The 70,337-nt window shown below is 47.9% G+C and overlaps 2 protein-coding genes and 1 non-coding gene across 3 annotated transcripts; all 3 read left to right on the plus strand.

The window, feature by feature from the left end:
* The first annotated feature begins 5,250 nt into the window (after window positions 1-5,250).
* Slc30a5 (solute carrier family 30 member 5) lies at window positions 5,251-39,165 on the plus strand. Its single transcript, XM_045138952.1, has 16 exons — window positions 5,251-5,362; window positions 11,330-11,452; window positions 12,225-12,291; window positions 14,112-14,197; window positions 16,000-16,087; window positions 17,913-18,000; window positions 22,167-22,243; window positions 22,733-22,903; window positions 23,549-23,837; window positions 23,994-24,202; window positions 25,767-25,924; window positions 26,628-26,757; window positions 29,248-29,449; window positions 31,837-32,063; window positions 35,319-35,447; window positions 38,358-39,165. Exons 1-16 carry the CDS (start codon window positions 5,277-5,279, stop codon window positions 38,526-38,528), a joined length of 2,301 nt encoding a protein of 766 aa, XP_044994887.1. The 5' UTR covers window positions 5,251-5,276; the 3' UTR covers window positions 38,529-39,165.
* Window positions 38,141-38,277, plus strand: LOC123456306. Its single transcript, XR_006634445.1, has one exon. It is a non-coding gene; the product is annotated as a small nucleolar RNA SNORA2/SNORA34 family (small nucleolar RNA).
* An 11,601-nt stretch (window positions 39,166-50,766) lies between the features above and the next one.
* On the plus strand, window positions 50,767-63,850 carry Ccnb1 (cyclin B1). Its single transcript, XM_045139040.1, has 9 exons — window positions 50,767-50,929; window positions 51,470-51,634; window positions 51,749-51,901; window positions 55,100-55,282; window positions 58,798-58,956; window positions 59,160-59,396; window positions 59,982-60,122; window positions 61,424-61,534; window positions 62,611-63,850. The coding sequence occupies exons 1-9, from the start codon at window positions 50,909-50,911 to the stop codon at window positions 62,716-62,718; spliced, it is 1,278 nt and encodes a 425-aa protein (XP_044994975.1). The 5' UTR covers window positions 50,767-50,908; the 3' UTR covers window positions 62,719-63,850.
* Window positions 63,851-70,337: the final 6,487 nt, after the last annotated feature.

Consider the following 70,337-nt stretch of genomic DNA (forward strand, 5'->3'; position numbering starts at 1 on the left):
CGGATCTCAATTCCTGTCTGCCTGGTGGAGAGGAAAACAAAGGACTCAGCCCGCATAGCCAAAGTTCCTGGGGTTCAAGCCCAGCCCCTGCAGGGTGCTGCACCCGGGTGTGCTGACTCCTCCAGATTTAGCCCGGGACCCAGGATAAAAAGCCTGGCTGCTGGGCTGGAGAGATGGCTTAGCGGTTAAGCGCTTGCCTGTGAAGCCTAAGGACCTCGGTTCGAGGCTCGGTTCCCCAGGTCCCACGTTAGCCAGATGCACAAGGGGGCGCACGCATCTGGAGTTCGTTTGCAGAGGCTGGAAGCCCTGGCGCGCCCATTCTCTCTCTCTCCCTCTCTCTGTCTTTCTCTCTGTGTCTATCGCTCTCAAATAAATAAATTAAAAAAAAAAATTTAAAAAAAAAAAAAAAGCCTGGCTGCTGACAAGACTTCTGGTGGACTTTGTCCTCTTTTCTGGCTCCTGGGCCATTCGCTGTACTTCCCACACCAGAAGCTTGCCTGCTGCCAGGGGTGAGAAGGGATGGTGTGTTTTTGCCTTATCTTTAAAGCCTCTCTATTTTGTGTATGTATGTTTGTTTGTATTTTTTTTTTATTTTTTTTTTTAATTTTTGGTTTTTCAAGGTAAAGTCTCACTCTAGCCCAGGCTGACCTGGAATTCACTATGGAGTCTCAGGGTGGCCTCGAACTCACGGTGATCCTCCTACCTCTACCTCCCGAGTGCTGGGATTAAAGGCGTGCACCACCATGCCCAGCTATTTATTTATTTATTTATTTTATTTATTTATTTTCCAGGTAGGGTCTCAGGCTGGCCTCGAACTCACGGCGCTCCTCCTATCTGTGCCTCCCAAGTGTTGAGATTAAAGGTGTGCGCCACCACGTCCGGCTCCCATGGACTTTTACATGGGCCCTTAAGCCATGTGGTGTACCCACTCTTCACCTTTTGGTTTCTGGATTTTAGGGAATAATATGTAATAATTCACAAAAGCAATCCTTCTCAGTTTTGTTTTATTTCAATTCTTTTTTTTTTTTTCTTTTTTCAGTTTTCTGAGGCAGGGTCTCACTCTAGCCCAGGCTGACCTGCAATTCACTATGTAGTCTCAGGCTGGCTTTGAACTCATGCTGATCCTCTGACCTTTATCTTCCAAGCACTGGGGTTAAAAATGTACACCACCATAACCAGCTTCTCAATTCTTTTTTTTTTTTTTTTTTAATCAGAGAGAGAGAACAGGCATGCCTGGGCCTCCAGCCACTGCAAACTCCAGACACATGCACCACCAGGTACATCTGGCTTACTTGGGTTCTGGGGAATCAAACCTGGGTCCTTAGGCTTCACAGGCAAGTGCCTTAACTGCTAAGCCATCCCTCCAGCCCTTACTTCAATTCTTTAAGTAAAGCAGACACAAGCTTAGGCTTGGGGTTTTGTTTGAACCACCAAAACGAAGTCCCATCTCTGTGTCTTCCCATGTTCTGTGACTTTCTCCAATATTTTTTCCATTCACATATAAAAGCTTACTGGGGCTTGAGAGATGGCTTAGCGGTCAAGGCACTTGCCTGCAAAGCCTAAGAACTCATATTCGAATCTCCATGTCCCATGCAAGCCAGGTGCACAGTGAGGCAAGCATGCAATGTCGCCCCTTGTGCACAAGGGGGCACACGTGTCTGGAGTTTGTTCACAGTGGCTGAAGGCCTTAGCGTGCCCATTCTCTCTCTCTCTCTTTGCCTCTTTCTCTCTCAAAAAAAAAGGAGGGAGGGATCCAGGCATGGTGGTGCACGCCTTTAATCCCAGCACTCGGGAGGCAGAAGTAGGAGGATCGCCGTGAGTTTGAGGCCACTCTGAGACTACATTGTGAATCCCAGGTCAGCCTGGGCTAGAGTGAGACCCCCTGGAGAAATGGCTTAGCTATTAAGGTGCTTGCCTGCAAAGCCTAAGGACTCAGGTTCAATTCTCCAGATCCCACATAAGCCAGAGGCACAGAGTAATGCAAGTGCCTGAAGTTTAAAAACAAGAGAAAAGAAAAGAAAAACCTTACTGAAGTCAGGTGGGGTTTTCTACCTGAATCTTGTTATCACACCCCACTTAGGAACTCTTAGCATTTTTGCTTTTCATGTGTAACTAATTGCAGTGGGGCCTTGCTATCTAGTTGCTAAATATTTTCCACAAGGTACAGGCAGTGAAAACTTACTCATTTTGCCAGGCGTGGTGGCGCACGCCTTTACTCCCAGCACTCGGGAGGCAGAGGTAGGAGGACTGCTGTGAGTTCGAGGCCAGCCTGAGACTACATAGTGAGTTCCAGGTCAGCCTGCGCTACAGTTAAGACCGTACCTTGACAAACCAAAAACCACAAAACAATTAAAAAGGGGGGGGGGGACTGGAGAGGTGGGTTAGCACTTAAGTCACTTGCCTATGAAGCCTAAGGATCCAGGTTCTATTCTCCAGTCCCATATAAGCCAAATGCACATGGTGGTGCATGCATCTGGCATTCATTTGCAGTGGCTAGAGGTCCTGGCATGTCCATTCTTCCCCCCCCCCCTCTCTAATAAATAAATAAAAATAAATCAGAAAAATAAATTTTAAAATTGGATGGAGGGGTAATCCAGTCAGGATGGCAGACACCTAACTATCCTAGAGCTGTGGGGGTGAAATCATAAAGCAGCGAGAACTGAGGACAGCCAAAATCAATCAATAAGTCAAGGACAGCTGAGTCCCTGACAGGAGACGAACCACCCCGCACCCATCAGCCAGGGCCCGGGTGAGACCACAGAGGACTTGGTGCGGCTTCCAAGACGAGCTGACAGCCCGCGCCGGGGTGATGGAGACAGGCGCTGAGGACACTCAGCACACAGCAAAGCAGAAATCCAGAAGCTTCTGAGAGCTCAGCACTGAAGTCGACTTAAAACTCACCCACCAAGGCGAAGGGAATTTTGTGGAAGGGGGGGCAGAAAGAATGTAAGAGCCATAGGACGGGAGGGAATATGCAAGAGACATTGTCCCCCCATGACTGACCGCTGCTTTCACAACTCATGACCCACAACTCCATGGGGAACCCCAGCAGCGTCTCTCAGGGGGGCCCTCAGTGGATTGGGGACAGGGAAAAGAGAAACGATGGTACCAACACATAATATGCCCATATAACGTTTCTACTTAATAATAATACACAAAAAATTAAAATATCTATAAGGGGCTAGGGAGATGACTCAAAAGGTGCTTGCTTGGGCTGGAGAGATGGATTAGCGGTTAAGCGCTTGCCTGTGAAGCCTAAGGACCCCGGTTCAAGTCTGGATTCCCCAGGACCCACGTTAACCAGATGCACAAGGGGGCGCACGCATCTGGAGTTCGTGTGCAGTAGCTGGAGGCCCTGACGCGCCCATTCTCTCTCTCTCTCTGCCTCTTTCTCTCTCTGTCTGTTGCTCTCAAATAAGTAAATAAAAATAAATTTAAAAAAATTTTAAGGTGCTTGCTTGCAGAGCCTGTCAGTCCAGATTTCCCCATTCCCCATTGACTTTTCTAGGTAGTTTTAAGACAGTATTTTTATTTATTTATTAACTAAAAAGAGAGAGCACGTATGGGTGTGCCGGGACCCCTTGCTGCTGCAAACTGCAGATACATAAGCCATCTGGCTTTACATGAGTGTTGAGGAATGAGACTGGACCAGCAGGCTTTGCAAGCAAGTGTCTTTAACTGCTGAGTCATCATCCCATCTCTGTATGATTCTCGCAAAATAACAGTCCTTATACAGATGTGCTTGGGTTAAGTAGCATAGTTTTCACAGAATTTGAAAGAAAAAAAAAAAATCACTGGATATGGTGGTGCATGCTTTTAATCCCAGCACTTGGGAGGCTGAGGTAAGAGGATCACTGTGAATTCCAGACTAGCCTGAGATTGCATAGTGAATTCCAGGTCAGCCTGGGCTACAGTGAGACCCCCATCTCAAAAAAAAACAACAACAACAAAAACAGGATTGAAAGAAATCCTGTATTTTGCAAACACAGATGGAACGGTTTAAAGCAGCATACCCAAGCCCGCTTCCTTCCTTTCATGACCTGTTCTCACACTGCCCGTCTCCAGCTACCTCTGCCCATATCCAAATAGCAAGACAAGACCACGCACCAGCCCCATTTCTTCTTAAGCTGTGTTGGCCTGGAGGCAGAGGTAGGAGGATCACTGAGAGTTCAAGGCCACCCTGAGACTACAGAGTGAATTTCAGGTGAGCCTGAGCTAGAGTGAGACCCAACCTCGAAAAAAAAAATTTTTTAAGTGGGCTGCAGAGACAGCTCAGTAAAGGCTCTTGCATGCAAAGCCTGCTGGCCTGGCCCTGGGTTCAATTCCCCAGAATCCCCATAAAAGCCAGGTACCCAAAGTTGCGCATGTGTCTAGAGTTCATTTGCAGTGGCCCTGAGGAGCGTATTGTCTCTCTCTCTCACTGAATTAACTAATTAATATTAATAATAAATATTTAGGGCTGGAGAGATGGCTTAGCGGTTAAGTGCTTGCCTGTGAAGCCTAAGGACCCCAGTTCGAGGCTCGGTTCCCCAGGTCCCACGTTAGCCAGATGCACAAGGGGGCGCACGCGTCTGGAGTTCGTTTGCAGAGGCTGGAAGCCCTGGCGCGCCCATTCTCTCTCTCTCCCTCTATCTGTCTTTCTCTCTCTGTCTGTCGCTCTCAAATAAAATAAAAAAAAATTATAAATATTTAAAAAGTAAAAATGTCCCCTAAGGCAAAGGAGTAAGAGGGGCGGTAAGTACCTGCTGTACCGGCGCTGGACGGCAGGTGGCACTGCGGAGACGGGCAAAGCGCATCAGCCTCAGCAGCAGGAACAAGCTGAGAGGAGCGTTGGTGATTGGCTCCTCGCCGCGGTGGGCGGAGCCTGAGAGCGAGCGCAAAGAAAGTCGGGCGCGCTTTCCTCCGCACGCATGCGCACGACAGACTACGCACGCCCCCCCCCCCACCCCCACCCCCCTACACCCTTCGTCTGGGCCGGATGACGTGTCCGGGGCGAACCACGTCCCTCCCGGCATGCCGCGCGCGGGCGCGCGCTGCCGGAAGTGCTCACGGCCTGGTCCCGACGCGCTGCGTGTGCTTGTGAACTGGGAGTCCGGGCGCGGCGGTGGCGGTGGCGGCGGCGGCGGCGGCAGCGGCGGTCCGGGGCCTACGGAGAAGCCACGGGGCGGCCGGCATGGATCCGTGACGCCGCGCCTGCGGGAAGCTCGCGGCAGCCGCGAGACATGAGGAGGAGGCCCCGCGGCGGCGGCGGCGGCGGCGGCTCGTGAGCCCCGGGCATGGGGGAGACGTTCGGCGGGGACGCGCTGGCCGGGCCCGGCGGCGTGGGCGGCGGCCTGGGGCCGGTGGACGTGCCCAGCGCTCGGTAAGGCTCGCCGTGCGCTCCGGAGCGCGCACACATGCGGGGCCCGGAGCTGCCCGGGTTCGGCCGTCACCGCGGAAACTGCGCTGTGCAAAGTCCCCCTGGGCTGTCTGTCTGTCCGTCCGTCCGTCCGCGTCGCTGTCACTTCCCTTCGCGGGGGGGGGGGGAGCCAGGCACCATGCCAGAGAGCTAGCGGATGGTCACCTGGCACAGCAGAAGGCCAGCCCCGGGTCGTCCAGATTCCTTTCTCTCATTTTTTTTTTTTAAATTGCTATTATGGGAGGGATGGCTCAGCGGTTAAGGCGCTTTCCTGCAAAGCGAAAGGACCCAGGTTCGATTCCCCGGGACCCACGTCAGCCAGATGCACAAGCGGGCGCACACAGCTGGAGATCGTTTGCAGTGGCTGGAGGCCACTCTCTTTCTCCCCCACTTTCTCTCTCTCTCTCTCTCTCTCTCTCTCTCTGTCTCGCAAATAAGTAAAACAATAAATATTTTTAAGGTCTGAAGACATGGCTTAGTGTTAAGGCACTTGCCTACACAGTCAAGGGACCCAGGTTCGGTTCCCCAGGACCCACGTTAGCCACATGCACAAGGGGGAGCAAGCGTCTGGAATTTGTCTGCAGTGGCTGGAGGCCCTGGCGCACTCATTCTCTCTGCTTTTCTGTCTCTCTCTCTCTCTCTCTCTCTCTCTCTCTCTCTCTCTCAAATGAAATTTAAAGAAACTTCTTAAAACTTTAAAAAATTTGCTATTAAATAAATGTGTGCTGGTCAAAAAGAAATATTGCATATCACACATGAAACCATAAAGCGAAAAGTTCCCTTGGTCCTTCTGCCCTCCAGTTGCCCCGCAAAAATTCCAAAAGGTTAGGAACTGAGTGTGACCGTGGCGCTGCCTCGTGTGTCCTTCCTGACCTGTCCGAAGTCCTGAGGTAACAGTGAAGGCGCATAAAACGGATAGGCAGTCTGGTCGGAACAGGGGCTCATTGTCTCTATTTTTTTGTTTTGGTTTTCAAGGTAAGGTCTCACCCTAGCCAGAGTGACGTGGAATTCACTATGTAGTCTCAGGGTGACCTCGAACTCACAGCGATCCTCCTACCTCCACCTCCCGAGTCCTGGGGTTGCCGCATTGCCTTTATTAGTAAGAGTGTTCTGCGGGGTCTCCCATACTTTTGAGATTTAATGACTGTTTTGATAAGTTTCTTAGAACTGTACCAATAGGCTTACCAAGTAACTTTTTTCAAACCTTTTTTTTTTTTAACTTGGATACTCTGGTCCTTATATTGCGACACAAACACTTTATTGAGTTACTTCTCCATCCCCACTCCCCAATTTCTTTTTAATTTATTTACTTACTTATTTTTTATGAGAGAAAGGTAGAGGCAGATGGAATGGGGCACCAGGGGCTCCAGCCACTGCCAACTAACTTTAGACACATGTGCCTCCTTGTACGTGTATCTGGCTTTACATGGGTCCTGGGGAATTGAACCCAGATCCTTAGTCTTGAAGGCAAGTGCTTTAACTGGTCTCTCCAGCCCCCAGCTAACTTTTTTTTTTTTTTCTGGAAAGAAAAACACACCACATCAGCTATTTTTGGTAGCATAAATTTAACCTTTTTTTTCGTTTTTTAACTTCTTTTATTGACAACTTCCATAATTAAAGATAATAAACCATGATAAATCCCTGCCCTCTTAAATTTAATTTTTAAAAATATTTTTTTTTATTTGAGAAAGAGGGAGAAAGCCGAGCATGGTGGCACACACCTTTAATCTGGGGGGAGAGAGAGAGAGAATGGGCATGCCAGGGCCTCTAGCCACTACAAATGAACTCCAGACACATGTGCCACCTTGTGCATCTGGCTTACATGGGTCCTGGGGCATCGAACCTGGGTCCTTTGGCTTTGCCGGCAAGTCCTTAACTGCTAAGCCGTCTCTCCAGCCGGCAACTCATTTTTTAAATTAAAAACGTGTTACGTGTTAATTACTGATCCATGACAACTAAATGTAATAGGGAGTTCTGGTCTGGATTGAAAGTAGAGTGGAGGATATACTGTAAAGGACATGACTAGGTCAGTTGACAGTGGACTATGGACAATAGATTATCATATGATTGTTTAATTTCCTGTTGATAATTTCCTGTTGATAACTCCTGGTCTTACAGCAGAATGTCATGTTCTCAGGGAAATACAGGTGTTCCTAATATGAGTAAAGGAATCTGGCACATTTCCCTTACTCTCAAATAGTCCAAGGGTTCTGTGCATGTGAGTTTAGAGAGGGTAATAAAGCAGATGAGAAAATCTGCTAACAGGTAAGTAGGGCATTTAAAGTACAGGCTAGGGCTCAAGGGATGGCTTAGCGGTTAAGGCATTTGCCTGCAAAGCCAAAGGACCCAGGTTCGACTCCCCAGGACCCACGATAGCCAGATGCACAAGGGGGCGCGTACATTTGTAATTCATTTGTAGTGGTTGGAGGCCCTGACGCACCCATTCTCTCCCCTCTTTCTCTGTCAAATAAAGAAAAATAAAGATATTAAAGTGCAGGATACACTGTTCTTGCAGCCTTTTGAAATTGTTTTACGCAAGTGCTCACTGTTGGGCAAGTATGATAGCAACCCGATTGTTGGCACCTTGCTGCTCTTCGGTTGCAGCTTGTTGCAAAATCCAAATTCCATTCTGGACTGGCTGAGTTTTAGTGGGCTTCAGGCTGCAAGCGTTTTTTTATGTAAGACTCCAGTACCAGTTATAATCTGCCATAGATGTTGGCAACTCCTTTCTTAGTGGATGTTTTAATACCCGAATTTGTGAGTGTGGATCATTTTTTAATATTTCAAGTTTGGCGTGGTGGTGCACGTCTTTAATCCCAGCACAAGGGAGGCAGAGGTAGGAGAAGCACTGTGATTTCGAGGCCAGCCTGAGACTGCATAGTGAATTCCAGGTCAGCCTGGGCCAGAGTGAGACCCTACCTTGAAAACCATATATATATGAGAGAAATAAATATATAATTTATTTATGAGAGAAAGAGAATGGGTGCACCAGGGCCACTGCAAACTCCAGACATGTGCCACCTTGTGCATCTTTTACATAGGTCTTGGAGAATTGAGCCAGGGTCATTAGGCTTTGCTGGCAAATGCCTTAACTGCTGAGCCATCTCTCCTGACCTGGATCGTTTCTTTAAATGGTTTTCATTGGAGTTTAATGAAGTCTTTAGGAGGTAAAGACAGCAAGCATTTGCTGAGCAGCACCCTGTGTCCCACGGTCTCATTTTGAGTGACTCCGTTAGTCACACATCAGTCGTTTGCACTAAGTAGGGGTGTCCTTGTGTGACAGGTCAGGAACACGAGCGTGTCTGAGACCTGGGAGCCTAAGCTGTTTCACACCCTGTTCCTTGTTTCTTCCGGCAGCCCTGTAGATGCTTGGGATGAACACACTGACATTTTTGAGACAAGATCTTGCTATGTTGCCCAGAACTGGCTCTAACTTGCCCTCTTCCTGTGTCACCCTTCCCAGTGGGCTTGTAGGAGTACACTAGCCTGCCTGGTCAACACACTCGTTTCTATTTTTCTGCTAATCTGAGAACTGCGAGCTGCTGAAACGGCTCAGTGGCGTAAGGCTGCTGTTCTGTGCGCCGCTCCTCCCAGTCACGCTGAACGAGAGCTACTGTGCACGCGCATGTGCTTGCTGAGCTTTCAGTCCTCAGTCCAACAGGAAAACTTCATGAGTTGGAACTTTAAAAGTCAAAGGATCCAACACATTGTCTATATTTATGAAGTTATTAAGTTTTTTTTTTTAATTTCTTGATTTTATTTGCAGGCAATGGGGGGTGGGGGGCACACTAGGGCTTCCAGCCATTACAGAGGAACTTCACCTGCGTGCACCGCCTCTGCCTCTGTCTTAGGTGGTTACTAGGGAATCAAACCGTAGCTGTCAGTCTGCAGGCAAGCGACCTGACCACTAAGCCATCTCTCCAGTCCACAAATTCAGTCTTGTGACATCCTTGGTGAGGCAGTTTAGGGTGTCTGGACACCAAAAACAAAAAAGCAAGAATGCCCTTGGACTTGCCCTTGCAGTCAAAAGGTTTTTAAAAGTACTTAAAAAAAAAAAAAAAAAAAGATTTGCCAGGCAGACGTGGTCACACACGCCTTTAATCCCAGCACTCGGGAGGCAGAAGTAGGAGGATCGCCATGAGTTCGAGGCCACCCTGAGACTACATAAAGGATTTGAGTGCTGGAGAGATGACTTAATGGTTAAGGCACTTGCCTGCAAAGCCTAAGGACTCCTGTTCGACTGTCCAGGTCCCAAGTAAGCCAGACACACAGTGACACAAGCGCGCCATGTCGCACATGCACACGGCTGCATGGGTCTGCAGTTCTGCTGCAGTGGCTGGAGGCCCTGATGTGCCAGTCCCCTCTCTCTTGTTCTCTCTTCCTCTCTCACATAAAGGAAAAAAAAAGGCCAGTCTATTGGGCTTGCCTCAAATGAATATATATATGGATCTGAGGAGGGTGTGGTGGCTCATACCTTTAATCAACCAGCACTCTCAGAAGGCACAGGTAGGAGAACAGCCTGCGCTAGAGAGACCCTGCCTCAGAAATAAATTGTGTGTGTGTGTGTAGTGTGTATATACATATATATTTATTTATATGTATGTGTGTGTGTAGTGTTTATATGTATATATGTATATACTTATGTGTGTGTGTGTGTGATCTCCAACTTTTAACCTAAATGTTGAAATAATTTTTCTGATTTGATAATGGTAGCAGAAGATCTGTAATGTATATTATGTGAAAAGTCACACTGCATTATTAGAATGTGTACAGCTGCAAAGGCAAGAGCTGAAAATTTGTGTCAAAGCTAGGTGTGCTGTTGCATGTCTGTAATGGTACCACTTTGAAGGTAAAGGCAAGAGGATCGGGAATTCAAGGTCATCTCTCAGACACATAGTGAGTTTAAGGCCAGCCTCTGCTAAGGTGACACGTGCATCTGGAGTTTGTTTACAGTGGTTGGAAGCCCTGGCGCGCCCATTCATTTAAAAAATTAATCAAACAGCCGGGGTGGTGGCCTGGAGCTACCAAGTTGAATTCTAGGTCACCCTGGGCTAGATTGAGACCCTGCCTGAGTGGGGAACAGAGAGACAAGCAAGGAGAGCGAGAGTGTGTTTGCGTGTGCACATGAACATGTGCATATGTAAGTGAACACAGAAATGCAAAGGAAAGGGGTCAGAAGGGTGTACCAAATTGGTTACCTAGTGTAGCGGTTTGAATCTGGTGTCCCCGTAAACTCACGTGCTCTGAATGCTAGGTCCCCAGCTGGTGGTAATTTGGGAATTGGAGCCTCCTGGAGGACGTGTGTTGTTGGGGGTGGGCTTATGGGTGTTATAACCAGCTTCCCACATTCTCTTGCTGCTGTTGACCACCTGATGCTGGCCAGGAGGTGATGTCCAGCCTCGGCTCGTGCCATTGTTTTCCCGTAAGCCAAAATAAACCCCTTTTCCCACAAGCTGATTTTGGTCAGGTCCTTTGTGTCAGCAAAGCAAAGCTGACTGCAACACCTCTGAAGAGGAAGCTTACAATAATCTTACTTGAAACCTGTGTAACAGTCGGCTATTTAGGAATTATGTTTGTTCCTTCAGTGAGGTAGAGAGTGTGTGTAGAGGCCAGCGTTGGATCTCACTAAGTTACTGGCCTTAAACCATTCCCTAAGCAGGGTTTGAACTTGAAATTGACTCACCTTAGTTTGCCAGGTAGGACTGCAGTTTGTACCACCAAACTGAGTACACACGTTACCTTTAATATGCCTTGAAGCAGGAGTGCACGTACCAGAGTTAACAGTACTTCGCAGTTGGGTAGTGGGTCCTTTGGGTTTTAAATTGTTTGACATGTGGTTTCTGAGACGACCTCTCTTGTACACTAAGAAGAAACAGACTACAGGCTTGTGGTGCCAATTATATTGAAATTTTTTCTGATTTTGTTTTTCAGATTAACGACATACATTGTGTTGCTGTGCTTCACTAAAGTTTTAAAGGCTGTAGGACTTTTTGAATCATATGACCTCCTAAAAGCTGTTCACCTTGTTCAGTTCATTTTTATATTAAAACTTGGGTGAGTATGGAGAAGGTTTTAGTGTCTTATTTCTATGGAGATCCTGTTTTAGCAGCATCTTTAAGAAACTTTACATAGGATAATTTATGCCGTTTATTCCTCCTGATAATTTGAGCTGCAGTGTGGCTCTTGTGTATACAGAGTTTTCTGCTCTAAGAGAAACATAGTGGTTTAGCTCCAGGAAACAAAGACTTAATTTTTTTCCTAAAGTCATGTGTCAGATCAGTGTATGTTTGGACTGGACTGTGTTACACAAATAAGCACATCCGTCTCTTGTTTTGACATACTTGAAATTGCATTTAAAAAAAAAGTCAAGGAGCTGGGCATGGTGGTACATGCCTTAAACCCAGCCCTCGGGAGCAGAAGGGGGAGGTCTCTGAGTCTGTGGTCACCCTGAGGTGAATACACAGTGAATTCCAGGTCAGCCTGGGCTAGAGTGAGAACCTGGCTCCAAAAAAAACTATTTAAAAAAAAAGGTCAAGGGAAAGGAGCCTGAGTGGAGAAACTTGAAGTGCTTCAGCTAGGCATGGTGATGCCTTCCTGTGTCCCTGCACTGGGAAAGTGGAGGCTGGAGAGTCTGGAGGGTCGCCGTCAGTTCCAGGCCTCCCTGACACTACATGGGGCAGGTCAGCCTGAGCTAGAGTGAGACCCTACCTCAAAAAAAAGTCTCTGGGTTACAACATGCCATATGTTTCAGATCTATTGTATTTGTTTGAGCATCTTCAACTACATTTTATATTGACTAATAATGCCACTGTTTCAATATTTACAGGACTGCATTTTTTATGGTTTTGTTTCAAAAACCATTTTCTTCTGGGAAAACTATTACAAAACACCAGGTGAGGCCTCTACTCAGTCCTATTCCTAGCAGCTTCCCATTCAGTAAGCCAGAATACAGAGCCCACTGTTTGGATCCAGAACTTAACGAAAAGTATGTATGTAACAGCTGCCTTTGATGCAGCCTCCTGACTCAGAAAGACCCACAAACCAGACATGGAGCCCTGCCCAGGACCCTAGGTTGAGAGTAAGGCCCTGGGAGCGGGGGACGGGACGGCTCAATAGTTAAAGCACTTGCTTGCAAAGCCAGCCAGCCTGACTCAGTTCCCAGCACCCACGCGCGCTGCAAAGCAGAGCGGCGCATGCGCGTGCGTCTGGGATCCCAGCGGCGGCGGGGCACTGCAGCCGCGCGGCTCCGCTCGCCTGTAGAAGGAAGGGAACACCTCTGTAAGCAGAGCCCCGATGACAAACGGGGCTGTGCACATAGCACGTTCTGAATGGATCCGGCCCTGGCCTGTGAGCGTCTGTCCCGTGTGTAGAGCCCAGTGCGTCGCTATGCCCGCTAGGCGGCTTACAGAGTGGGGCCGGGAGAGGGCGCGGGGCGTGAGAGTTAATCACTCGCTGACACCCACAGCCGGGCGTGCCGGCACACGCTGCCACCCCAGCGCTCAGGAGGCACAGGCAGGAGGATCGCGGCGAGTTTGAGGCCACCCCGGGACTACAGTGTGAGCTCCAGGTCAGCCTGGGCCGGAGTGACGCCTGGCTGATGCAGCAGCAACGGAAGAGACCAGGACAAGCGCGCGCTCTCCCTCCGTCGCTGGGCTTGGGGAGCAGCGCAGCCCCTGGGTCTTGATGGCAGCCGCTCTAGCCAACACGTGGTTATGGGCTCCGGGTGCGGAGAGGCCCTGAGTAAGGAGAGAAGGCCGAAGGACAGGGAGCGCCCAGCGTGTGTGCGCAGAGGCCACGTGGCGGGCGTGCACAGATACATGCGTGTGCACAGAGGCCGCGTGGCGGGCGTGCACAGATGCATGCGTGTGTGCACCGTGGTAGTGTTCTTCATTTTGCTTTATGCCACATATTAATCAAGCGCCATATTTCACATGACAGTTTTAAGTACTTTTGTTTAAAAGAGACCAAGAATATTTCTTAAAATATAGTTAATATTTTCAGCCCAACCATAAGTTTCTTTGTCTATTTTGACGTTTTTAGCCCAGAAGATTCCTACTGGAAAACTGGTGCCTGTAATCCCAAACTCACAAAATTGAGGCAGGAGAATGAGAAGTCCCAGGTCATCATTCCCTGCTAAAAGTTTGAAGCAAGCCTGGAGTACATGAGATCCTGTCTCAAAATTTAAAAAGATAACATAAAGCAAACCACATACTTGTACCCCAGCACTCAGCGGTCAGACAGGATGATTGCTTGAAGCCTGGGCAACATAGGAGAACCTATCTCAAAAAAAAAAAAAACTATGAAAAAGGTTTTAAACTAAAAAAATAATTTGGGGGCTGGAGGGATGGCTTAGTGGTTGAGGCATTTGCCTGCAAAGCCAAAGGACCCAGGTTCAATTCACCAAGACCCACGTTAGCAAGATGTACAAGGGGACACACATGTCTGGAGTGTGTTTGCAATGGCTGGAGGGCCAGCCCATTCTCTCTCTCTCTCTTTCTTTGTCAAATAAGTAAGTAAAATATTTTTAAAAAATAATTTTGTCTTCCAAATCTAGTTTTAGTTGAGGGGTCTAATTTTAATACCTATTAATGCAGCCTTTAAAGTAATTGCATCATCATTATTTTTCCCTATAGGTTTTATTAAAGATTGAGATACTTAGCAAAACATAGATGGCTAAAGTTTTGTTTGTTTGTTTGTTTGTTTTTACTTATAGTGGATCAAAATATTTAAACATGCAGTTGCTGGCTGTATCATTTCCCTCTTGTGGTTCTTTGGCCTTACTCTTTGTGGACCACTAAGGTAAGTAAAAATGCATGCTTTGATATTCATATTTCATTTGAATGTTCATTTCTATATTTTATGTTCAATATGTATTCTGTCACATCAGTAGCTTGCATATAGTTTATAATTTGATAGCATTTTTGTGGAATTTTTTTTTTCGAGGTAGGGTCTCACTCTAGCCCAGGCTGTCCTGGAATTCACTGTGGAGTCTCAGGGTGGCCTCGAACTCACGGCGATCCTCCTACCTCTGCCTCCCGAGTGCTGGGATTAAAGGTGTGCGCCACCACACCCGGCTTTTTGTGAAATTCTTAAATATGTATCTATTTATTTATTTGGAAAGAGGCAGAGACAGAGAGCAAGTGAGCGTGGGAGCACCAAGGCCTCCGGCCACTGCAAGTGACCACCAGACACGTGCTCCACTTTATGCATCTGGCTCTGTGTGAGTCCTGGGGAATCAACTGGGCCATCAGAGTTTGCACGCAAGTGCTCTTAACCACTGAGCCATCTCTCAGGCCCTAGGATTTTTTATTTAGTTATTTTCTCGAGGTAGAATTTTACTTTGTAGCTCCCACAGGCCTGGAACACTGTTCTCCTGCCTCAGCTTCTGGAATGCTGGAATTACAACTGTCTATCACCTGTTCCAGCTTACTCAGTTTCCTTGCAGTATTTATAAAATATAATTAGTTCTCTTACCTTGACAGGTGTAGTGGTGCACACCTTTAATCCTAGCATTCGGGAGGCAGGGTTAGGAGGATCTCCATGAGCTCACAGCTACCCTGAGACTACATAGTGAATTTCAGGTCAGCATGGGCTAAAGTGAGACCCTATCTCGGGGGGGGGGGGGAATAAATTCCCTTTTCCCTTTGTAAAGGATCTACTTCAGAACTGGTCACGGTGATGAGCACCATCAGTGCCACTAAGCTGGGAGGCTCTCAGCTAATTAGGAGTTGGAGTTGGAGAACCACTGGAGCTAAGAATTTGATGCTAATCTTGGCATCAGATCAAGACACCCCACGTCTCTCATGCATCTGGAGTTTGCAATAGCAAGAGGCACTCATGTACCCATATATTCCCACACTTCCTCACAACTAAAAGGAGTTTTTAAATTTTTACTCATTTGAGAGAGAGAGAAATAGTTGAAGATAAAGAGAATGGGCACTCCAGGGCCTCCAGCCACTGCAGACAAACTCCAGATGCATACACCCCCTGTGCATCTGGTTTACGTGGGTCCTGGGGAACCAAACCAGGGTCCTTTGGCTTTACAGGCAAGCACCTAAATTGCTAAGCCACCTCTCCAGTCCTAAAAATACTTTTTTTACAAAGTCTCTGCCAGGCTGGAGGGATGGGTCAGTGGTTAAGGCACTTGCCTTGTAGAGCCTGGCAACCTGGGTTCGATTCCCCAGGACCCACATAAAGCCAGATGAACAAAGTGGCACATGCATCTGGAGTTTGTGTGCAACAGCTGGAGGTCCTGGCATGCCCATTTTCTCTGTTTCTCTTCTATCTAAAGACCCCATGTCTCAAAAAAATTTTTGTAAGGTCTAGCATGATGGCATACACCTGCAGTCCCAGGTCTGAAAGGTGGAAGCCACCACGAGCTATGTGGCTGAGAGGCCGCCTTTCACGCGTGGCCAGTTTGCACTAGGAGAGCCGCGGAGCCCCGCAGTCGGTATCAGTAGCGTCAGCCTTCTAAGGAGCTAATCCGAACAGTTTCCACAGCAGTCGCTTTTCTCCGTATGTTGCACGAAGCCACAGGCCTCCTTGACTCTGAGCTCTTGCAGACAGAGGTGGCGCCAGCTCACGGGTGGTGTCTCTTGTAGGACTCTGCTGCTGTTTGAGCACAGCGACGTCGTCGTCCTCTCGCTGCTCAGCGTCCTGTTCACCGGTTCCGGAGGAGGACCAGCAAAGGTCAGTGTCCGCTTTCTGCCACCTGGAGCTCGAACATGCGCATCTTAAATGTTACTCAAGAGCCGGGTGTGGTAGCACACGCCTTTAATCCCAGCACTCGGGAGGCAGAGGTAGGAGGATTGCCATGAGTTCAAGGTCACCCTGAGATGACAGAGTTAATTCCAGGTCAGCCTGGACCAGAGTGAGACCCTACCTCGAAAAACAAACAAAAAAAAAAAATGTTACTCAAGGCAAAAATAAAAATCAGTCTTTGGCCAGGCGTGGTGGCGCACGCCTTTAATCCCAGCACTTGGAAGGCAGAGGTAGGAGGACCACAGTGAGTTTGAGGCCACCCTGAGAATACATAGTGAATTCCAGGCCAGCTTGGGCTAGTGCAAGACCCTACCTCGAAAAACCAAAAAAAGTATCAGCCGAGCATGGTGGCACATGCCTTGAATCCCAGCACCCCAGTGCTCTGTGAGGAGGAGCTCCATGAACTGGAGGCAACCCTGGGCTGTAGAGTAAGTTCCAGGTCAGTCTGAGCTAAAATGAGGTCCTGCCTCAAAAACACCCAGGGCTGAAGAGATGGCTTAACAATTAAGGCGCTTGCCTGTGAAGCCTAAGGACGCATGTTCGACTCTCCAGATTCCACGTAAGCCAGACACACAAAGATGAGGCAAGTGCAAGGTTACACACGCCCACTAGGTACCACAGGCATCCGGAGTTCAGTTGCAATGGCTGAAGCCCTGGTGTGCCAATTCTCTCTCTCATTCTCTGCCTCTTTCTCTTAAAAAATAAACAAAACAGGGCTGGAGAGATGGCTTAGCAGTTAAAGAGTTTACCTTTAAAACCAAAGGACCCAAGTTTGATTCCTCAGGACCCACATAAGCCAGATGGACAAGGTGGCACATGTATCTGGAGTTTGTGTACAGTAGCTGAAGGGCCTGGTATGACCATTATCTCTTTTTCTGCCTCTTTCTATCTCTCAAATAAACAAAACAAAGACTATTGTATCAAAACTTGGAGGTTGATATTAGAGAGAATCTATATCATCTATAGCTGAGTTTGCAAGTTTATATGTACCTGGGCGGGGGGGTTAGCCACTGCTCCCCCTAAGATACACCTTACCACATCTCTTCACATGGTATCCATACTGTCTCTCCCTCATTCTTTCTTGTATTTTCGAGGTAGGCTGACCTAGATTTCAGTCTGTAGTCTCAGGGTGGCCTTGAACTCACTGTGATCCTCCTACCTCTGCCTCCCAAGTGCTGGGGTTAAAGGTGTGCATCACCATGCCACGCCTTCTCCATCGTTCTTAAACCTGTAAGTGATTTTTGAAAAATACCTCTGAACTACTTCTATTTAGACTGATGAGCATGTGTCCAGTGTTTTGCCACGTAGGCATCCCTAGGCATCTTAAGTAATTAAAGTATGATTGTCTTCTGGAAAATAAGTTACCAGCCTACAGTTCTGACTGTTAGAGGTGCACTTTTGCTTTTGGCCACATTAAAATTCCCCCGTCCATGGTGTATTGGCCTAGACAGAGAAAGGAGGAAACGGTCCCTGTTCGGAGAGGGACCGCCCGCCCAGCGCAGTGGCTCATAGCTGAGACCCGGCAGTCCCGAGGCTGAGGTGGGAGGAGAGCGCTGAGCAGTGGCTCATAGCTGAGACCCGGCAGTCCGAGGCTGAGGTGGGAGGAGAGCGCTGAGCAGAGCTCCAGGTCCGCCTCAGCGAGGGGAAACCTCGCCGCAGCCGGGAGGTTGTCATAGCGTCTATAAGGTTAGGTGGTCGTGTTAAAGGTTAGCCTTTTACGAACTATCCTTTATTGTTTTTTGCCTCTTTTCAGACGCGGGGAGCTGCTTTTTTCATCATTGCTGTGATCTGTCTGTTGCTGTTCGACAACGATGACCTCATGGCGAAGATGGCGGAGCACCGTATCCTAGGGCGTGCGCTGGGACGGCAGGCGAGAGAGAGGCGGCGGGGTGGAGGTGGCCAGTCCTGAGGGACGCCCTCATAGAAGTGTGCAGGCGTCCTGATCACTGCTACGAGAGTGAATGGGTTCTCGTTTAATATTCTATAGCAGCTCAGTGTTTTGTATAGTATCCTAAATTTGCAGAGATTTGGGGTCATGGTAAGACAATTTTAGAACATCCTGATGCTTTAAAAAAGAAAAGACAAAGACATTAAGTTCATTCACCATGATTTTTTTCACTGTCTTGCTCTAAATTATTTCTGGCAGCACAGTGTCTTTCCAGTCAAATACATCTACTTGTAAACTAATAGTGATGTCTTTTGTTAGTCTGGGAGAGAAACAGGATTTGGAAAGATTGCTCCAGGTTGCTTTTAACTGTACCTGTGTTCCCACACACCTCTCTCACGACGGTACCTGTGTCCCACACACCTCTCTCACGACGGTACCTGTGTCCCACACACCTCTCACGACGGTACCTGTGTCCCACACACCTCTCACGACGGTACCTGTGTCCCACACACCTCTCTCACGATGGTACCTGTGTCCCCGCACACCTCTCTCACGACGGTACCTGTGTTCCCACACACCTCTCTCACGACGGTACCTGTGTCCCACACACCTCTCACGACGGTACCTGTGTCCCGCACACCTCTCACGACGGTGCCTGTGTCCCGCACACCTCTCAAAACGGTGCCTGTGTCCCACACACCTCTCACGACGGTACCTGTGTCCCACACACCTCTCACGACGGTACCTGTGTTCCCGCACACCTCTCTCACGACGGTACCTGTGTCCCGCACACCTCTCACGACGGTACCTGTGTCCCGCACACCTCTTTCACGACGGTACCTGTGTCCCGCACACCTCTCACGACGGTACCTGTGTCCCGCACACCTCTCACGACGGTACCTGTGTTCTCACACCTCTCACGACGGTACCTGTGTTCTCACACCTCTCTCACGACGGTACCTGTCCCGCACACCTCTCTCACGACGGTACCTGTGTCCCACACACCTCTCACAACGGTACCTGTGTTCTCACACCTCTCACGACGGTGCCTGTGTCCCGCACACCTCTCACGACAGTACCTGTGTCCCGCACACCTCTCACGACGGTACCTGTGTCCCGCACACCTCTCACGACGGTGCCTGTGTCCCGCACACCTCTCACGACAGTACCTGTGTCCCGCACACCTCTCACGACGGTACCTGTGTCCCGCACACCTCTCACGACGGTACCTGTGTCCCGCACACCTCTCACGACGGTGCCTGTGTCCCGCACACCTCTCAAAACGGTGCCTGTGTCCCACACACCTCTCACGACGGTACCTGTGTCCCACACACCTCTCACGACGGTACCTGTGTTCCCGCACACCTCTCTCACGACGGTGCCTGTGTCCCGCACACCTCTCACGACGGTACCTGTGTCCCGCACACCTCTCTCACGACGGTACCTGTGTCCCGCACACCTCTCACGACGGTACCTGTTTCCCGCACACCTCTCACGACGGTACCTGTGTTCTCACACCTCTCTCACGACGGTACCTGTGTTCTCACACCTCTCTCACGACGGTACCTGTGTCCCCGCACACCTCTCACGACGGTACCTGTGTTCCCACACACCTCTCTCACGACGGTACCTGTGTCCCACACACCTCTCACGACGGTACCTGTGTTCTCACACCTCTCTCACGACGGTACCTGTCCCGCACACCTCTCTCACGACGGTACCTGTGTCCCACACACCTCTCACGATGGTACCTGTGTCCCACACACCTCTCACAACGGTACCTGTGTTCTCACACCTCTCACGACGGTGCCTGTGTCCCGCACACCTCTCTCACGACGGTACCTGTGTCCCACACACCTCTCACGACGGTACCTGTGTCCCGCACACCTCTCACGACGGTACCTGTGTCCCGCACACCTCTCACGACGGTGCCTGTGTCCCGCACACCTCTCACGACGGTGCCTGTGTCCCGCACACCTCTCACGACGGTACCTGTGTCCCGCACACCTCTCACGACGGTGCCTGTGTCCCGCACACCTCTCAAAACGGTGCCTGTGTCCCACACACCTCTCACGACGGTACCTGTGTCCCACACACCTCTCACGACGGTGCCTGTGTCCCGCACACCTCTCACGACAGTACCTGTGTCCCGCACACCTCTCACGACGGTGCCTGTGTCCCGCACACCTCTCACGACGGTACCTGTGTCCCGCACACCTCTCACGACGGTGCCTGTGTCCCGCACACCTCTCAAAACGGTGCCTGTGTCCCACACACCTCTCACGACGGTACCTGTGTTCCCGCACACCTCTCTCACGACGGTACCTGTGTCCCGCACACCTCTCACGACGGTACCTGTGTCCCGCACACCTCTCTCACGACGGTACCTGTGTCCCGCACACCTCTCACGACGGTACCTGTTTCCCGCACACCTCTCACGACGGTACCTGTGTTCTCACACCTCTCTCACGACGGTACCTGTGTTCTCACACCTCTCTCACGACGGTACCTGTGTCCCCGCACACCTCTCACGACGGTACCTGTGTTCCCACACACCTCTCTCACGACGGTACCTGTGTCCCACACACCTCTCACGACGGTACCTGTGTTCTCACACCTCTCTCACGACGGTACCTGTCCCGCACACCTCTCTCACGACGGTACCTGTGTCCCACACACCTCTCACGATGGTACCTGTGTCCCACACACCTCTCACAACGGTACCTGTGTTCTCACACCTCTCTCACGACGGTACCTGTCCCGCACACCTCTCTCACGACGGTACCTGTGTCCCACACACCTCTCACGATGGTACCTGTGTCCCACACACCTCTCACAACGGTACCTGTGTTCTCACACCTCTCACGACGGTGCCTGTGTCCCGCACACCTCTCTCACGACGGTACCTGTGTCCCACACACCTCTCACGACGGTACCTGTGTCCCGCACACCTCTCACGACGGTGCCTGTGTCCCGCACACCTCTCTCACGACGGTACCTGTGTCCCACACACCTCTCACGACGGTACCTGTGTCCCGCACACCTCTCACGACGGTACCTGTGTCCCGCACACCTCTCACGACGGTACCTGTGTCCCGCACACCTCTCACGACGGTGCCTGTGTCCCGCACACCTCTCAAAACGGTGCCTGTGTCCCACACACCTCTCACGACGGTACCTGTGTCCCACACACCTCTCACGACGGTACCTGTGTTCCCGCACACCTCTCTCACGACGGTACCTGTGTCCCGCACACCTCTCACGACGGTACCTGTGTCCCGCACACCTCTCTCACGACGGTACCTGTGTCCCGCACACCTCTCACGACGGTACCTGTGTCCCACACACCTCTCACGACGGTACCTGTGTCCCGCACACCTCTCTCACGACGGTACCTGTGTCCCGCACACCTCTCTCACGACGGTACCTGTGTCCCGCACACCTCTCACGACGGTGCCTGTGTCCCGCACACCTCTCACGACGGTACCTGTGTCCCGCACACCTCTCACGACGGTACCTGTGTCCCGCACACCTCTCACGACGGTACCTGTGTCCCGCACACCTCTCTCACGACGGTACCTGTGTCCCGCACACCTCTCACGACGGTACCTGTGTCCCGCACCTCTCTTGTGTGCTGCTTGCTTTGCTGCGGCCTTTGTGGTCATTGACTGGGGGAAGACAAGTTCTTCACATGTCTAAAAGTGCAGCCAGAACTCCATTGGACAGGGACGCTCCGAGGCATGCCGTGTGCCTCTGCCTTTACCCTGGTGCGTGTGCAGGCGTCTTGTGTGGCTAAGTACGATGGTAGACACTCAAGCTCGGGCCGCGACCCCGTCACATAGGAGGCGGGAGCTCGAGGACCGCTCAGCTACACAAGCAGACTGTCTCAGAAGAAGAAAGGAGAATCACAGGCTGCTTCCATTTACAAATGTTTCCTAGAGCTAGCGGTTGCTCTTGTTTTGCTTGAGAGTAGTGCTAGAAGGAAGGTAAGGTGTTGCTGAGGGGACTCTCGTCTGGAGCCCCCGGAGCAGCCTGTGCTTTCAGCTCCGTGAGCTCACCGTTCCCGGGCACTGTGTTTTGAAGCTGAAGCTCAGAACTTTCCCTTACCGACTCCCTCAGCTGAAGGACGGCATGACAGTGCGCTCACCCACATGCTCTACACAGCCATCGCCTTCTTAGGGGTGGCAGACCACAAGGTATGTTCCCTCCCTGTTGCAAATGTGTTTAAAGGTTTACGCTGCAAGCCTAAGTGCTGCTTTTCCTTTGGAGGTGTGGCGGTCGGGGCAGGTGGGGGAGACGGGTCTCGAGGAGCCTTCAGTCCTAGCTGCAGAGAGACTGAAACAGGGTCTTGAGTGCAAGGCCAGCCCTGGGCGGTGTCCCCCTTTCTGGAAAGAAAAAGTTCACTTGAAGTAACGTTCATGTGGCTGTTTCTTGGCCTTTGACTGAGCTCCGGGACACAGCGGGTAGCGCGCTGGGAAAACATTCAGCGCAGACCGAGACCCAGGTCAGCTCTAGCGCCGCGCAGTGACAAGGTGCTCAGTCACTCGGCCTTGCCTGCCATTGAGGCAGTTGAGTAACGGAGGATGTGAAGAAAAAGTCCAGTTCCATTTCCTCAGATAAGCGTTAAGGATTGACTGTGGGGCTGCTTGTGTTTTCTGATGAGACGTATCTAACTTTGCTCATAGGGTGGAGTGCTGTTGCTAGTCCTGGCTTTATGTTGTAAAGTTGGTTTTCACACAGCTTCCAGAAAGCTCGCTCTAGATGTCGGTGGAGCCAAGCGTCTTCAGTCTTTATCCCAGCTTGTTTCTGTGCTTCTCTTATGCCCCTGGGTGGTGGTTCTCTCTGTGACAACTGAGGTAAGCAAGGATTTCTTGGAAATGAGTAAAATGATTACTATTATGAATTTTAGTTTAGTGCATTTTATTTCAATTTGAGATTAAAGTGGGTTAAATTATCCTTGCTTTTTTATAGTTTAAAAAATTGGTTTAAGCTGGGCGTGGTGGCGCACGCCCTTGATCCCAGCACTTGGGAGGTAGAGGTAGGAGGATCGCTGTGGCTGTGAGTTCAGGGCCACCCTGAGACTACCTAGTGAGTTCCAGGTCAGCCTGAGCTAAAGTGAGACCCTACCTCAGGGGGAAAGAAAGGTTAATTTTATTACTTAGAGAAATAAAAGTCATTTATTACTACCTTTACACATCCTTCACATTCCTCTGGCCCAGAGGAATCACATGAGGAAATACCAGTCCTAAGTTCAGAGGATTATGGGTTATTTAATAGTAGCTATGAAATTAAACAATAATGGTTTCTTGTTAATAGTTTGGAGAATACTGGGGAAATGTACAAACATCTTACGACGTTTACATGTTAACATTTTATGAATCATAGGGAATCAAGAAAGTATTCATTGATACATAAAAGGGTTAACAGAAACATCGTGTAAAGTGGGCTTTATATCCCTGCAGTGTTGACGGTTCTGTGGTTTTTCTCTCTTTAACATCTAGAGTAAGGCTGAATCTTGGTCTTCTCTCATCATGCCTTTCACAACGGTCGTCTTTTTTGTCATGATCCTGGATTTCTACGTGGATTCCATTTGCTCAGTCAAGATGGACCTTTCCAAATGTGCTCGCTACGGATCCTTTCCCATTTTCATCAGCGCTCTCCTTTTTGGGAATTTTTGGACGCATCCCATAACAGACCAGCTTCGGGCCATGAACAGAGCCGCGCACCGGGAGAGCACGGAGCACGTCCTGTCTGGAGGCGTGGTAGTGAGCGCCGTGTTCTTCATCCTGGGTGAGGCCCCTCGCCGCCGTCCCCACGCTGCGGGGCGAGCTCCGATCCGCACGCGGCTTCACTTTGGAAATTGTGCCACGCCTGCTGCCAGACAGTGAACGGGCTTTTGGTCGCTTCAGCTGGCAAAACTGTAATACTTTCTTTTCCTCTCTGTAGCTGCCAACATCTTATCATCTCCTTCTAAGAGAGGACAGAAAGGCACCCTCATTGGATACTCTCCTGGAGGAACCCCTCTCTATAACTTCATGGGTGACGCTTTTCAGCACAGCTCTCAGTCAATCCCTAGGTTTATTAAGGAATCACTCAAGCAGATTCTTGAGGAGAGTGACTCTAGGCAGATCTTTTACTTCTTATGCTTGAATCTGGTAAGACTTAAATATTAGTGGTGTGTCTTAAAACTCAGTGTTGTAATTTCGACACCGTGGCATAATTCCAAAATTTCTGATAAACATGAACTAAAATCTACATTTGCTCTAAGTAATAGTAGGGATTCTCAGACTTGTCTCGTTTTTGTAGTGTTGCAGAAACATGGGATTACTATGGGGTTTGTTATTGTTGTTGTTGTTTTTGGAGGTAGGTCTCGCTGTGGTCCAGGCTGACCTAGAATTCACTATGTAGTCTTAGGCTGGCCTCAAACTCACGGTGATCCTCCTACCTTTCTCTACCTCCTGAATGCAAGAATTAAAGGCGTGTGCCACCACACCTGGGTTTTTTTTTTGTTTTTTTTTTTTTAAGTCAGTAAGGTAAGGACCTGGGAAGGTGGCTCAGAGGTCAAAGGTGCTTGCTTGCAAAGCTTGCCAGCCGGGCTTAGTTCTCAAGCTATCCATATAAGCCAGATGCAAAAAATAAAGTGACATGTGAGCCTGAGGAGATGGCTCAGCGGTTAAAGGTGCTTGCTTACAAAGCCTGCTGGCCCAGGTTTAATTCCCCAGTGCCCCATAAAGCTGGGCAGACATTCTGTCACAGTGCAGGAAACGCTGGTACACCCATGCATGCACACATGCGCGCACACACACATACAAGTAAATGAATAAACAGTGGGGGGGGGGTTGTTGCTGTTTTTCATTTTTTATTTATTTATTTGAGAGCAACCGACACAGCAAGAAAGGCAGATAAAGAGTGAGAGAGAATGGGCGCACCGGGGCCTGCAGCCACTGCAAACGCACTCCAGACGTGTGCGCCCCCTTGTGCATCTGACTAACTTGGGTCCTGGGGAACCGAGCCTCGAACCAGGGTCCTTAGGCTTCACAGGCAAGCGCTGAACCACTAAGCCATCTCTCCAGCCCTAAATAGTGTTTTTAAGTGGTACATGCATCTATCTGCTATCTACATTCATTTGCAATGTCAAGGGGCCCTTCGCACCCACACACAAATGTGCAAATAAATAATAGGTGTGTGTTTGTTTTTTAATCATTAATGAGTTTTAAGAGGTTAAATCTCTATAGGATGTCATTACAATATAAACCACTGATTGCTGCCATTTCAGAGCTGTTTGTTGGTGTGGGCTTTGTAGACGTCGTGTGTGTGCCGTGGGCGTGTGGGGAGGGTGCGGTGCGCACGTGGCAGTTGTCCTCCTGTCGCGAGCACACCATGCGGGTGGCTGGCATTGAGCCCGTGCTCGCAGGCTTTGCAGGTAGTGCCTTCGGCCTCTGCCCTGCCGCCCGGCTGCCTTGTGTATTGGATTTCAGACAGCAGATAAAATTGCCTCCTTTCCAGTAGTTTATGAAGTGGGTACATCAGATTTAGCTTAGTTCCTTAAGATCCATATGGAATACGCGTTCTAGGATAAGTGGCAGTTATTTGAAGAAGGAGGCTCTAAGCACATCTTCAAGGAAGGTTAGGTAACCAAAGGTTGATTTTTATAATCTGATAAATTTCCCGTGAAGCACCTTCCTGATAAACTCCTTCCATGTTTTGTAAACTTCTTAGCTTTTTACCTTTGTGGAGTTGTTCTATGGAGTGCTGACCAATAGTCTAGGCCTGATCTCGGATGGCTTTCACATGCTCTTTGACTGCTCGGCCCTGGTCATGGGTCTGTTTGCTGCCCTCATGAGTCGGTGGAAAGCAACTCGGATTTTCTCCTATGGGTAAGCATCCTACGCAGCGCCCTTTCGTATGCCGACGCCACAGCGACAGAGCCTGCAGCGCACATCCTGCCTCCAGAGTAAAATTGTAGTACTTGTTTACTTTTAACCTGGCTCATTTCCAGGTTTTTATTCTGCTTTAATTTGTAGTTGATAAGAGCTAGGAATTTGAGAAGTCCTGAATAGCAGTGAGTTCAAGGTTATTCTTTATGATGTCTACAGAGAAGAAATGATTACTTAAAATCTTTTCATTTTTGCTTGGCATGTTTCTTTGGGGCAGTGGAACATGCATGGTAGCTCTTTCCTATAAGAAGAGTATTCAGAATTTCAAGTGTGTACATGTAAAAATATCTTATTCTCAATTATTTACTTTCTGAAAGGTGGGTGAACCAAAAATAGAAACAATTTTGGTACAGTCAGAATCTGTATGCCATGATAGATGCAGAGCACACCAAGGGTTCAAAGGAGAGGAAAAGATGTCATTGCTAAGAAATTAAGCAAGGCTTTTTGTAAGAGGGATACCAAAGGACTTTGTAAATCAGAAATGTCAACAAGTATGTATGTGGAAATGGCTTTCCAGCATTGATACAGTACTTTAACTCTTGATAAGTTTTTATTATTATTTAGTAGTAGACTTTTTTCTAGCTTAATGTTTGTACTTTAGAACTACTTGCTTTTTTTTCTAAAAGCTCTTCTGTGTTTTTAGGTATGGCCGAATAGAAATTCTGTCTGGACTTATTAATGGACTTTTTCTGATAGTAATAGCTTTTTTTGTATTTATGGAGTCAGTGACGAGATTGATTGACCCTCCGGAGTTAGACACAAACATGTTAACAGTAAGTACTTTTCCATTTTTTTAAAAAAATAAGAAACAAAGAAGCTTACATGGCTTTTTCCCTCCTAGTGGTTTGCTGGAGCTACCAAGCTAGGAATGTCTCTTTTAGTTGTTTTTTGTTTCTGGAGGTGGAGTCTTGGCCCAGGGTGACCTTGAACTGTGTAGTCCCAGGTTTGTCTCGAACTTACAGTGATCCTCCAACCTGCGCCTCCTAAATGCTGGGGCTAAAGGTGTGTGCCGCCACACCTGCTAAAAGTCTCGTTGTGTTGCAAAGTTTTACATGACTTCCTTCTTGCTCCATTGCCTCTCCCCCTCCTACGGTTTCACTTTCTGCACTTTTTTTAACCTGCAGTTAACTATAGTTTGAAAACCTTATAGGAAGAATACGTAGATAGATAATTCTAAAGTTTCTTATATGTTTTCTTATTGGTGTGCATGTGTGTGCATGCATATCAGGGCCTCCTGCTGCTGCAAATGAACTCAAGCTGTATGCACTTCTTCTTGTATCTGGCTTTACATGGGGACTTGGGAAATCAAATTCCAGCTGGCCAGCTTTGCTAGAAAGCACCTGTGATGGCTAAGCTATCTCCCTTGCCGTAACGTTTAAAGGAATTTTAAAACGAGGCAGCATGATGACTGTCTATAACCCACGCCTTTAGGAGAGGTAGACACAGGAGGATCATAAATTCAAGACTAGTGTGAGGCCAGTTTGTTAACCCCTTACAGGTCTAATCACACTTCGAAGTCGTCACACGTGTGTGGAGAAAACAGTATGTCCGGCTTCCGTGCTGGTGACTCTTGTGTGGCTTCTGACAGACACCGAGTCCCTGAAACCTAACCCTGCAAGGGTAGAGACAGGACACAGTGGAGCCGGGCGCAGGGTGCGCGCCTTCAATCCCAGCCCTCGGGAGGCAGAGGCAGGAAGATCGCTGAGAGTTCGAGACCACCCTGAGTCTACATAGGGAATTCCAGGTCAGCCTGGGTTAGAGTGAGACCCTACCTTGAAAAACATACATTTTATTATTTTACGTTATTACTGCTGACTCTGAGACTTAATCCTTTTCTCTCATATCTTAAAGTAAGTTCTATTAGAATACATACAGATTTCTTTATGAAAATATATTGCTTTTGTTTCAAGATTCTATTTTTTTATTTATTTTTAAGCAGCAAAACACTTTTAAGAGCAAAACAATAGTAAAAGTTTAACTATACTGCCAAAGAGGCAGCAGGTTACTCAAGTAGAGAGACTACTCAAAGACCAAGATTCTGTTTTTATTTGTTTATTTTTGGTTTTTCGAGGTAGAGTCTCACTCTAGCCCAGGCTGACCTGGCATTCACTATAAAGTCCAGGGTGGCCTCGAACTCACAGCAAGCATTCCTCCTACCACTGCCTCCTGAGTGCTGGGAATAAAGGTGTGTGCCACCACACCCAGCAACTCTTTACTTTCTGTATCTACATTAATAGGAAAACGAGGAATTAAAGGTGCTTGCTTGCAAAGCCTGCCAGGCCAGATCCCATTCCTAGTACCCACGTAATGCCAGATGCAAAAGTCACACATGCCTCCAGAGTTCATGTGCAGTGTTTTGTTTTTTTTTTTTTTTAGTCAACCTCTGGTAGCTTCTCGTTCACAAGAAATGAGTTCTTTAATGTTTATCATAGCTGATCAGGCCAGGACCCCCTTGGGATGCCAAATCTGTTAACAGTTGTTGCCTTCAAACTGTTTCCCCCCCACCCCCCTAGAAATTCTAAAACCAGGGCTGGAGAGATGGCTCAATGGTTAAGGCACTTGCCTGTTATACCTAATGACACAGGTTCAATTCCCCAGCACCTATGTAAAGCCAGATGCACACGATGGTACATTCATCTATGGTGTGCATTGGTCAGAGGCCCTGGAATGCCCGTTTTCTCTCCCCCCTCTCTCCACCCTCTATATACTTGCTTCTTGCTCTTAAATAATTAAATATTTGTTAAAACATGAACAGAGGGCTGAAGAGACGGCTTAGCAGTTAAAACACTTGCTTGCAAAGCCAAAGAACCTAGGTTCAATTCCCCAGTACCCACATAAGTCAGATGCACAAGCTGTTACATGCATCTGGAGTTCTTTTGCAGGGCTAGAGGCCCTGGTGTACTCACTTTTTTTTTCTCTCTCTCACAAATAAATAAAATATTAAAAATGTAAATAGAAGGCTGGAGAGATGGCTTAGTGGTTAAGATGCTTGCCTGCGAAGCCTAAGGACCCATGTTCAACTCTCCAGATCCCACATAAGCCAGATGCACAAAGGTTAAGCACCAGGTCGTACATGCCCACTAGGTGGCACAAGCATCTGGAGTTTGATTGCAGTGACTGAGGCTCTGGCATACCAATTCTCTCTCCTGCTCACTCACTGTCTCTAAAAAAGGTAAAGAGAAACATATACCTGTATGAGAAATAAGACGACAAGCTTATTTTAAATTACGAGATTAAATGTTTCCTTTTCTCCTTTTTCCTAGCCAGTCTCAGTTGGAGGGCTGGTAGTCAACCTTATTGGCATCTGTGCCTTTAGCCATGCCCACAGCCACAGCCATGGGGCCTCTCAAGGAAGCTGCCACTCATCTGAGCATGGCCACTCTCACCATGCACATGGACACAGTGACCACGGGCACGGGCACAGCCACGGACCCACAGGTGGAGGCATGAATGCCAACATGAGGGGTGAGTCGTGGCAAGGCACTGCTTGTCCTCTCCCCGGTGTTCCGAGTCCTGCGCTGGTTTATTCTTGATAAATACGCCCTCCCTCCCCCATGGTAAGGTCTCACTGTAGCCCAGGCTGGCCTGGGATTCACTGTGCAGTCTTAGGGTGGCCTCAGACTCTCTCTCAGCGATCCTCCTACCTCCGCCTCCTGAGCCCCACCACACCCAAGTGATACTTTTGTTATAAGCAGTGTGTAACTTTAAAATACTTGAATTCATGTTATAAAGAAAATACCTGCGTTCATGTGAGTAAAAGAAAACATTCAGAATTTTAAAAAGAAGTGAACTACAAATGTAGCTCAGCGGTGGACTGCTTGCCTAACACGCCGAAGGCTGCAGAGCACTGGAAGAGGGAGGGGAAGGAAAAACGTGCAATGCAGAACACATGGAGGAAGGAAAGAGGAGGCAGATTAATGTAGGCATCAGCAGGGTGAACGTGGAGGACGAATGCCCAGGGAGACAGAGCAGCCGCAGGGAATGGCCGCATGGCTCTGACTGCTGAGTTCTGATGTGGTTCGTAGACACGAAGTCCAGTAGTGCCTGGGGGTGGGGAGGAAGTCACTAGGGAAGAGCTCCGAAGTTCCGGTGCTGAGTATGTTCTGCAGGCTGCTGTCTGAAACACTGGACCCAGAGGCGGTGTTTTGTTTTGTTTTTGTTTTTTTTTAATTTTTATTTATTTATTTATTTGAGAGCGACAGACACAGAGAGAAAGACAGATAGAGGAAAAGAGAGAGAATGGGCGCGCCAGGGCTTCCAGCCACTGCAAACGAACTCCAGACGCGTGCGCCCCCTTGTGCATCTGGCTAACGTGGGACCTGGGGAACCGAGCCTTGAACCGGGGTCCTTAGGCTTCACAGGCAAGCGCTTAACCGCTAAGCCATCTCTCCAGCCCTAGAGGCGGTGTTTTATGCTGTTAAAGTTCTGTGACAGAAGCCGGGCCTGGTGGCGCATAGCACTCGGTGAGGCAAGAGGTAGGATCACGTGAGTTCGAGGCCACCCTGAGACAACATAGTGAATTTCAGGTCAACCTGGTCCAGAGCAAGACCCTCTTGGGGGGTCGTGGGGGCCATTGAATAAGAGAACTGAAAAGGAAAAGGAGCCAACTGTGGTGGCTCATGCCTCCCATTCCAGAATGCTACTTGAGAGGCTGAGGTAGGAGCATTGCCATGAGTTCGAGTCCAGCCTAGGGCTACAGAGTGAGTCCCAGCCCAGCCTGGGCTCGACCGAGACACTGCTTCAGAGGAAGTGAAAGAGCTGAAGCTGTCACCGGTGGAGCAGTTGCCTTCGGTGAAAGAAGCCCTGGGGTTTGGTCCCAGCACCGCGGAAACGAGAGAAAATGTGCTTGTTCATAGATTTCCAGTTTTAGATTTTTTTTTTTAATTTTTTATTTATTTATTTGAGAGCCACAGACAGAGAAAGACAGGTAGAGGGAGAGAGAGAGAATGGGTGCGCCAGGGCTTCCAGCCTCTGCAAACGAACTCCAGACACGTGCGCCCCCTTGTGCATCTGGCTAACGTGGGACCTGGGGAACCGAGCCTCGAACCGGGGTCCTTAGGCTTCACAGGCAAGCGCTTAATGGCTAAGCCATCTCTCCAGCCCGATTTCCAGTTTTAGAATGTTTTTTACTCATGCGTTGTGTGTGGATGGATGGGTGTGTGACATTCTGCTTGACGTGGGTATGGGGATTGAATCTAAACCATCCGGCTTTCGCAAGCAAAAGCACTTCTATCTGCTGAGCCATCTCCCCATCCCCTAAATGTCCTTCTTAAATAAATTATTATAAGGTCTTTTACATTTAAAATTGTATACTTGGGCTGGAAAGATGGCTTAGCGGTTAAGCGCTTGCCTGTGAAGCGTAAGGATCCCGGCTCGGGGCTCGGTTCCCCAGGTCCCACGTTAGCCAGATGCACAAGGGGGCGCACGTGTCTGGAGTTCGTTTGCAGTGGCTGGAGGCCCTGGTGCGCCCATTCTCTCTCTTTCCCTCTATGTCTTTCTCCCTGTGTCTGTCACTCTCAAATAAATAAATAATGAACAAAAAATATTTTTAAATTGTACACTTACTTTAGTTGCGGGGGAAACACTGATCTATTATTATAGAAATTTGACTTAGAAAACACTGGAGCTGTTTATTGTACTATAAAAAATTGGGGATATACTCCTTTTGTCTGCTGAATTACTTACACTAATTGATGTAAGTATTTTCGGTCATGTCAAGACTTGCTTCAAGGGTTGTGGGCATATGGTCCAGTGGAAATATTGCCAGCACACATAGAGCTCTGGGCACTGCGAGGAAAAGAAGTGCTCCAAGAGGAACCTCAGTTTAATGTCCTTCTCTGTTTTACTCCTAGGTGTATTTCTACACGTTTTGGCAGATACACTTGGAAGTATTGGTGTGATTGTATCCACAGTTCTCATAGACCAGTTCGGATGGTTCATTGCCGACCCTCTGTGTTCTCTTTTTATTGCTGTATTAATATTTCTCAGTGTTGTCCCGCTGATCAAGGACGCCTGCCAAGTCCTGCTTCTGAGGCTGCCGCCCGAGTACGAGGGAGAGCTGCAGACGGCCCTAGAGAAGGTGCTGTGGCCGCCGCCTCGCTGCTTCCCTGTTCTGTTCCGTCTCGTCCAAGCTCGCTCGCACTCTGTGCCGGGCTGGCCTCCAGCTCTTCACACTCGCCCCGTTCATCTTAGTGCGTTTTCTTTCAAAGCTAGCGCGTCGAGTAGATAAGTTGGCCTGATAAGTAGCATGAAGGAAATGCAGTCTGACTTTAAGAACGTAAAGACAACGCAGCAGCCGGGCGTGGGGCCACCTGTAATCCCGGCACGCGGGAGTGGAGGGCGGATCGCAAGAGTGCAGGGCTGCCCTGAGACAGACAGCGAGTGCCAGGTCAGCCCGGGCTAGACTGAGACCCTACCTCGAAAAACCAAAAAAATAGAGAGAGAGAGGGAGGGAGGGAGGGAGAGGGGGGGGGAGGAAGGAAGGAAGACCAGGAGGCACAGCGGACAATCTCAGCTGCAGTGTGTGCTGAGGTAAAAGGATCAGCAGTCGTAGGCCAGCCTGGACAACTGTTAAGACCCTGTCTGGCACAGTAAAAGGAGGGCTAAGGGTATCATTTTCCTACAAAGCATGTGCCTCATATGCCGGCGGACAAAGAAAAGGAAAAATAGAGCACGGTTCTGATTTTCTAATCCATTCACTTTCTTTCCGTTGGGTTTGCAAGGGGAGGGGCACATAGATAGCGCAGTATTGCCCTCTACATTTAAACAAGACTTGACACAGGCTTGTAATCCCAGCACCTGGGACATAGAAGTAGGAGGATGGTTGTGAGTTCTAGGCTAGCCTGAGACTACATACTGAATTTCAAGTCAGCCTGGGCTAGAGGGAGACCCTACCTCAAAAAAGACAGCACTTAACTGAAAGAGTTGGGGGAAGCCAGGTGTGCTGGCTGAAGCCTGTGACCTCACCCTCGAGGGGCTGAGGCAGTATCACCCTGGGTTCAAGACCATTCTGGGCATAATGAATTCCAGGTCATCTTGGGTACAATGAGAACCTGTCCCAAAATAATGCGCTTTTTTTGTTGTTGTTTTTTTTTTTTCAAGGTAGGATCTCACTCTAGCACAGGCTGACCTTGAATTCAAAACAATCCTCCTACCCCTGCCTACCACACCCAGTTTGCAACACAGATGGCTTATCAGTTAAAGCCTACTGGCCTTGATTCAGTTCCCCAACTACCTGCATAAATTAATAAGCAAAAGGTAGCTCAAGGGTCTGGTGTTAATTTGCAGCTGCAAGAGGCCTGGAGAACCCATGCACACTTAACAAATAAACACATCAGTACAAACGCACAAACTAGTAGCTGGTGAGAATAAAATCCTTTCTTTTTCTCTTTTTCCTTCAAGGTGGGGTCTCCCTGTAGCCCAGGCTGAGCTAGAATTCACTATGTCATCTCACGGTGGCCACGGGCTCACAGTGATCCTACCTCGGCCTCCCCAGTATTGGCATTAAAGGCGTGTGCCACCAGGCCGGGAAAAAATCCTTTAAAAGAAAAATTTCAGGACTGGAGAGATGGCTTAGTGATTAAAAGCACTTGCTTGCAAAGCCTGGTGGCTTGGGTTCGATTGCCCACTCCCCGTGTCCAGCGGGGGGCAATGTTGAACGTGTCTGGAGTTTGCTTACAGTGGCAGGAGGCCCTGGTGTTCACATTCATAGTCATTTATATTTTCTTCTCTCTGCTTGTAAATAAATAAAAATATTTTTTAAATAAAACAAAAATATTAAAAGTGGTAACGAAAAGACAAAACAGGGCTGGAGAGATGGCTTAGCGGTTAAGCGCTTGCCTGTGAAGCCTAAGGACCCCGGTTCGAGGCTCGGTTCCCCAGGTCCCACATTAGCCAGATGCACAAGGGGGCGCACGCGTCTGGAGTTCGTTTGCAGAGGCTGGAAGCCCTGGCGCGCCCATTCTCTCTCTTTCCCTCTATGTGTCTTTCTCTCTATGTCTGTCGCTCTCAAATAAATAAATAAAAAATGAACCAAAAAAAAAAAAAAGACAAAACAAAGAAACATGTATGGAATTAGCGCAGTAGGTAGCTGGAGCCTTTTCTGTGACTGTAAAATCACACAGTTCACTCAGCCACCAGTTCAGCCCTGGCACAAAAGTCACACACAAGGGCTGGACGATAGGCTCTGCTGCAGAGGCCCTTGCCTGCTGAGCCTCACAACCTGACTCAGTGTCCACACAAAGCCAGGGGTTCGAAGTGGCACATGCATCTGCAGTCCTTCTGCAGGGTTGTTAGGCTTCGCAGGCAAGTGCCTTGACTGCTAAGCTTTTTTGTTTGTGTTTCAAGGTAGGGTCTCATTCTAGTCTAGACTGACCTGAAATTCACTGTGTATTCTCAGGGTGATCTCAACTTCACAGCAATCCTCCTACCTCTGTTTCCCAAGCACTGGCATTAAAGGTGTGAGCTACCAAACCCACCTTTATTTTGGTGGGGTTTTTGGTTTTTTGAGGTGGGGTTTCACAAGCTCAGTTTTTCTAGGTAGGACCTGGAATTCAGTGTGTAGTCTCATGGAGGCCTCCAGCTCACGGTGATCCTTCTACCTCTATCTTCTGGGTGCTGGGATTAAAGGCGTTTGTGTGCCACCACGCCCGCCACGTCATACATGTTTAATGACAGTGTAAAAGCATTAGACGGGTTGTCAGTGAAGTAACCAGTCTGCTGTCGAATACTGCGGGTCTCTTTTACACGTGTCCTGTCTGTATAACAACATGTGTGCCAGTGGAATGGAAACCATACGGCTCGCTAATATGCCCAGGTCCTTTTGAGAGTGGGCAAAGTCTCTTGTTGGGAAGACAAAATGCCTGAGTATAAATAACTTAAGGAAGGAAAGGATATATTTTCTGCTTATAGGCTTGAGGGAAACTGTCCGTTATGGCGGGGAAGGAAGGCCTGGCGAGGCAGACAGGCGCCATGACGTCTTCACCTCGGCAGGGAGGAAACAGAACCAGTAGGACAGGGCTGAAAAAGCTTGGGTCCTCCCCCGGCTTCCCCTCGTGAAGTTCCAGAGCCTTGGCTAGCACCACCAGCAGGGGTTAGCACTCCAACGCCTGAGTCTGTGGGGACACGCTCTTTCAAACTGCCGTCCCCGGTGACGTGCAGAGCAGGCAGTCTGTTCTCGGTGGAAGACAGCTTTATTTCAGGCTAGCGATCCATATCCCGTGTCTTCCCACTTCTCTAGCCTCTCCTCATTATCTTCTTTGTCAGTCAGCTTCATGTTTCCTAGATAAAGGAATGTGTGGTTAAGAACATTTCTACCACTTCTTTTGTTTGACAGATACAGAAAATTGAAGGATTAATATCCTACCGAGACCCTCATTTTTGGCGTCACTCAGCCAGTATTGTGGCAGGGACAATTCATATACAGGTGACATCTGACGTGCTGGAGCAAAGAATAGTGCAGCAGGTAATGACCTTTTGTTTTCAAGCAACTCATACACAAAGTTGTCTGTGTCGTTATATTGCCAGTATTCACTAGCTCTCAAAAACACCAATCAAAGCCGGGCGCGGGGGCACACGCCTTTCATCCCAGCACTCGGGAGGCTGAGGTAGGATGAGAGCCGTGAGTTTGAGGCCACCCTGAGACTACATAGTGAATTCCAGGTCAGCCTGAGCCAGAGTGAGACCCTACCTCAAAAAAAAAAAAAAACACCCAAAACATATCAATGAAGCCGAACCTGGTGGCCCACACCTTTTAATCTCAGCACTCAGGAAGCAGAGGGGGTCACTGTGAGTTCGAAGCCAGCCTAGAACTACAGAATGAGTTCCAGGTCAGCCTGGGCTACAGTGAGACCCTACACAGAAAAAGGAAAAAAATCAGTCCTCAGTGGTACAGCTTCCCCACACATCCCTTGGTGTTTTCAGATATTCTCATAACCCAGGCTGGCCTGGACTTTGAAATGTAGCTGATAATGATCTTAAAAAGCCTTGATTCGCCTGCATGCGCACAAATGATGGGGTATAGACGTGCCGCCGTGCTCTGTGCACAGCATGACGTGCTTTTCTTTTTCCCCACAATTGTTTTTGTTGTTGTTTGTTTTTATTTATTTGAGAACAGCAGACAGAGAAAGAGGAAGATAGAGAGAGGGAGAGAGATAGAATGGGCACACCAGGGCCTTCAGCCACTGCAAACGAACTCCAGACGTGTGCACCCCCTTGTGCATCTGGCTAACGTGGGTCCTGGGGAATCAAGCCTCGATCCGGGGTCCTTAGGCTTCACAGGCAAGCGCTTAACTGCTAAGCCATCTGTCCAGCCCTTCCCCACAATTTTTAAGTAGGGTCTCTAGCTAAGGCTGACCTGGAACTCTTCAGTAGTTAACTTTTCATATTTAATTTATTAATTTAAGAGAAACAGTGAATATGGGCATGACAGGGCTTTCTGCCACTGCAAATGAGTTCCACATGCATGTGTTCCTGTGCATCTGGCTTTACATGGGCAGTGGGGAGCCAAACCCAGGACATCAGGCTTTATAAGCAAGTGCCTTTAACTATTGAGCCAGTTCTCCAGCGCACACGTGTGTGTGCTCTCCCTCCCTCTCTCTGTCTATATATATAGAGAGAGATATAGATACACACACACACACACACACATATATATATATATATTTTTTTTTTTTTTTTTTTTTGAGGTAAAGTCTCACTCTACCCCAGGCTGACCTGAAACTCAGTGATCCTTCTACCTCAGCCTCCTAACTGCTGGGATTAAAGGCATGAGCAACTACCCAGCCCTAAATAATTTATTTTTAATCTGGATTTATTTTGCATCCAGAAATTGTGAAAATCTGATGCGTGTAGTAGCACCTGGAGAGGCTGAGATTGGAGGGTCACCGTTCGGTTGATGCCAGCCATAGCTACAGCGAGTTCCAGATCGGCCTGGGGTAGAGTGAGATTCTGCCTTAAAAACCAAAAACGTGGCTGGGTATGGTGATGCACGCCTTTAATCCCAGCACTAAGGAGTTAGAAGTAAGGATTACCTGAGTCTACATGGTAAATTCCGGGTCAGCCTCAGCTAGAGCAAAGCACTATCTCCCAAAACCAAAAGACGAAAGAAGCGTGGGCTGGAGAGAGAGGGCTTAGTGGTAAGGCTCTCGCCTGTGAAGACCGAAGGCCCTTGTAAGCCAGCTCCTCAAGGTTGTGCGGTCATCTGGCGTTTGTTTGCAGTGGCCGGAGGCCCTAATGTGCCCATTCTCTTTCTCTCTCTTAAATAAATGTATTTTTAAAAAATCAAAAAGTAATAACCAAGTCTTAATTGTTGATTGTTGTTTATTTGCATGTATTTGAGTATGCTCTGGAGTCTCTTGCAGTTGCAATGGGCGCCTGTGTTCCTTTACATAGGTGGCTAGGGAATTGAGCCCAGGCTGGCAGGCTTTGCCAGCAAGTGCCTTTAGCCTGAGCCTCCTCTCCAGCCTCAAGTTTGAATATTTAGGAGGTAGGCTTAATGTGAGGAAAAGAAGTATTTTCTGATCTATTTGGGTTCCTACTACATTATCAAGAAATAAGTTGGAGGGCTGGAAAGATGACTTACTGGTTAAAGCGTTTGCCTGCAAAGCCAAAGGACATGTGTTCCATTCTCCAGGACTGTGAGCCAGATGCACAAGGGGGCGCACGCATCTGGAGTTCATTTGCAGCGGCTAGAGCGCCCATTCTCTCTCTCCCTCAAAAAAATACATAAAAATAGAGTTTAAAAAAAAAAGGAGAAGAAAGACGTTGAAGACCTGGTGAGATGGCTCAGCCATTAAAGGTGCATCCTTGCAAAGCCTGCTAGACCAGGTTTGATTCCCAAGTACCTACATAAAGCCAGATGTACAAGGTGACACACATCTGAAGTTCATTTGCAGAGACAGGAGGCCCCAGCTTACCCATTCATTCTCCCTCCCTCTTTCTCTTTTGGTCTTTCTATAATTAACTAATTAATTAAATAAAATAAAGCTGGGCATAGTGGCGCACGCTTTTAATCCCAGAATTTGGGAGGCAGAAGTAGGAGGATCCCTGAGTTCAAGGCCACCCTGAGACTACATAGTGAATTCCAGTTCAGCCTGGGCTAGAGCAACACCCTACCTCGATAAATAAATAAATAAATAGTAATAATAATAAAAGATATAGGTCCTAAATTAAGACCAGTTGTTGTCTGTAGCTGTTGGTTTGAAACAGAAGGCAAGAAGGTGATTATCTTCCTTTTGTCTGTGACATCTTCATTATGTGTGTGGAAATGGCCAATTCATTTGGAAGAAACACAACTAGAAAAATAAATAAATAAAGATAAAACATGTACTACATGCATTTTTCTAAGTTCTTGAAACGTCTGGGTTTGTAACAGGTCACAGGAATACTTAAAGAGGCTGGGGTCAACAACCTGACTGTTCAAGTGGAAAAGGAGGCGTACTTCCAGCATGTGTGCGGCCTGAGCGCTGGCTCCCATGACGTCCTGGCCATGACAAGGCAAATGGAGTCCATGAAGTACTGCAGGGATGGGACCTACGTCATGTGAGGCCACTCGGAGCCCCCCAGGATGAGCCAAGAAGACTGAACTGTGTGTAATGTTGTCAGAAGAATCAGAAAAAATTTACACGAGTGCAGAAAAAACTTTTAAAGCTCCCTACTGTTGGATCAAGGAGTGTTTCGAAAGAAAATTTCAGTGCAGAATGACGCATTAATTACAAGAAAAATACTCTATTGAATTATGTATGTGGAAGGAATCTTCATTCAAGCGAAGATGACGTCTGGCATCGTCTTCAGAAGCGGACGCAGTGATGGGTTCTAGGGAACCCCAGCACGCCTTCTGGCTTCACTGTCTGTCAGGAAGCATCTCCACTGTAAATATGTATTTACATGTTTATTACAAGACCCAAATGAAAAGTTTTGAGCTGATTTTTGCATAGCTTAAGGACAAAATAGGAATAAAATTTCTATATTTATGGATTTTCTGTATATAAAACTGCTTTCTAATTATAACTTAAGTCCCTTAAGTATAATCTGTATTGCCATGTTAAATGTAAATTAAATTAGGAGAAACTTGCACCACCAAATTGAGGTGAGCAATGAGAATAGGGAACTGTAACCTTACAGTTTTTGATGTATTACAAAACAAACCACTCTGTTAAATAAATTTTTTTTTACTTTTGGTAGAGTTTGCACATGAATACTTTACATTAGAGTGAAGAAGTTACAGTGAACTTTGCCCGTGTCACTCGTTCCCTGGTCATCTTCTTCCAAGGGAGAACACTGAGTTTGTGCGCTTGGCCCTCACTCCAAGCCGCTGACCAAGGGAGTGCCATGTAGCCCTGGGCTTCTCCCCCCCTCACCCCCCACCTCCCCACCCCCCACCTCCCCACCCCCCCACCCCCCACCCCCCCCCCATCCCCCCGCAAGCAAGTGCCCATGTAGCCCTGGGCTTTCCCCCACCTCCCTCACCACAACAGATGACAGAATCACGAATAACTACTGATACTGCAGTTCTCTGCTCACGGTTAGGACGTTTTTTCTGATTTCTCAAAAAATGTACATATGTAAGAAATATCAAAGAATAGTTTTCTCAAGATTTAAGTAAAACTGGTCTCATAGCACTTGGGCACCATGAAATCAAAATGTCCTATAATTACTTTCTATGGGGGTAAATAGCACATTTTCACTCCCAGGTTTAGGTGGATACATAGTCTGAAAAGACTGCTAAATATATGTATATTTGATACATATAAATATATATATATATATATGGCTTTATGAATACCAAAGAATGTTGTCCAATAGAAACGAGTATTTATAAGCATCTGAATATTTAAATTGTATTTAGAATTTTGATATGATGAACTTAGCATAGGCACTATTTTCTTATTTATAATTTATTATTTATAATAATGACAAGTAACCCATCTATTTTATCTTACAAATTTTAATATGTGAGAGGTTTCAGAAATTTGTTATAAATCATTTTGATAATCTTTTGTCTTCTCTGCATATATTTTGGTCCAAAGTTTTCAGTATATATATATACACACACACACATACACACACACATATAAGTATATTAAAATATTGAGTTGTGGGAAAATAATTGCATATAATGTTTTAATGCTTTTTTTCCTTTTTCTTTTTTGGTTGTTCAAGGTAGGGTCTCACTCTAACCCAGGCTGACCTGAAATTCACTATGTAGTCTCAGGATAGCCTTGAACTCATGGCGATCCTCCTACCTCTGCCTCCCAGGTAGTGGGATTAAAGGCATGTGCCACCACGCCAGGCTTTTTTTTTTTTCCCCCTGGTTTTTTTTGGTGTTTTGAAGTAGGGTTTCACTCTAGTCCAGGCTGACCTGGAATTCACTGTGTAGTCTCAGGGTCACCTCAAACTCACTGCCTCCCAAGAGCCACCATGTCTGGCTTTAATGCACATTTTATACATTCAAAAGATTAAGCAGATAATAAAATGTTAAAATTCTCATTTCTGGGGCTAGGGAGGTGGCTTAGCAGTTAAGGCACTTTGCTGCAAAGCCAAAGGACCCAAGTTCAACTCCCCAGTATATGTGTAAAGCCAGATGCATGAAATGGGACGTGTCTGGAATTCCTTTGCAGTGGCTAGAGGCCCTGGTGCACCCATATATTCATATTCCGTCTCTCTCAATTTATCATTTCCCTTAGAAGGCATATCAACATACATAGACACATGCAAAATTAATATGCCTAATAGCAATGGGGGTAAGAGAAAGCAAGAGCCAAGGATTAAAGGGTGTAAGCAGAAAGTAGGGAAACAACAGTATTGAAAGTACCAGGGACTGGAGAGAGGGCTTGGCGGTTAAGGCGTTTGCCTGCAAAGCTAAAGGATCCCAGTTTGATTCCCTAGCACCCATGTAAACTAGATGCCCAAGGGGGCGCATGCATCTGGAGCTGGTTTGCAGTGGCTGGAGGCCCTGGCGTGCCGGTTCTCTCTCTCACTGGTTGCTGCTTATAAACTGTGCAACTTAAGGCAAATCACTAGTGGAGGCTTCCTCTGCCCCTCCCCTTCCATTTACAAGTCAATAAACTTTTCAAATCTACTTCTCCTGGGCTTGGGAACAAAAAGATGTAAGAAAGCCGGGCGTGGTGGCGCACTTCTTTAATCCCAGCACTCGGGAAGCAGAGGTAGGAGGATTGCCATGAGTTCGAGGCCACCCTGAGACTCCATAGTGAATTCCAGGTCAGCCTGGGCTAGAGTGAGACCCTACCTCAAACAACCGAAAAAAAGTGGGCGGGGGGCACTTGCTTGCAAATCTGATAGCCTGGATTTGTTTCCCCAGGACCCACATAAAGCCAGAAGCACAAAGTAGGACCCGTACCTGGAGTTTGTTTGCAGTGGCAACAGGCTCTGGCTCACTGTCCTTGCAAATAAGTAACTAAAAAAATATTTTTTAGAAGACATGAGCTGGGCGTGGTGGCGCACGCCTTTAATCCCAGCACTTGGGAGGCAGAGGTAGGAGGATCGGCATGAGTTCGAGGCCACCCTGAGACTCCATAGTGAATTCCAGGTCAGCCTGGGCTGGAGTAAGACCCTACCTCGAAAAACCAAAAAAAAAAAAAAAATGTAAGAGGCACAGGGAAGTGGCTCACCAGCTCTTAATCGCTTGAGCAAAACGTGCAGGCCTGGTTTCAGTTCCCCAGCCGTCCATGTAAAGTCAGCTGGGAGCACACCCCAACACAAACGTGCAAATAAATTGGCCTTTTGAAAATATTGTTATTTGGGCTGGAGAGATGGCTTAGTGGCTAAGGCACTTGCCTGCAAAGCCTAAGGACCCAGGTTAGTTCCCTAGTACCCACATAAGCCCGATGCACAAGGTGGCCCATGTATCGAGAGTTTGTTTGCAGTGGTGCAAATGGTCCCTGGTGCACCCCATTTTCTCTATCTGCTACTCTCTAATAAATGATATGTTATTTTTAAAAAAAAATTTTGAGGGGGTTAGTTGAGGTAGGCTCTCACTCTCTCACTCAGGCTGACCTGGAATTCACTATGCAATCTCAGGGCAATACTCCTACCTCTGCTTCCCAAGTGCTGGATTAAAGGTATGTGCCACCACACCTGACCAAAAATACTTTTAAGTTAAAAATTATTAATTTGCAAACAGAGAGAATGGCCACGCCTCGGCCTCCAGCCATACAAACGAACTCCAGATGCATGCGCCACTCTGGCTTTACGGGGGGTACTGGGGAATCAAACCCTGGTTATTAGGCTTTACAAGTAAGCACCTACCCACTGAGTGAACTTTCTAGCTCAACTATTTTTTCATTTTTCCTTTTTTTTTTTGGCTTCTTGAGGTAGGGTCTCACTCTAGCTTAGGCTGACCTGGAATTCACTATGTAGTCTAAGGGTGGCCTTGAACTCACGGCGACCCTCCTACCTCTGCCTCCAGTGCTGGCATTAAAGGAGTGCACCACCACGCCCAGTTTTTTAAGAACTTCTTTGGGGGGCTGGAGAGATGGCTTAGCGGTTAAGCGCTTGCCTGTGAAGCCTAAGGATGCCAGTTTGAGGCTCGATTCCCCAGGACCCACATTAGCCAGATGCACAAGGGGGCGCACGCGTCTGGAGTGAGTTTGCAGTGGCTGGAGACCCTGGCGCACCCATTCTCTCTCTTCTCTCTCTCTGCCTCTCTCTGTCGCACTCAAATAAGAACAAACACCTACTTCAGCCTCCAAGTGCTTATAATTAAAGCAATGTGCCACCACACCCAACCTAATAAAGTTTTTGTTATTGGTGTTGTTTTTTAAGGTAGGGTCCTGCTCTGGCCCAGGCTGACCTAGAATTAATTATGTAGTCTCTTGGTGATCCTAGTACGTCTGCCTCCCTAGTACTGGGATTAAAGGTGTGCGCCACCACACCCAGCTTCCAAGGCTGTTTAATAAGTTTGGACTGGAGAGATGGCTTAGCGGTTAAAGCACTTACCTGCAAAGCCAAAGAACCTCCATTCGATTTTCCAGGACCCACATAAATCAGATGCACAAGGTGGCATATGTACCTGGAGTTCGTCTGCAGTGGCTGGAAGCCCTGGAGTGCCCATTTTCTCTCTCTCCTTTCCCTCTCTCAAAATAAATAAATAAATAAAAATATTTTAAAAATTAGTAAGTTTAACCAGAGTGGTAGCACACACCTTTAATCCCAACTTTTGGGACGCAAAGATAGGAGGATCACCATGAGTTCAAGGCCACCCTGAGACTACATAGTGAATTCCAGGTCAGGCTGGGCTAGAGTGAGACCCTACCTCAAAAATAAATAAATAAATAAAAGTAATAAACTTAATCCCAACACTCTGAAGGCAGTCTGGGTTAGAGCAAGACCCTACTGTAAAAAACAAAAATAGGGCTGGAGAGACGGCTTAGCGGTTAAGCACTTGCCTGTGAAGCTTAAGGACCCCGGTTCAAGGCTTGGTTCCCCAGGACTCACATTAGCCAGGTGCATAAGGGGCGCATGCGTCTGGAGTTCGTTTGCAGTGGATGGAGGCCCTGGCGCGCCCATTCTCTCTCTCTTTCTCTCTGCCTCTTTTTGACTGTCACTCTCAAATAAATAAATAAAATAAAACAAATATAAACCAAAAAAAAAAAAAAAATTAAGAGCTGGAGAGGTGGCTTAGCAGTAAAAACACTTGCCTGCAAAACTAAAGGACCCAGGTTGGATTCCCCAAAACCCAGGCAAGCCAGATGCACATGGAGGCGCATGCATCCGGAGTTCCTTTGCAGCAGGTGAAGGCCCAGGTGCTCCCATTCTCTCTATATATATCTGCCTCTTTCTCTCAAAATAATTTTAAAAGACTAGAAGCAAGCGCTGATCAGGTATGGCGGTGCAAGCCTTTAATTCCAGCACTCCAGAGGCAGAGGTAGGAGGAGCGCCGTGAGTTCGAGGCCACCCTGAGACCACAGAGTGAATTCCAGGTCAGCCTGAGCTACAGTGAGACCCTACCTCAAAGGAAATAAAAAGAAGCAGGCTCTGATCGTAGCTTAGATTCCAATTCCACCTTACATCCCTGCCCCTCACCTCCCTGGTATTAGGATTACAGGTGTGATCCAGCAAGACTAGCTTCCATCACCTTTTGTTTTGTTTTTGTTTTTGTCTTTAATTTATTAGAGAAAGAGAGAGGGATGGAGAGAATGTACGCTCCAGGGCCTCAAGCTTCACAAAGGAACACCAGACGCATGCACTACCATGTGTATCTGGCTTATGTGGGTTCTGAGGAATTGAACCTGGGTCCTTAAGCTTCTTGGGCAAGTGCTTTAACCACTAAACCATATATCTCCAGCCCTCTTCAATCACCTTAAAAGCTTTTCTAAAAAATACTTTAAGGGCTGGAGAGATGGCTTAGTGGTTAAGCACTTGCCTGTGAAGTCTAAGGACCCAGGTTCGAGGCTTGATTTCCCAGGACCCTTTTTAAAAAAAAATAAAATAAAATAATATGTATCTGAGAGGAAGGAAGAGAATGGGTCTGCTGGGGCCTCAAGGCTCTGCAAACAAACTCCAGGCCCTTACTGGCATGTGTGCCATCTTGAGCTTCTGGCTTACTTGGGTCCTGGGGAAATTGAACCTTGATCCCTGGGCTTTGTGGACAGGCATCTTAAACACTAAGCCATCCCTCCAGCCCACAATCACCTTTTGATTTATACCCTCATCTGAGCCATGAGAGCTCAGGTGGAAAAGCTAGTGACCGTTGACTCACATCTGATGACCAGAGCAGAACAGTGGCTGCACAACAGGCCTTTAAAAACCTGTTAATCCGGGGCTGGAGAGATGGCTTAGCAATTAAGCATTTGCCTGTGAAGCCTAAGGACCCTGGTTCAAGGCTCAATTTCCAGGACCCACATTAGCCAGATGCACAAGAGAGCACATGCGTCTGGAGTTCCTTTACAGAGGCTGGAAGCTCTGGCGCGCCCATTCTCTCTCTCTCTCTCTCTCTCTCTCTCTCTCTCTCTCTCTCTCTCTCTGCCACGCCCTCAAATAAATAAATAAATAAATAAACAAACAAAAAAGTTAAAATAAACCTATTAATCCGGGGCTTGAGGCGGTGGCTCGTCCACTGAACACACTTGCTTTCAAGGTCTGCCAGCCCGGGTTTGATTTCCCAGCACCCACATAAAACCAGGTCCAAGTGTCTGACATTCACTTACATTGGACAAGAGACCCCAGTTCACCTATGCGAATAATACATGTTTCAACTCTTAACCTGACAACAGCAACTGTTAGCACCATAATAGTTAAGTGTGTACTACTGTGGTGGACATGTTTTAGCTTTTATAAATAATAATAAAAACTGGGCAGGCGTGGTGGCTCATGAGTTCAAGGCCACCCTGAGACTCCACGTCAGCCTGGGCTAGAGTGAGACCCTACCTCAGTGGGAAGAAAAAAAAAAGAAAAAGAAAAAAACTGGTGTGGTGGAGCACACCTTTAATCTCAGCACTTGGGAAGCAGAGGTAGGAGGATTGCTATGAGTTTGAGACCACCCTGGGCTACAGTGAGCCCTACATGGAAAAACAAAACAAACAAACAACAACAACAAAAAAAAAACAGCTTCTCATCCTTAAAATATGTTCTCACTGAGCCGGGCATGGTGGCGCACGCCTTTAATCCCAGCATTCGGGAGGCAGAGGTAGGAGGATTGCCATGAGTTCGAGGCCACCCTGAGACTCCATAGTGAATTCCAGGTCAGCCTGGGCTAGAGTGAGACCCTACCTCGAAAAACCAAAAAAAAAAAAAAAAAAAAAAAATGTTCTCACTGAAAAATAAAAATTATGGGAATGGGAAGGTAGCTCAGCAGTTAAAGGGACTTACTTGCAAAGCTCACCAGCCTGGGTTGAGCTCTCTGGTACCCACGTAAACTCAGATGTGACACACGCATCTGGAGTTCATTTGCAACAGCAAGAGGCTCTGGAGGGCCCATATTCCCCCCTGCCCCCCCCACTCGGGGCCCAGCCAAAGAAATTTTTTTTTTAATTTTTGGTTTTTTGAAGTAGGGTCTCACTTAAGCAGCCCAGGCTGACCTGGAATTCACTATGTAGTCGCAAACACACAGGGATCCTCTTACCTCAGTTTCCCAAGGACTGGGATAAAGGTGTGTACAACCACACCTAGCTCTAAAATATTTTATTTATTTATTTATTTGAAAGAGTAAGTGAAAGAGGCACAGAGAGAATGAGCACACCAGAGCCTCCAGCCCCTGCAGATGAACTCCAGACACGTGCATCACCTTGAGCATCTGGCTTTACGTGAGCAATGGGGATTTGAACCTGGGTACTTTGGCTTTGTAGGCAAGTGCTAAAACCGCTGAGCAATCTCTCCAGGCCAAAAAATATTTTTTGATATATTTCTTCTTATTTGGTTTAGTTTTGTGTGGGTCATAATGGTGAACATCTGAATCCGAGAATTTAGGAAAAACTGGACAACACATTTTGTCTCTTTCTTTCCTTTCTTCTTTCTTTCTTTCTTTCTTTTGAGGTTTTTGTTGTTGTTTTGGGATTTTTATTTGTTTGTTTTGTTTTTCGAGGTAGGGTCTCACTCTAGCCCAGCCTGACCTGGAATTCATTATTGTAGTCTCAGGGTGGCCTCGAACTCCCAGCAGTCCTCCTAGCTCTGCCTCCCAAGTGCTGGGATTAAAGGTGTGCACCACCATGCCTGGAGGTTTTGGTATTTTCGAGGTAGGGTTTCACTCTAATCCAGGCTGACCTGGAATTCACTGTGTAGTCTCAAAGTTGCATGGAACTCACAGTGATCCTCCTACCTGTGCCAACCAAGTGCTGGGATTAAAGGCGTGCGCCACCATGCCCAGCTACACTTTGTCTTAAGAAAAGGTTGGTGGCTTTACAGAGACCATGAACAGGAGAAGCACACGTGATTGACAGGTGGGCACTATGCAGTAATAACACTGTAGTGGTAGATATATGTCATATATTTGTCAAATCCTAGGGATAACATCGAAAGCGAGCTTGATGCTTGTAATCCTGGCATGGGGACTCTGAGGCAGGAGGATCTTTGAGGGCACATTTGGGGAAGGTGGGAAGCAATTGGTAGACTGCTTTCCTAGCATGCTTGAAGCCCTAAATTCAGTCTCATCAGTCTCCCAGTACTGCATAAACCAGTCCTGATGGCATATACCTGTTGGTTCCGAAGTCCAAGGTCATCAACTACATAGCAAGTTTGAGGGGAACCTGGGCTATACTGTCTCCTAAAAAAAAAAAAAAAAAAAAAAAAAAAAGAAGGAAACGTGGGCTGGGGCCTTGGCTCAGCAGTTAAAGGCATTCTGGGTTCAACACCCCAATACCCACATGGAGGAAGATACACAATGTGGTGCATGTGATGACAGTTCCTTTGCAGCAGCAAGAGGCTCTGGCATAGTCTCTCTCTCACTCTCTCAAATAAATAACAGTGCTTTTAAAAAATTAACTTTGGGGCTGGAGAAACGGCTTAGCAGTTAAGCGTTTGCCTATGTAGCCTAAGGACTCTGGTTTGAGGCTTGATTCCCCAGGACCCACGTAAGCCAGATGCACAAAGGGGCGCATGCATCTGGAGTTCATTTGCAGTGGCTGGAGACCCTGGAGCACCCATTCTCTCTCTCTATCTGCCTCTTTCTCTCTCTGTCTGTTGCTCTCAAATAAGTAAATAAAAATAAGCAAAAAAATTTTGCAAAAAAAAATTAACTTTGGGGGAGTTTCACGATTGTAACAAAGGCACCAGTCATGTGCTACGGTCTGGTTTGGTTTGGCTTTTTTGGAGTCAGGGTCTCAATCTGTAGGCAACCTGGAACTCACAATGAGCCCTAGGCTGGCCTTGAACTTACGGTAGTCATCCTACCTCAGGTGTGAGCGACCACACTGGGCTGGTGCACTAGCTGGCTGTGCTGCTCAGTTCTGTAAACCTAACGTGCTCTGGTTCTCTCTGGCTCATATGAACGTTCACCTGACAAGCCTAACTCAGACTGGCTTTAAACAGCTGTGTCTGGGATTTGTTGAGTGTCCTTTTGGCTTGGTATCCTGTGAAAGTTTGTTATTTTGGGGTAGACATTCTTATAGAACATTGTCTTAAAAAATCACATGGTCTCTCTTTTTTGTTGTTGTTTGTTTGGTTTTGGTTTTGGTTTTTGTTTTTGGAGGTAGGGTCTCTATCTAGCTCAGACTGACCCGGAATTCACTTGTATCCTCAGGGTGGCCTTGAACTCACGGCAATCTTACTTCTGCCTCCATGCTCAGCACTCTCTCTCTCTCTCTTTTAAATACTTATTTTTATTTATTTATTAGAGACAGACAAAGGGAGAGAGAGTGATAATGTGTGTGCAGCCACTACAGATGAACTCCAGACACCTGCACCACCGTGTGCATCTGGATGTGGGACCTGGAGACTCAAACCAAGTTCTTAGGCTTCACAGACATGCACCTTAACCACTAAGCCATCTCTCCAGCTCATAGTCTCTTCTATATTGAAAGCATTTTTATGTTTTCTAATTTAAAATTAGATTATTTTCTTATAGATACCAGACAATAAAAGCTGAAGTGGAATGTGTGGGGTTTTTTTTTGTGTTTTTTTTTTTTTTTTTGCCAATACTTTAACAGCTGATAAGCTTTTACATGTGTAAAATTAATACATTGCACTGATACAAAATAGTTTTAACCAGGTGTGGTGGCACATGCCTTTAATCCCAGCACTCAGGAGGCAGAGGTAGGAGTCTTGTCGTGAGTTTGAGGCCACCCTGAGACTACAAAGTTAATTCCAGCTCAGTCTGGAGTAGAGTGAAATCCTATCTCAAAAAAACAAAAAATAAAAATAAAAGATAAAGTGAATAAAAAGGAAAGTCCTAGCCAGGCAAGGTAGCTGTCATCCCAGCACTCAGGAAGCTGAGGCAGGAGGATTGCCACAGATTTCAAGGTCCACCTCACTTCAGTGGGCTTTCCAGGCCAGTCTGGGCTACAGACCACCCTATTGTCAAACAAAACAAAAAAATACTTGCAAAATAAAACTGGCATGTAGTATTTGCTTACTAAGCATTAATTTGTAGTAAGTATTACCAAAAATTCCCATTGTAAAAACGGTTCAGTATTATTAAATCTTTATTGTGCCTGGCATGGTGGCACACCCCTTCAATCCCAGCACTTGGGAGGCAGAGGTAAGAAGATCACCATGAGTTTGCAGCCACCCTGAGACTACATAATGAATTCCAGGTAAGTCTGAGCTAGAGACCCTACCTCAAAATAACCAAAATGGGGCTGGAGAGATGGCTTAGCAGTTAAGCGCTTGCCTGTGAAGCCTAAGGACCCCGGTTCGAGGCTCGGTTCCCCAGGTCCCACGTTAGCCAGATGCACAAGGGGGCGCACGCGTCTGGAGTTCGTTTGCAGTGGCTGGAAGCCCTGGCGCGCCCATTCTCTCTCTCCCTCTATCTGTCTTTCTCTCTATGTCTGCCGCTCTCAATTAAATAAATAAATAAATAATGAACAAAAAAATAACCAAAATGTAGCAGGGCATGGTGGTGCTTGTCTTTAATCCTAGCACTCAGGAGGCAGAGGTAGGAGTGTGGTTGTGAAAAAAATGTCATATACATACATACATACATAAACATATACACACACTTTTTTTTTCCCTGAGCTAAGATCTCACCCTCATGTAAGACAGATGCACAAGGTGGCACATGCGTCTGGAGTTCGTTTGCAGTGGCTGGAGGCCCTGGCATGCCCATTCTCTATCTCTCTGTAATAAATAAATGAATAAAAATAAATATTAGCAGTTAAGGCACTTGCTTGCAAAGCCAAAGGACCACGTTCAATTCCCCAGGGCCCACATAAACCAGATGCACAGGGTGGCACGTGCATCAGGAGTTTGCTTGTAGTGGCTGGAGGCCTTGGTGCACCCGTTCTCTCCCTCCCTATCTGCCTCTTTCTCAAATAAATAAATAAAAATAAAAATATTGGGTTGGAAAGGTGGCTTAGGCGGTTAACCCGTTTGCCTGCAAAGCCAAAGGCCCCAGGTTCCATTCTCCAGGACCCAAGTTAGCCAGATGCACAAGGGGGCGCACACGTCTGGAGTTCGTTTGCAGTGGCTGGAGGCCCTGGCGCGCCCATTCTGTCTCTGCCTCTTTCTCAAATAAATTAAAAAAAAAAATTCAAGAAGTAAAATTGAAACTTTTTTTTTAAGTGTTGCTAGTACAGTGGCAGGGGAAACTGTGTCGCAATAAACAGGACTAGAACAAAAATCTCTTTTTAGCCTGTGGCGCCCGCCTTTTAATCCGAGCACTTGGGAGGCAGAAGTAGGATGGTCGTGAGTTCGAGACCAGCCTGAGACTACATAGTGAATTCCAGGTCAGCCTGGGATAGAGCAAGACCCTACTTCGAAAAACAACAACAAAAAAAGAGAAAAACAAAGCAACAACAACAGAAATTCCTTTCTTTTTTTTTTTTTTTTTTTTGTAAAATGACGGACCCACCCCCACCCCCAACATCATTCTCCTTACACTAGCCCGGGCAGCGCACGCAAACTTGCACAGGTGGGAAGGCGGCGCAGTGCGCAGAGCGCATGCGCGGATCTAGATCTCGCGAGGAGCGGGCGGCTCCGAGAACTCAGGCGGCAGCCTCGCCCTGGCCACGCCCCTCCCGCCCCTTTCCCAGCGAACGTCCTCGCGGGATCGCCGTGGAAACGCATTCTGCGGGAACGGACGTCCGGCCAATGGGAAGCGAGCGAGTGCCACGAACGGACCAATGAGGAGGGAGCGGGCCGGGGTTTAAACCCGAGCTAGCGCGGCTCCTCCCGGCGTGCTGCGTTGGAACGGCTGTTGGCTCCTCGCTTCCCCCTGGCTCTGCTCGGCGACGGCGTTCGGCTCTGCGGGGCGCTCCGGCGAGGCGGACCTCCTGCTTCTACCCGCCGAGCCGCTGCCCTGAAGGACGGAGAGCCATGGCGCTCCGGGTCACCAGGGTGAGGCGGGGGCCTGCGGGACGGGGTCGCGGCGGCCGCGCAGGATGGTGGCGGAGGGGAAGGTCGGCGGATGGGGGGGAGGCTCCCGGGGACAGCACCGAGCTGTGGCCCCGGGCGGGGTGGTTGATTGATGGAGAGCCAGGTCGGACCGGGATCCTCCTGATGGGAGGATGGGCGCTCGGCTGAGAGAGTGATGCAGGGGACCCCCGCCGCCCTTCCCCTAGACGTGGACGCTTTCCTTCTGTCTCCTTACGTGTACATTTCACTTCCTGTACATTTCATGTACGTCTCCTGTGCATCTGGGGGGGAGGGGCTGGCTGGGGGCCTTGCGGGGTGAGGTTTTCCTCCTGTCTTCCGTGCCTGTACATTTTGGGGGGGGTGCTGGCTTTGGGCCTTGGGGAGGTTGGGGTGCTAGGTGACTGGGGTGAGGGGTTGGGGTTTGGTCTGGGATGAAAGTGAGGCGCCCCAGCGCTCCCCCCCCTCCCCCGCCCCAGGCTCTTGTAGACCAGCTCTCCCGATGACCACGGGTTTTCCTTTCAGAACACGAAAATTAGCGCCGAAAATAAGACGAAAGTCGGCATGGCCGGCGCCAAGCGTGTGCCCTTGGCCACTGCCACGGCCTCCAAGCCCGGGCTGAGACCCAGGACAGCTCTCGGGGACATTGGGAACAAAGTCAGCGAACAGGCCAGAGTGCCTGTGAAAAAGGTAAAGCCGCCCGAGCCTTCCTGACTTCTCCCCGCTCCCCCAAAGCGAGCGCACCGTCCAGCCGGGAGCCTGTTTGCAGAAACGCTCCGTTTCTTCTCTCCGTTCCACCCGCAGGAAGCAAAAACATCAGCAACTGGGAAAGTTGCAGCTAGAAAACTGCTGAAACCTCTGGAAAATGCTCCTGACTGTGAGCCGGAGCCGGAGCCTGAACTTGAGCCTGAGTCAGAACCTGTGAAGGATGAAAAACTTTCGCCCGAACCCATTGTGGTAAACTTTAATTCTAACCGCGTTGAAAGTCTGTTTCCTCTTTATTTCATTCTGATGCATAGGATGGCGCTTGAATATATAATAATAACGAACATTTATTAAGGCAGGGTCTCACAAGCACCAATTTACAAGCAAGGAGAAAACAGAGACAGGCAGTGCATATGGCATACTCGAGCAGATAGATGCATGTGCCACTTTGTGCATCTGGCTTTATGTGGGTACTGACAAGCGCCTTAACCATATATATTTTTTCCCCCTAGGTAGGGTCTCACTCTAGCCCAGGCTGACCTGGAGTTCACTATGGAGTCTCAGGGTGGCCTCGAACTCATGGCAGTCCTCCTACCCCTGCCTCTCGAGTGCTGGGATTAAAGGCGTGCACATTCTTGCCTCATCATGTTTTATTTACAAATATGCTAGAGTTTACTTGGTTAGTAGTCGTGTTGTTTAATAGGGGTATAGCTTTAATTGCCTTCTTGGCTGGCTACAGAGCTCAGCTGGTAAAGTGCATAGCTTGCAAGCATGAGGACTTGAGTTCAATCCCCAGAGTCCACATTTAGTTGCTTTCCACCATTAAATACTAGCTTCCTTTTTGTTAATGTTTTTGTTTTTATTTGTTTTTTCAAGGTAGGGTCTCACTCTAGCTCAGGCTGACCTGGAATTCACTATGTAGGCTCAGGGTGGCCTTGAACTCCAGGCAGTCCTATCTCTGCCTCCCAAGTGCTGGGATTAAAGGTGTGTGACACCACACCCTGCTAAATAGTACCTTCTTGAACCAAAGTTTCTTTTACTCGATAAGTATAAGCAAACACTCCAGAATAATTGAGTAATTGAAACAATATGTTCAATCTTTAGTAAGTAGTTAATGAAACTGGAAAGGAGTAAAAGGGGGGAAAATGTACCTTTTCAGAGAGAGATAAGAAAAATCAACACTTAGCTTCAAAAACCAGGAACTTGGCTGCTGGATATGTTGTGGTCCTTTGTTGGAGAACTTGTTGGCATGCATGAGGCCCGCCCGGCTTGAATCTGCCAGAATACCAAGGCCTTGAGAACCTTTTTTGTTTGCTTTGGTATGGTGTTTCAAGGAAGGGTCTCACTTCATCCCAGACTGACCTGGAATTCACTATGTACTCTCATGCTGAACTCGAACTCATGGCAGTCTTCCTATTTCTGTCTCCCAAGTGCAGGTACTAAAGGCATGCGCCACCATGCCTGGCTCAAGAACTTTTTATTATTACCAGATCTTAACTAGCTATGGTGATGCAAGCCTGTAATCCTAAGCACTTGGGAGTCTGAGGCAAGAGAATTGAAGGCGAGCATTCATCTACACCCGAAGTTTCCCTTAACTTCCCCTTACTTATTTTGTCTAAATTCAGGGCCTCCTTGATGGCCATGCAGTTCCCAGCAGAGTTAGTTTGACTTGAAGGGGGTGTGAACTCTAATAGTCAGTGCAGAACTTCCCTTCACCTGAGGAGTAAGAAGGAATTGTGTTTTGAAACAGACTGATGGAGACTTGCCATTAGTTTGGATAAGCTTCACATGATGTTGATAAACAGCTTCCTTACCAATCAATTTCCACTGGAGAGAAGTGGAGAATATGGGTTTGCCTCTTTCTTACCTATTAGCATTTAGGTTTTAATGGCTTTAAACTGGCTTATTCTAACTTGGCATTTTGCTTTTGATACTAATCACTTCCTAAAGAGTTTGAAAAATCTGAAGATGGGCTAGAGAGACATCTCAGTGGTTAAAGCCACGAGCTTGAGAAGTCTGGTGGCCAGGGTCAGTTCCCCGGTACCCACACAAAGCCAGACGCACAAGGAGGCCCTCGCTCCTGGAGTTTGTGTTCAGGGACAGGAGGCTGTCACACACACCCGTCCTTGTCTTGCTCTGGCCCAGGCTGGCCTGGGAATTTAGTCTCGGGCTGGACTTGAATGCACAGTGATCCTCCTACGTCTGCCTCCCCATGCTGGGATTAAAGGTGTGCACCTCCACACCTGCTAAAAAGGAATTTTATTTTTCAGTTTTTTTGAGGTAAGGTCTCCCTTCTAGGCCAGGCTGATCTGGAATTCATTAATTCTCACGATGGCCTCAAACTCAGCAATTCGCCTACCTCTGCCTCCCAAGTACTGGGATTAAAGGCATGTGCACCCACATCCAGCTTATTTATTTATTTGGAGACTATGGGCATGCCAGGGCCTCCAGCCACTGCAAGTGAACTGCAGGTGCATGTGCCTTAACCGCTAAGCCATGGCTCCAGCCCTCTAAATAAATAAATATATATTTTTCCCCAAGGTAGGGTCTCAGTCTAGCCCAGGCTGACCTGGGATTCACTATGGAGTCTCAGGGTGGCCTTGAACTCACAGCAATCCTCTTACCTCTGCCTCCTGAGTGCTGGGATTAAAGACATGCACCACCATGCCCAGCCCTTCAGAAAAATTTTATTTTCAAGGTAAGGTTTCACTCTAGTCTAGGCTGACCTGGAATTCACTCTGTATTCTCAGGGTGGCTTGAACTCACGGCAGTCCTCCTACCTCTGCCTCCTGAGTGCTGGGAATAAAGGTGTGCACCACCATGCCTGGCTTGAAAAATAAATTTTTTAAATTAATCCACATGCAAGCAGAGAGAAGAGAGACACATAAGGAATGAGTGCGCCAGGGCCTCTAGCTACTGCAAAAGAACTCCAGATGTGCGCACCACTGCATCTGGCTTCACGTGGTTCCTGGGGAATTGAACCAGTGTCACAAGGCTTTGCAGGAAAGCGCCTTAAATATTAAGCTATCTCTCCAGCCCCAGAAAAAATGTGAAGATACTGTTCCTTTAAGGACATGAATTGTATCTGTTTAGAATAGTTTATTTAATTTGTGAATGAATGAGATAGAGCGAATGGGCATGCCAGAGCCTCTTGCTGCAGCCACTGCAAATTAAACTCCAGATGCATACACCACTTTGTGTATCTGCCTTTAGTTGAGTACTTGGGTCTCAATCCAGGCTGTCAAGCTTTTTTTTCTGTAGGTAGGGTCTTGCTCTGGCTCAGGGTGGCCTCATACTCATGGTGGTCCTCCTGAGTGCTGGGATTAAAGACGTGCGCCACCACCACGCTCGGCTCCCGTGGGTTCTCGAGTTGGCGATACCAATTGAGTTTCCTTCCCACACTGCAGCGTGCGCTCTTCCTAGCTGTGATTTCACGGTCTCTGTCTCCAGGTGGACGCTCCGTCTCCAAGCCCGATGGAGACATCTGGGTGTGCCCCGGCCGAGGAGTACCTGTGTCAGGCTTTCTCTGATGTGATTCTCGCGGTGAGTGACGTGGACGCAGAGGACGGAGCGGACCCAAACCTCTGCAGCGAGTACGTGAAGGACGTCTACGCCTACCTGCGGCAGCTGGAGGTTGGTGTCCTCCTTCCTTCCTCTCTGCTCTTCTAGAGTTAGCCTGGCTTCATGGAAGACCCTGGTTTTGTCTTATGTCCTTCCTAGTGCTGGGATCACAGGCAGGCACCATACCATGTCTGGCATATTAAAGATACTTTCTGGGGCTGGAGGGATGGCTTAGTGGTTAAGCGTTTGCCTGTGAAGCCTGAGGACCCCAGTTTGAGGCTCGATTCCCCAGGACCCACATTAGCTAGATGCACAAGGGGGCGCATGTGTCTGGAGTTCATTTGCAGTGGCTCCAAATCCTGGTGTGCCCATTCTCTCTTTCTGCCTCTTTATCTTTTTTATTTTTTTAAAAGATACTTTCTGACCAAAATACTGGGCATGGTGGCATGCACCTTTAGTCTCAGGCAGAGGAGGGAGGCTCACTGTGAGTTCAAGGCCACCCTGAGACAAGAGAGCGTTCTAGGTCAGCCTGAGCTAGAGTGAAACCCTACCTCAAAAAAAAAAAAAAAAAAAAAGTCAGGTGTGATGGCGCATGCCTTTTTTTTTTTTTTTTTTTTTTTTTTTTTTTTTTAGAAAAAGGGACGTTTATTAAGTGAGACAAATGAGCAGTAGGCATGAACCACTTGCTCACAGAGGGTGGATCATGGCTGTTTCGCCTGGGTTCTCACCTCCTTCTGGCACAGGAGGGCAGCTGACTGGTTGCTGTGACTATGGGCCAGGCCTGGGTTTTCAGGACAGCAGCTTACATAAATCTTCACAATCTTGATCAATTAAATTCAACCAATGACTTTTAAGAAAAACATCTTTTTGACTTTATGCCTTTCCTGTGTATTTCATAATCATCTTCCACATAAATCAAGAGTATTGTTCCTTTACCGGCGCATATTCATACTCAGGCTCCCCCAAGGGTCCACATCCACACAGCCAAGCGCACCAAGCGCTCCGACTCCCATCTCCGCATCACAGGGCTGTAAGACGAAGCGCAGCAATCCCCTCGTCAGTCTGGGCCTGCTCTCTGCCTCTCTACTTCACATTCTCTCACGCAGCCTCACGGAAGGGGCGATGGAGCCGGATTGCGCGCCAGGACATAGAGACCGGAGAAAAAACGGGCGGTTGCCGGCGCATGCCTTTTAATCCCAGCACTCAGGAGGCAAAGATAGGATTGCCATGAGTTCAAGGCCACCCTGAAACTGCATAGTGAATTCCAGGTCAGCCTGAGCTCGAGTAAGACTCTACCTCGAAAAACCAAAAAAAAACCACCTTTCGATCCAGAATATAGCAGAATATAGTAATTCCAGGTTAGAGGCAGCATTTGTTTTGACAATTTCCATAACAGACAAACCATGATAATGATAATTCCATTCCCTCCCCTGCTTTCCCTTCCCAAATCCACCTTTCATCATATTCTCTCCTGTTATGAGGGTCTCGTGCAGGTAGTGTCAGGCACTGTGAGGTCATGGGTACCCAGGCCATTTTGTGTTTGGAAGAGTGCATTGTAAGGAGTCCTGTCCTTCCTTTGCCTCTTACATTATTATTAGTAATTTTATTTATTTTGGTTTTTCAAGGTAGGGTCTTACTTCACCTAGCCCAGGCTGACCTGGAAATCGCTATGGAGTCTCAGAGTAGTCTTGAACTCACGGAGATCCTCTACCTCCTGAGTGCTGGGTTTAAAGGCGTGTGCCACCACGCCCAGTGGCTCTTATATTCTTTCTGCCGCCTCTCCCGCAGTGGATCCTGAGCCTTGGAAGGTGTGATTGATAGACATGTTTCAGTGCTGAGCATTCCTGTCACTTCTTCCCAGCACCATGGTGACTTGTTTCATCCCAGTGGTCACTGCCATATGAAAAGAGAAGCTTCTCTAAGAAAAAAATGACAGTAGCATTTCTTGACATTACACTTTAAAATTCTTCTCAAACATTAAATAAACACACTAAACCATTGATGTCTTTGGAAACTAGATAGGATGTAGAAAATGGCTCAAAGACTGATTGACCCCAACACAGTCCATTTTGGGTCAGTGTGTATGTGATTGTTGGGGAAAGTGTTCTTTCTACCCAAAAGGAAATAACTCAGAAATGAACGTTCTTGGTTTAACTTTAGCCCACTTGCAAAGCTTTGTGTTACTGCTATTTTTCCCTTTCACCTCTTAAAACAGGACAAGGCTTTTGTGCTTATCAGGTGTGCTATCTTCCCTGCGGGGACGGGTGCTGGACCTTGTGTAACCGGGTTGGGCCGGTTGTCTCCCAGCTGCCTTCCATGTCAGCAGGGCTCTCTTCATTCCTTGCTTTTTCGTGTGTGTGTTTGTGTGTGTGTGTGTGTGTGTGTGTGTGTGTGTGTGTGTGTTTTTCAGGTAGGGTCTCGCTGTGACCCAGGCTGGCTTGGAACTCACTCTGTAGTCCCAGGCTGGCCTCAAACTCAACGTGGTCTTCCTACCTCTGCCTCCTCAAGTGCTGAAATTAAAAGTCTGTGCCACCATGCCCAGTTGCCATGTCCTTTTTTTTTAAAAAAAAAAAAAGAAAAATATTTGAGAGAGGGAGAGAATGGGCATGCCACTGCAAATGAACTCCAGATAACTGTACCACCTTGTGCATCTGGCTTACATGGGTACTCGGGAATTGAACCTGGGTCCTAAGCCTTCCCAGGTCTTAACCTCTCCAGCACCTGCCTTGTCCTTTTTAATTTTTGCTTTTGCTTTAGATATTTTTCCCCCCAAGGCAGAGGCTCACGGTAGCCCAGGTTGACCTTGAACTCGTGGCAATCTTACCTGAGCCTTTTGCCGCTGTAAATAAACCCCAGGTGCTTACACCACTTCTTGCATCTTGCTTCCTTGAGTGGGTGGGGGGGGTTGAACCCGGGCTAGCAGGCTGTGCAGGCAGATGCCTTTGACCCCTCGGTCTTCACCCTCACCTCACCCCTTGCCCTGTCCTGTGAGCACCTGTTTTCTGTGGGATTCTCCTGCAAGAACATGCCCAGTAGTCCAGCCTGCCGCTTTCCATTTCTTGTGCCTTCTTGGTAATACTTTTTTTTGGTGGGGGGTCAATGTAGGGTCTCCCAGGCTGACGTGGGATTCCCAGTGTGGTCTCAGGCTGGCCTCGAACTTACAGCAGTCCTCCAGCCTGTGCTGAGTTCTGGGATTAAAGGTGTGCGCCACCACGCCCAGCTTGGTAATACTTCTCAAGACTGTGTTGTAACTTGAGAAGATTGCATGTCGTGGATGGTTTAGTGGCTTTCTGTTTGGCTGGGTTGGCTTGGGGGGTTTACACCAGTCAACGTGACACGCTCAGCTGCTGGTATTAGTGTTCAGTGAGAAGACGGGAGTGCTCTTTCTGTCTGGGACATGAGCCCGCAGCCATAGCGAGGTGTCGTAGCGTGAGCACTGTCACGGAAACGTTGCTTTCTTCCTCACGGGTGAAGCTTCTTACAGTGACCATGTGAGTCCCTGAACTCAAAACTTGGAGAGACTGAACGCCCCTGACGTGTCCATTGTTAGCCACCTGCTCTGAGGGTGACTGGCATTTCTTTTCTAGGAAGAGCAGTCGGTTCGACCCAAATACCTCCTGGGTCGAGAAGTCACCGGGGGCATGCGGGCCATTCTGATCGACTGGCTGGTGCAGGTCCAGATGAAGTTTCGGCTGCTGCCGGAGACCATGTACATGACCGTGTCCATCATCGACCGCTTCATGCAGGTGCGCTCGGGTCGCCGCGCGAGAGCTCTCCCCGCCGGGGCCTGGCGGGACCGGGGAGAGAATGCGTGCGTGCGCGTGCGTGCGTGTCTGGAGACTGGGCAAGGCTCCCCCGTTACCTCTAGTTGAGCTGTTACTGTGGAGTTGTCTTTTAGCTCCCTCCATTCAGCTATCAGCTACTCACCCAAGGGAAATTCCCTCTGCAGAACAGCTGTGTGCCCAAGAAGATGCTGCAGCTGGTCGGAGTCACTGCTATGTTCATTGCGAGCAAATACGAAGAGATGTATCCACCAGAGATCGGTGACTTTGCCTTTGTCACCAGCAACACCTACACGAAGCACCAAATCAGACAGATGGAAATGAAGATTCTAAGGGCCCTGAACTTTGGTCTGGGCCGTCCTCTGCCCCTCCACTTCCTTCGCAGAGCATCGAAAATTGGAGAGGTGCACTCTTTTGTTTCAATATTTTATTTATTTGCAAGCAGAGAGAGAGAATGGGCACACCAGGGCCTCTAGCCACTGCAAACAAACTCCAGACACATGCACCCCTTATGCATGTGGGTCCTGGGGACTTGAACCTGAGTCCTTCAGCTTCACAGGCAAATGCCTTAACCGCTAAGCCATCTCTCCAGCTCTGGTACAGACTTACTGGTGTGGTTGAGAGTTCTGGTGCTGACATATATTAACTACCTAACTTACATAAGAGAAGGATACAAAGCCAGGTGTGGTGGCTCACGCCTTTAATCCCCGAACTTGCAGCCAGAGGCAGGAGGATCATTGTGAGTTTGAGGCCACCCTGAGACTACATAGTGAATTCAACGTCAGCCTGGACTAGAGTGAGACCCTAACCCCAAAAGGCTTAAAAAAAGAGAGAGAGAGATACAGATGATGTTTATTTCCAGTCAGGTTGCTTGTTGACGTGACCCTGGGTAATGGCACTAGAAGATTTGCAGTCAGGGATAGGGTCATGCGAGCTGCTGTCAAAGTCAAGCTCTGTGGGAGAGGCTCGGTGACTGGCTTTTGTTCCAGGTCGATGTTGAGCAACACACTTTGGCCAAATACCTGATGGAACTGACTATGCTGGACTACGACATGGTGCACTTTCCTCCTTCTCGGATTGCGGCAGGAGCTTTCTGCCTGGCCCTGAAAATTCTGGACAACGGTGACTGGGTAAGCCCCCTCACGTGGCGAGCGGCCTCTGAGTATGACCCTTGGCAAGTTCCTAAGCCTGTCCTCCTCCTGTGTGTGACACGGCTCCTTGACCTGATCAGGTCTTTGAAGACAAAGATACACCTTTGAGACAGGCAGAACAGCTGATTATAAACAATATCTCATGGTAATGCCCTCCCTCTCCCCACTTTCCCCTTTGAAACTCCACTCTCCATCATATCCCCTCCCCATCTCAATCAGTCTCTCTTTATTTTGATGTCATGATCTTTTCCTCCTCTTACGATGGTCTTGTGTAGGTAGTGTCAGGCACTGTGAGGTCATGGAGATCCAGGCCATTTTGTGTCTGGAGGAGCACGTTGTAAGGAGTCCTAACCTTCCTTTGGCTCTTACATTCTTTCCGCCACCTCTTCTGCATTAGATTCTGAGCCTTGGAAGGTGTGATAGAGATATTGCAGTACTAAGCACTGCGGTCGCTTCTTTCCAGCACCATGATGCCTTCTGGGTCATCCCAAAGTCACTGCCCTCTGAAAAGAGAAAAATCTCTACCAAAAGTGAACATTGGGCTGGAGAGATGGCTTAGCGGTTAAGCGCTTGCCTGTGAAGCCGAAGGACCCCGGTTTGAGGCTCGATTCCCCAGGACCCACGTTAGCCAGATGCATGAGGGGGCACATGTGTCTGGAGTTCATTTGCAGTGGCTGGAGGCCCTGGCGTGCCCATTCTCTCTCTTTCTCTCTCCCTCTCTGTCTGTTGCTCTCAAATAAATAAATAAAAGTAAACAAGAATTAAGAAAGAAATGAATAAATAATACAGTACTTTTTTAAAAAAAAAGTGAACATTAACAGAAGTGCTTACTGGGCAGTTTGATAAGCATAGTATATACATTTTTCCAGATATCAGCAGATGTTACACCCCTAGGGCTCATGACTACCCCTGTCATACATAAGTTTTCAGTATCAGGGATGTATTCCCTCCCATGGAGTGGGCCTCCAGTCCAATTAAAGGGCAGTTGGTTTCCACCGTGACAGACGTGCCACTATTGCACCAGTTGGCTCATTTGGCCTGGCTGGACAATTATAAGGCTTGCAGTGTTACTGGTCATTTCTCTCTCTCCCATTGAACTGCATGCAGAATGACTTCTTCGGCTTTCTGTGTACCAGAAGTGAGGGCAGCGTTAACATAGGGTGTGAACACGGAGAAGTGCTTATGCCAACATAGGGTGTGAACACGGAGAAGTGCTTATGCCCCTCGCCCCCGGGACGTTTGTGAACACCACTGACGCGCTGCTAACTTCTGTGTCCTAGACGCCGACTCTGCAGCACCACCTGTCCTACACCGAGGAGGCGCTCCTCCCCGTCATGCAGCACCTGGCCAAGAACATCGTCATGGTGAACAACGGACTCACAAAGCACATGGTGAGTCAGTCAAGGCGTCACACTGGGATGGAAAGAGAAACCCAGCCCTCATGCTATAACAGAAGTTTCTCTTTTAAGGTGCTATTGGTTTTCTTGGTTTAGTCTTTTATTTACTTACCTATTTATTATTTTTGTGGTCTGTCCCGACCATCCCCCAGCATTGGGCTCTATGCAAGGTTGACCTGGAATTCACTATGTAGTCTCAAGCTGGTCTTGAACTCAAATGGTGATCTTCCTCTCTCTGCTCCCTAGTGCTAGAATCTTGGGATCAAGCAGCCCTCTTGCCCCCGGCCTCTTGAGTTACTTGGGAAAAGAGACACCACCACTCTCTGCACCGCTGAACTGTGCCTTCAACCTCAAGGCGTTGTTAGAACTTTTTCATTTATCCTTTGGTGTTTTTTGTTTTGTTATTTTTTTTTCCCCCAGGTAGAATATCACTCTAGCCCACACTTACCTGGAATTCAACCTGTAGTCTCAGGGTGGTCTTGAACTCATGGCGGTCTTCCTTCCTTTGCCTCCCGAGTGCTGGGATTAAAGGCGTGTGCCACCACACTTGGCTAATATTTTATTTATCTGAGAGAGAGAGAGAGACAATGAATGGGTGCACCAGGGCACTTAGCACTGCAGATGAACTCCAGACGCATGTGCTGCCTTGTGCATCTGGCTTGCGTGGGTACTTGGGGAATCAGAAGCCGGCCTGGGTTGTTAGGCTTCACAGGCACGGGCCTTAACTGCAAAATTTCTCTCCAGCCCAATCTTTGGGTTTTTGAGACAGGGTCTTACGTAGTCGGGGCTGGTCTAGGATTCACTACACAACAGAGGATAACCTTGAACTGCCCTCCCTGCCGCCACACCAGCTCTTTTTGTTTTATGTGTGTCTTGTGTTGATGGTTCTGACTTCAGAGAGGAGCGAGTGAGTGCAGGAAGGGCCTTTTGCGTGCACCCGCATTGTGCATCTGGCTTTCCGGTGCTGGGCAGCGGAACCCGCCAACCAGCCCCTTGAACACGCGAGCGGCCTCCCCACGCGCAGGGGTTTGTGTTCTCTAAGCAGCGCGCTCTCTCTCTCTCTCTCTTAGACCATCAAGAAGAAATACTCCGAGTCCAGACTCGCCAGGATCAGCACTTTACCCCAGCTGAATTCTACCCTCGTCCAGGACCTGGCCAGGGCTGTGGCTAAGGTGTAACCTGCAAAGGAATGCCAGATCTGCAAATACAATTGGCACCATGTGCCAGCCACCTGTACATACTGTACCATGTTTACTTGCTTTTCAATAAAGATTGTGCCTCTTTTTACTCACAGCTGAACTCATTTGCTTTACCTTTTCCAGGCTAACCTAAACGCTGTCTTAAAAAGACAGTGGGAAATGTTCTGTTGAAACCGCTTTCAGCTTACCGTTCACTAATGTATATAACTGTGACCTGTGCCGAGGACTTGGTCCTCCTCTTCTGTCCCTTGACTTTTAATTTGACACGGTGGGCACACTGAATTCCATGGGGCACACCGCGTGTGTGCCAAGACACCTTGGAAGTTTCTCTGCCTGTTGCTGTTTTTTAAAGTCCCTATCTTGTCCCTACTTCTTCTTTTCTAGTCCTTCCTGTGGTGGTTGGCCCTTCAACCACTGCCTCAAAACTACCAACTTTTTAAACCTTTCACACTGAAAATAATTTGGCATTCTAAACTCTGTTCTTATCGTCTGTATTTATTTGGTGTTTTGGCTAGGAAAAATGGACGCTCGAAATAACTTACAGGGTATGTGTTCATTAGTATCAGGGTGAGTGGACTCACAGCGATCCTCCTGATTCCCAGGCCTCCCAAGTGCTGGGATTAAAGGTGTGCACCACCATGCCTGGCTCATGAGTTCAAACCCCAGCCCCTCCATCATTCCCAGTCTCCTCTACTTGGAGAACAACAGGTGAGGCCGCATCCTATATGTAGATGCAGTTCTTGGCGAGAGCGTTCTTACTGGGTTCATTTTGTGAAGAATGCTGCTTTAGCCTGTATAGGCTGGCTTCTGTGAATCCCATTTCATAGTATATGATGTATTCAACCATTCCTCTACTGACTGCACTTGTACACAATGGTACTGTGTTTGGCTTTCTGTATAGTAGTAATTTTCCTAAAAGCTGAGAATTAAGTTCTGATTAAGCCAGATGACTTGCTTAATGTAGCCAGCTCCCGTCTCTGCGTCTTTGTTGAAATGGAAGATACAATCAGGTCTTTGTGAATTCAACTGGCAAAAGAAAAATCCTATTTGCTGTTTTAACTTATGCTTCTGATGTCAAATTAAATAAATTCTTGTCAATGTGTTAAGCTTTTCTGATGTCTCCTTTGCCCTTCTCACTGTTTCTGTGTTTAATGTTTTCCCATGTGGGAACTGAAGTTTTATCACCAGGCACAGCTTGACTCACAGCTCTGTCTGGGGAGGCTGGGGTAGGAGCGCCCTGAGTTTGACTGAGGCCAGCCTGAGACGATGTAGTGAATTCCAGGTCAGCCTGGACTAGAGAGAGATCCTACCTGGGAAAGAATGGAAAAAATTCTGAGCCAGGCATGAGGGCTCGTGCCAGCATTCTAGAGGCTAGGGTAAGAGGGTGTCCATGAGTTTGAAGCTGGTCTGGGCTACAAGATGAATACCAGGTCACCCTGGGCTAAAATAAGACCCTGTCTCAAAAAAAAAAGCCATTTGAACTGAGAATGTGTGCATTTTATTGTTGTTAAGCCCAATAGAGTGGCTGCTTTTTTTTTTTTTTGGTTTTTCGAGGTAGGCTGACCTGGAATTCACTCTGTAGTCTCAGGGTGGCCTCTAATTCATGGCAATCCTACCCCTTTGTGCATCTGTCTTACGTGGATCCTGGGGAGTTGAACCTGGGTCCTTTGACTTTTCAGGTAAGCGCCTTGACCACTAAGCCATCTCTACAGCCCACAACCTTTTTATTTAAAAAAAAAAAATCAATAAATTGCTGGGCATGATGGCACACAGGTTTAATCCCAGCACTCAGGAGACAGAGGTAGGAGGATTGCCATGAATTCAAGGCCACCCTGAATCTACATAGTGAATTCCAGGCCAGACTGGGCTAGAATAAGGCTTTACCTCGATAAAACAAAACGAATCAATAAATTAAATAAATATTAGGAAATTTGTCTTCTAGAATATGTGAGCTTTGAGACTGGGAAGTGCATATTACCTTTCCTGCAATTTCTCAGAGAAGCTTAACACGAATCTTCATGGGTTACAACATTGAAAGTGCAAATAGTGTGGTTAGAGTTTTCTTTTGTAAACTTTTTTTTTTCTTTTGGACGTAGGGACTCTATCTCACACTGACTTGGGATTCACTATGTAGTCTCAGGGTGGCTTTGAACTCACGAAGATCCTTCTATCTCTGCCTCCCTAGTTCTAGGATTAAAGGCGTGTGCCAATCATGCCCTGCTTAAACAACAGGGTGGTTATGTCACCAAATCAAAACACAAACCCGGGAGAGAATGGATGTGCCATGGCCGCCAGCCACGCACCACCTTGTGGGATCTGGGGAGTCGAACTCATTGAAGGTGGCGCTGGAAATTCAGTTCTCCAGAGTCATCAGCTCAGTAAGATCTGCAAAGACACCTGAAACATCCCAACCAGCAGATAACAGATGTGCATATCCAAACACAGAGATGAAAAGTATGAAAAAGTAAGGGGATGCGACTCCTCAACTACTGGATTCAAAGGTACTGAATGAAATGGGTACAATGGCTGGCAAAGACTTCCTAGGTTTACTCATAAAAATGACCTCGGAGGCTACAAACAAACATGATTTCAGCCCAGCATAACTGTTAACCACAACTGCTGCATCCCTGACTGGCTGACTAAATTTGAAAAACAACAACAACAAAAAAAAAAAAAAAACTTAGATTCCACTATCTCCAAGAAAAATAAGACACAGACTTCAGAGACAAAGGAAGGCAATTTATCAAGGGTTATCAATTTTATCAAGCAAGCATGGTGTTGCGGTCACGTTCGCATTGCTGGCAGAAATCACCCGACCAAGAGCAGCTTGTGTGCAAAAAGGTTTATTTTGGCTTACAGTCTCGAGGGGAAGCTCCATGATGGAGGGGAAAACAACGCCATGAGGTTGGACATCACGTCCTAGCCAACATCAGGTGGACAACAGAAACAGGAAAGTGGGTCAAACACTGGCAAGGGGAAACTGGCTATCTATAACACCCTTAAGCCCACCCCCAACAATACTCTCTCTCAAGGAGACACTAATTCCCAAATCTCCATCAGCTGGGAACCTAGCATTCAGAACACCTAAGTTTATGGGGGACACCTGAATCAAACCACCACACACAACAACTCTGACATATGATACAGGCAACTTCAAATCCAAATAAGAAGAGATGTAAAAGGCCCTATAAGGCTTAGTGGCTAAGCGCTTGCCTGTGAAGCCTAAAGACCCCGGTTCGAGGCTCGGTTCCCCAGGTCCCACGTTAGCCAGATGCACAAGGGGGCGCACACGTCTGGAGTTCGTTTGCAGTGGCTGGAGGCCCTGGTGCGCCCATTCTCTCTCTCTGTGTTGCTCTGAAATAAATAAACAAAACAAAAGGTCAGAATGTATTAATATGGGTAATAATTGGATCAGTAAGATAATAGTGAGCAATATTAATACAAAACAACCCAAAAGACTTTTTTTTTTTTTTTCAATTCCAGAGTCTGAGCAGTCCAAGATCAAGGAGAGAGAACTGGAGTTTGGTGAGAGCCTGTTTTCTGCCTTATAGGCCGTCTCACTAGATACCTGGCTGGGAAAGAAATCTCTCTCATTGTGATACCAAATATAACCATTTTAAGTAAAATGACTTAGATAGAGAACTGGACGGCCAATGTGCTGACCTTTTGCTTCTGTAAACTTTGCTTGCTTAATTGCTGCCTTTCCCCCTAAAGTTTCTGAGGAATCTCCACTTCAAGGACATTGCAGAAACACTCCACTGCAGGGTGTGGGGGGGGGGACCCTCCGACCACCTGCTTGGATAAGAAACTGAGGAATCTCCACTTCAAGGACAATGGAGACGACTTCATCTGCCTGGAGAGCCCCTAGCTCCTGCCCCCAACTTTGCCCACTGAAACCCCAAGCCAATCAGAACTGTTTAAATCAACCAATCATGTATCTATCCCCTACTTCTTTGTTCGAATTCCTATATGAACCCCTTCCCCCAAAAGAAAGGGGCTCTCTCCCTCACTACCGCCGTGCCGGACTGTGGGGACAGAGTCCAGGCCTAGGCTTGCAATAAAGAAACTGTTGCTTTTGCATTCGAGTGTCTCGGCTTCTGTGGCGGTTCTCTGGGTGACTCCTGGGTGACCGGGGGACTTGGCTCCTGGTCAGGGGTCTTGGCACAACATCATGTCTCTTCATTTAAGGACCTTACGCTCATGAAGAGCAATTATCATGAGCTAATAATTTCCAAAAACCCAACTACAGATACATTGTGGATTAGGCTTCAACATACAAAGTGTGTATGGGGGGGGTGGGGAGTTGGGTTAGGGAGAAATAGTCTGTAATAAGGAGAAAATGCCTCAAATAAATAATGTACTAAAGAGAAAGGAAAAAAAAAACAAAACCCACAAACCCAGCAGTGGTAACAATGGGAACATGATACACCCTGGAACATCAGAAAGATCGAGATGGGCCGGAGAGATGGCTTAGCGGTTAAGGCGATGGCCTGGAAGCCCAGGGACTCATACCTTCTATTCTCCAGGTCCCATGTAAGCCAGACGAACAGCGACGCCAGCACACAAGGCTGCATAGGTACGGCGAGGACTGCACGTGTCTGGAGTTCGAGAGCAGCAGCTGAAGGCCCTGGCGTGCCAATTCTCGCTCTCTTCCTCTCTCTCTGGCTCTGTCTTGCTCTGTAGCATTAACAATGAATAAATAAGTGAAAGGCCTGTCTGTTGGGCTTGCCTCCAAAAAAAAAAGAGAAGAGGGCTGGAGAGATGGCTTAGCGGTTAAAGCGTTTGCCTGCAAAGCCAAAGGATCCCAGTTCGACTCTCCAGGACCCACGCAAGCCAGATGCACAAGGGGGCGCACGCGTCTGGAGTTCGTTTGCAGTGGCTGGAGGCCCTGGTGCGCCTCAAGGGGGCGCACGCGTCTGGAGTTCGTTTGCAGTGGCTGGAGGCCCTGGTGCGCCCATTCGCTCTATCTGCCTCTTTCTCTGTCTGTTTGTTGCTCTCAAATAAATAAACATGAACAACAAAAAAATTTAAAATAAAAAGAGATCAGTAGATAATTAAGCAGACTTACTTGGCAAAGTAGCTCCAGGACCTTTGGCTGTAGTCAGTCACTAGCTGTGTGGTCGCTTCCCCAGCAGGGAACAGGGGGTGTCCAGACAAAAATTCCCCGAGTGCTCCCTCAGGCTTACTCTTGAGACTTGGTGCTCTGATTAGTTCAATCGGAAGCTCAGTTATAGTCCCTCTGAAGTATTCATTCAAGAGTGCCCCAAAACTAGGCCACTGGGCATGCTGGTGGCCTGAAAGCCAAGGAGCTTATCAGGCATCTGAAACTGGATAATGGCTGAGTTTAAACCTGCCTCTGTGGGGGGATGGGGGGGTGGAGGAGGGCAACTGGGTTCACGGGGCTTGCCCATGTTATTTCACCTCTAGGTGTTGATGCAAGACTTTTGGGCTCAGGGGAGGATTATACGTGAAGATCAAAGGCCTATGAACTCCAAGTTTTGGGTCCTTAATTGATTTTCAGCCAAAAAAAAAAAAAAAAAAAAAAGTGGAGTGTCGTGGTGCACACCTTTAATCCCAGCACTTGGGAGGCAGGGGTAGGATTGCTGTGAGTTTGAGGCCACCCTGAGATGACATAGTGAATTCCAGGTCAGCCTGAGCTAGAGTGAGACTCTGCCTCGAAAAACTAAAAAAACAAAAAAACGAAAAAAACAAACACCAGACACCAAGAAGGGTGTATTATAAAGTTTATTTTAGGGAGAAGTAGGCTCCATGAAAGAGTAGATAGAAGATTCAAGGCAGAAGGGAATTCTCCTCTTTGCCTGGCTAGAAAGGGAGAGAGGAGATCGAGGGAGAGAGATTGAGAGAGAGAGTGAGGGGCTATCTCCAAAGCAATGCATGAGAGTTCAAGCCTTTCACCTTCACGGGCATACAGGGTCAGCAAAAGAGCTCGCAGCTCTGAGAAAAATCACGTGTAGCAAAGCAAGAAAGCATCCCAAGACAAGACAAGAAGAAATCCCCTCGCCCACCCCCACTTTCTGGCCTGGCTGGCAAGTGGGCAGCATTTGCCGACAGGGATCAGGAGAGCCAGGTGCCAGGAGAATGAGAGCTACCCACATATGCCAGGTTAACCATGTATACAGGTCAGGCGTCCAGATAGGATGAGCCTTGCTTTCAGGACTCAGGTGTTATAAGCAAAGCAAAGAGCTGGTTGGTGAGTGGACAGGAGCGGCCAGCCCACCCAGGGACGGCGAGCTGGGGAAGCAGCAAAAAGTGGCTGCCAAGGGAGCGGGGCTGGCAACTGTCTTAGCGGCAACTAGACCAGATGTGGGTGTCATCCATGTTCTCCTTGGGCCATTCTCCTTGGCTGACGGCATATAAGAAGCTATCTTTCCCCTGTTGCTCCTTGATTGTGCCTGGGTGGTTGAAGGCTTCTCTGGGCAAGAAAGAGGTCCTGAGGTCCTGGCCCAAAACACAGGGTGAGCACATGACTTACTGTCTTCTATTTTTCTTTCTTTTCTTTTCCTTTTTCTTTTCCTTTCCTTTCCTTGTTTGAGGTAGGGTCTCACTCTATCTCACACTGACCTGGAATTCACTATGGAGTCTCAGGGTGGCCTTGAACTCGCGATCCTCCTACCTCTGCCTCCCGAGTGCTGGGATTAAAGGCGTGCGCCACCACGCCCGGCTCAACTTTCTTCTATTTCTTTGCCTTTAACCACTTTTTGGGGGTGCTGGGCTTGAACTAGGTCATGGAATATACTAGACAAGTGTTCCACCAGTAAGTATACCCTCAGCTCAGCTCACTCCTTCCTTCCATCCTCCTTCCTTCACTCCCTCCCCTTCTTTTTTTTTTTTTTTAATATATTTATTTATTTGAGAGAGAGAGAGAGACAGAGAGAGAATGGGTGCTCCAGGGCATCCAGCCACTGCAAACGAACTCCAGATGCGTGTGCCCCCTTGTGTATCTGGCTTATGTGGGTTCTGGAGAGTTGAACTGGGATCCTTTGGCTTTTGCAGGCAAGTGTCTTAACCACTAAGCCATCTCTCCAGCCCCTCCTTCCCTTTCTTTTTTTTTTTTTTTAAATTTTTTATTTATTTATTTGAGAGCGACAGAGACAGAGAGAAAGACAGGTAGAGGGAGAGAGAGAGAATGGGCGCTCCAGGGCTTCCAGCCTCTGCAAACGAACTCCAGACGCGTGCGCCCCCTTGTGCATCTGGCTAACGTGGGACCTGGGGAACCGAGCCTCGAACCAGGGTCCTTAGGCTTCACAGGCAAGCGCTTAACCGCTAAGCCATCTCTCCAGCCCCCCTTTCTTTAAAGATAGGGTCTTGCTCTAGCCCAGAGCTGACCTAGAATTCACCACGCTGCCGCAGGCTGGCTTTGAAGTCACAGCAGTCCTCCGATCTCTGCCTCCCAAGTGCTGGGATTAAAGGTGTGCGCCGCCACGCCCAGCAGCCCTTCTTTCTTAATTTGCTGTGCTTTCTGTTCTAGAATTGGGCAAGTCTTCAGTTCGGAAGGTAGAATGCATTCACAGTCTGAGTAAACATGTTTGACTTGAGAGAGAGAGAGAAGGGCCTGAAGGAAGAAGAAACCAAACACT

Source organism: Jaculus jaculus, chromosome 20 (genome assembly GCF_020740685.1).
Source record: "Jaculus jaculus isolate mJacJac1 chromosome 20, mJacJac1.mat.Y.cur, whole genome shotgun sequence".
Taxonomy (NCBI): Eukaryota; Metazoa; Chordata; class Mammalia; order Rodentia; family Dipodidae; genus Jaculus; species Jaculus jaculus.

What these genes read in the sequence shown, in the direction of transcription:
- Ccnb1 (XM_045139040.1), top strand. Translation starts at nt 50,909, where the DNA reads ATGGCGCTCCGGGTCACCAGG. An exon ending in TCATCGACCGCTTCATGCAG is followed by an intron (nt 58,957 to 59,159) that starts GTGCGCTCGGGT and finishes TTCCCTCTGCAG; the next exon opens with AACAGCTGTGTGCCCAAGAA. An exon ending in ACGGACTCACAAAGCACATG is followed by an intron (nt 61,535 to 62,610) that starts GTGAGTCAGTCA and finishes TCTCTCTCTTAG; the next exon opens with ACCATCAAGAAGAAATACTC.
- Slc30a5 (XM_045138952.1), top strand. Translation starts at nt 5,277, where the DNA reads ATGGGGGAGACGTTCGGCGGGGACGCGCTGGCCGGGCCCGGCGGCGTG. An exon ending in CCGGAGGAGGACCAGCAAAG is followed by an intron (nt 16,088 to 17,912) that starts GTCAGTGTCCGC and finishes GCCTCTTTTCAG; the next exon opens with ACGCGGGGAGCTGCTTTTTT. An exon ending in ACTTCTTATGCTTGAATCTG is followed by an intron (nt 24,203 to 25,766) that starts GTAAGACTTAAA and finishes TAAACTTCTTAG; the next exon opens with CTTTTTACCTTTGTGGAGTT.